General features: G+C 42.7%; 1 protein-coding gene across 1 annotated transcript; it reads right to left on the bottom strand.

The window, feature by feature from the left end:
- Nucleotides 1-20298: 20298 nt before the first annotated feature.
- Nucleotides 20299-47571, bottom strand: EGLN3 (egl-9 family hypoxia inducible factor 3). The gene is made up of 5 exons (XM_061367580.1): nucleotides 46871-47571; nucleotides 25184-25303; nucleotides 22732-22868; nucleotides 21947-22020; nucleotides 20299-20568 (listed from the first exon to the last, which is right to left on the bottom strand). Exons 1-5 carry the CDS (start codon nucleotides 47225-47227, stop codon nucleotides 20531-20533), a joined length of 726 nt encoding a protein of 241 aa, XP_061223564.1. The 5' UTR covers nucleotides 47228-47571; the 3' UTR covers nucleotides 20299-20530.
- Between the last annotated feature and the right edge of the window lie 24518 nt (nucleotides 47572-72089).

The raw sequence follows: 72089 nt of genomic DNA, 5'->3' as shown, positions 1-72089 counted from the left end.
TACACATATACAATTCCCTTGTGCCTTCAAATCGGAAATGCTGTAATCCGCGTACGGTGGGAGTGATGTTGTTCTGTGAGGGTTCAGCACACTCAGTGCTGCTGCAGGACTTGATATTCTGGCAAACATCCACCAAAACAAAGGAAATAGGCCCCCCAAATCAGTTTGGCTTGCTTTCAAGGCCTTGACCCTGTAACAGCCAGTACAGACATGCTCAGAAAAATAACTTGCAAAAACAGTAGGTCAATACAGAGAAGCATAACTTAAAGATAAGGGTTATAAGGGTATTAAAAAATAGCTGAAACATGTCTTCCTTGTTTGGATTAAAAGATTGCTCACATACTTAATGATAAAAGAGTTCTGAAAAGGAAGTAAAGGCATCATTTATTTCTTAGGTAAATAAAAAGCAGAAAAGTAGGGAGAAAAAAAAAACAACAAACCCACAACAAAAAAACAAAACCAGTTGCTGCAGTTACCACATCTCCAGTATCTGCAGCTAAAACATGTAGTCTTTTCATTGGCATAAAGATATATCACAGCTGTATAGAATCCCACAGTCAAAGAAGCAGAGAGGTTGGAACTAGATGCTCTTAAGGTCTTTTCTAGCCCCAACTACTCAACGATTCTACAAACATGGTTTAATATCATATGCATGATATAAAGCTAGACATACAGTCCAAGTTACCAAACATCTTTAAGGAATCAGCTATTGGATAGGCACCACACCAGAAAGTTCCATCAGACAGCAAGTTATATACAGTACCCTTCAAGCAGAAACTGTATAGGTAGTTTTCTGAACAAATCTGATCATACGTGACAGATCACATGATGGTAAACATCCCTTCTCACCATAAGACCCTGTTGAAACAGTGACCTTGCTGATAAGAAATCTGCTCTGTAAGTGTGCAATTTGTAGAGTTAAGGATTAGACAAATTAGGAATAAAAAGTGAACAGAAAATGTGAAACAAAACTAGCAGCAAAATTATTTATCATGACTATAAGTTTCTGCCTTTGATTTCCATCTTATTTTTGTGAGCAAATGGTGAAGTTTTGTGAAGGATCAAAAGTATCTTCTTATTATTATGTTGGCTCCATGTTCTCCTGCAGCAGCTGAGTTGTTCTGACAGGACTCAGCAGCGCACTTCAGAGGAAGCATCCATGGGAGGAGAGGATGGGAACTGACATTTGAGATGATAGGAGATATCCTTTATTTTCAGCATTAAGTGTGTGCAAGGACTCACACCAGCCAGACAGCTTGAGCACTGTGTGGCAGAGTCACAGCAGGGCAGCTTGGGGTGCAGCACTCCACCACAGGCCTGCCCTGCTGACAGCCATCAGTTCTGCTCATTGTCCCTCGTGTTCATCATTCCTGGTCAACAGTTTCAGGGGCATACTGGCTCAGGTGGGTGTGGGCACAGCATAGAACTTCTAGATACTAGGAGCTGTATAAATTAAAATCAAGTTAGTTAGAAAATTAGAATTCATGTGACTGGAAATCAACTATGACAGCAATTTTCCCAAACCACAAATACTTCACCAGTGGCTTAGTATAAGGCTGGAGAAATACAAAGCTCATAAACCCTTCCATTGCTTTAGTGGCATGGTGCTGAGGTGTCCATCATCCCAAACATGCTCCATGTTGGCTTTGAGGTGCTTCAATGAGACACAGGCTCTGTCACCTAGCTATGTGTTTATTCCTGTTACTTAAATACATCTTCCAATTCACACAAGTGTCTTTTCCCAAAATAAATTGAGTCACTAAAATATTCCAGATCCTTGCTTAGACCATGAACACAAACCTTTCTTCCTCTTAGGGATTCTCTGCAACTAAGCTGCAGATGGAAAGGTATCTCCTGGAGTCCACATGTTCCCCTTAAAAGTGGGAAATCCCAAATGCCTCCTCTGAGAGATTCTTGCTTTGGCTCAAACTACCTTCTCCCCTACTCTTTCGGCCAGGTCCAAAAGAATTAAAAACAATGCAAAGAGTGATAAGTAAATGGATCTAAAAGAAAACCATCACTTCTAATTAACAAGAAGTGTGTGGTGATACTACTAAGTAGTACTACTTTGCAATTATACTGCTACTATTAGCAGCAGTAGTTGTATTGCCATCAGTAATGGTGTTGTGTTGTAGTACCAATATCAAATCTACTATCCCGCAGCAATGATAGTAGTGAAGATCAAATAGTTGAGGTATTATCAGGATAAGTTTAAAGTACTGCAGGATTTTCCTATGCTTATGGAAGTGTACTTAACTAGGAATGTTTCCTTCCAGCTTCCTTGACCCTGTGCTTGCTTCTGCCCTTTCTGGTCACTGATAGACTCATTTTTTCATTTGTGTACAAGATTATACACTGTCAGAGGTTAGCAAAGTAGGCAATTTGGAGGCTTCATTTCGGAATATTATTTGTCAGCTGACCTTGTAATACTATCATTTCACAACTGCATATGACACCAGCATTTAATACTCTATGTGGAATGACAGATAAAATTCAAGGCAGAAATCAGTAACTGTCCAAGGATCTGATCACTCTGAAGGTGGCCTGCCTTTCCACGTCATGCCCGAAGTAACACTGCCTAAAGTAATCTGCACTAACAGCTAGGAGAGGTTCATTAGGGTGGGCCACTAGTTCTTAAAATTACTCCCTTTATAATTTGCCACAGAGGAACTTGACATCTTTGTAAGGGGCATGAAAGAGTGTTTTCTTTAGTTATCTATAATGACTGATAAATGCTATATGATGTTATATGTTAGAAATAACATTTTCTTTGGCAATATGGAAGGGGGCTGGGGAATTGAAAATAATCCTCTGCTCCATACTATAAGATGTCACAGACAAGGACTCAAAGTCTGCCAAAATGCTGAATAATAATAATAATAATAATGGTTACACTAGCTTTTTCACAATTATTAGTTAAACTGAAATCTAAGGTCTTCATACACATCTTACCTGTATACCTGACAGCCCTCTGCTGAGACATAAATGTGAGCAGCATGTGCTCAGTGAAGCTGACCCATATAGTGAAATAGTTTATGAGAAATGACAATATATGATGAGAATACAGAACTTGATAATACATTTATTTATTGATTGAAAATAAAATTCATGAACTGTGAAGCTGAAAACTGCACCATAGGGAATTGGTTCAAGAGGACACTAGGGGAAAAGAGAGAGAGAGAGAAAATGCATGTGTGTATGTATATTACACGTAAGTTACAGGTTGCCTAAAGGCTTCTGATTCCACAAGCAGAGCCTCTGAGGATAGGATCTGAAAGCCTTTAATGCTACTAAGGCTTTGTCAGTAAGATATTTGCATATTTTGCCTACAAACCCAAAATGCTGTATTAATTCATTTTTATTTACCTTTCTGCCGCTTCCAAAAGAAACCTCGCAGGAAGCCATTAATGACACAGCTTCATAAGAGATAAATTTCAGAGAGGCTTTGCAGGTAGTGACTGAAGGGGGAAAAAATGTGTGTCAAATTTGGGTTATTAACAACATAATCCTTAAACAGACGGTATCTCAAAGACTAATTCATCTTCAAATTTGACTGTAAAAACTGCATGATCCTTCACTCTGTGTGCATGTGAATTTATATTGCATGTCTTTTTTTCTTTGTGTTTACTAAAAAGGAAAGCAGGAGAATATTGAAGCACTGCAATTCAGGCTGGAAAACTCAATTTCATCTTCATGCTACTGCACCTTCCATTCAAATTTGGGTCCCTTTACCCACAGTCTACCAGCAATACGGCAGGGCAAGCAGCTTTCTCTCACAGCCCATGTGCAAAGCCACTGCGTAGTTACAGGCCCCTTTTCCAACGGTGGCTACCTCGGGGGGGCCATGTGGGAGCTCCCTGCAGGACACCCCATGGTCCCAGCAAATGACAGCTCAAAAACTTACCTCTCTTGGGGTGCATTTGTCATATATGGCATCACATATATGTAATCTGAACTGCCACAACTCACCGCAAGCCAAATCATGCTGATTGATAGCTAAAACATCCTCCAGCCTCCCACATACAAAATTGGAGCTGCTGTCCCTGATTTATCTGCAGCTCACAGCAGTAGGCACTGGGGACAAGACTTCTGTGTTTTGTTACAAGTTAAATAATATTTTTTTGTTTAGCTTAGTGCCAGGTTCCCGGTAGACAGACCTTTTGACAAGCTGAATGAGAAGCAATTGCTCTGCAATCCCTGGCTGCAAGAAAGCAGGAGTCCCATTTAATACAATTTTAACAGCATGATTTTTTAATCATGATACAGCAAAAGCGGTCTCAACCTTTTCCCCACTTAAGCATAAAGTACTGAAACCTTTGTGTCTTCCAACCCTGGGAGAAGTGAAAACCTTTTTCCTCCTGTGAATTTATAATATGCAGTACAAGCTTCTTTTAAACTTTCCTGTTGTTGGAGCTACATCTTTCCTCCCTCTTAAGATATATAATTTAGAGGTTTCCTCTTCCTTCCTGTACTTTTCTGATCTGGATGCTCTATTTATAGTCTTTGTAATATCAAAATTATCTCTGAGGAAAACCAGAGACTCACTCACATACATAAGGCAGCATAAATGGTCCAGTTCCATTGCCCAGGCCAGCATCTTTGCACCTCATTTGTCCTTTAAACAGAGGAAATATTTCTTCTAATTTATTTGCATACTGATTTGTCTATATTTAATCTACATTTAATCATTTTATCTGCATCTAATTTATCCCCATACTGTAGCTCTTGTTTCTCTGCACAGGTTGCATAGACCAGGTCTCCCACTGCATTCCTTGTTGGGCTGTCACGTATGTTGTACTCGTGTGCAGGTGAGCACCGTATTCTGGTTACAACCTATGTGTCCTGGTTACAACCTAGAGCTGTGTCCCAGACACAAAATGAAAGGTTGGATACATGAACCATGAGAGGCACCAGGCCTCACTGCCCCAGAAGCTGGGCAGAAAGTGCAGGGAAGCAGCATCTTCACAACCGTTGTCATTCTCCTGCCTCCTTGGCCAGAGCGCCTGGTTGAAGCCAGGAAGATTTTTGTTGCTCCTTGAGGACAGTGCAAGGAGGAAAACATACCACCTGGTCACACCCTGCCACCCCCATCCCCTGATCCCCAGCTGCACCAAAGTGGGTCTGCACCCAGCCTTTCTTTTTTGTTTAGAAAAAGATCCATATTGTCTGGAGGAAGACAAAATGCCTCTATTCTTTGCAGAGTAGTTATTCCCAGAAGCAATCGCACTGAAATCAATCCTCCAGCGAGTCCATGCACTGCAGAACAAGTGTTTCAAAGCCTGACCCAGCTGCAGTGGATACACTTGGAGTCCATTACAAGCCCCCTTCTTCCTGTGATAGATGAGCAGCTGAAATGTGCTTAAATGAGAGGCCCGGCCTTTCTGGGTGCCTGCCAGCCCCAGGCTGTGCTGGCACAGGCAAGGTGTACAGGGAGGGTGAAAGATGGTGATGGCAGCAGTGACAAATGGCAAGAGAAAGGCCTCAGTTTGTAGTGGAGTGTTACACATGGTTTAGGAAGGGGTTTGCAACTCTGCGTGGAAAGGCTACAGTGCACTGCAGTTATATCTGTTCTTTGCAGGTGCTGTTTTGTTTTCCTGGGGTTTTACTGCACAAACCAAGGAAATGTGTCTGGAAAATTACAAGGTCAGTTCATGTCAGTAGCTGTTGCTGGAGAAGCAGCCCTGTGACACCATTAACCAGGACACTGCCACAGCTTAAGAAACACCCTGAAGGTGTTTCTTAGATCACAACACACAGAGACAGTGGAGAAAGTAAGAGAAAGATTTCTGGATAGAGGACATCAAGCCAGGACATTTCCTAAAGCATTTAATAAAGGGGAATTAAAAACCAAAAATCTCAGGAATGTATGAATGTCAGCCATTTCCTCCTCCAGATGCAAGTGCATGCTATAGCTTCAAAAACTAGCAGCTGCTCTGTGTGGCTGCATCCTTTCCTGATACATGCTGTCCTGGGGACTTGAATGAGACGGGAAGGTGCCACAGCAGTGAAAATGTGTGTGTGGAAAGGAGGTTCCCCAATGCACGTGTCCACTGAGTGTGCATGAGTAGCATATGAAAAGGTCTCTATGTGCTGATGTTCATGCCATGTAATGCTGATACGACAATTATTTTATAATCTTTTAATGTATTTTTAACTAATTTAAAGTTCAGGGCTGGCAGTAGATTAGCCATATAGTTCAATTATTTAAATGTTTAACCCCTTCGTAATGTACAGAAAAAGAGGATAATTTAGGTATTTCAGCTTTAATGCCTCATGATAATTTTTCCCCTACCTTCAAAAAAGGCTGCAAAACAAACAAATAAATAAAGTGAAATGAAAGGGCCAGAAACTGTTTCTCTTTGCTCCCCAGAAGTCATTACCAGGGTTTAATCCTAACATGCAGTTCTGTAAGACAAGCAAACCACAGGCAGTGATAGAATAGAGCTTGGGGCTGCATGTTAGCACTGTAGGTGGGCACCCTCCCTAGCTGGCACCACCAGAGCTGATTCATGCCAGGCAAGACTTGGGCTGTGCTCTACAGGTGTTGATCTCCAGACTGGAAGACTATTTAGCTAATTCAGTTACCACATAAGTCAGCAGTGGCAAATCCACCACATCATCCCCAATGGACTGAATGCTTCCTGGGCCTTGTAAAGTTTCAATACATACATTTCTACATAGCTGCCAAATACCTTTCTTAAAACTGTTCTTCGTCAATGGACAGAGTTCTAGTTCAAGTCATAGAAAGATGTCCAGTGACTTCTTTGTGTTTCATTTTAATATGACATTTTCTATTTATGTTTCTACCTCTTCAGTAAGAGAAAGAACTTAATAGAGAGGAAAAAAGTATATATTCTGCTTACAAATGTAGGTGTGACAGATATACAGATATGCACCAAATATAGCCATGTACAAACAACTGCATCATAAAAATTTGGCCTCTTCCACCTGCAAAACCTCACCGGAAAATAAAGAAAGCCTAATTTTGCTATAATAATTTCCAAAATAATTACTTCATCTGCTAGTGAATTTATTAAATCAAATCATCTGCTTGATTTATCTGTGTTAATTATTTTTTAAAGGAATAGTAGTAAAAATAAGAAGTAAGAAGAATGTTATTTCTAAAGAGAAGTCATCCTGTTGGAAAAGAATTTGCTGTTCATAAACCGTCAAGTTAAACTTGCTCTGCATAACAGACTAAAAAAAGCCATTTCAGGCAAGTTCCCTTGCTCCTGATAAGACATATTTTAAACAGATCTGATATCTTAATTGTAATCTCTTCCCTCTGGGTAACAATGTTAAGTGCTACTCAGGTTAACATCTCACTTTACATTTATTTTCTTTCTCTTTATAATGTGAAAAAAAAAAACAACCCAAACCAAAAATCCACAAAAAAAAAACCCAAACCCACAACCAAAAAGCCCCCCCAGACTCAAACGTATTCACGCTCACACTTGTAAGAGCCTCAGAACTCATATGGCAAGATTTTTGGAGACCTTTTCTCCCATCAGGTTTCATTAATGGCATATATTTGCCAGTTCCCTCCTAGTGGCTCCTTTCAGGAGATCAGCTGTATTAATTTAACTTCTCTACCGTGATCTGTAGTTAACAGAGACTAAACCTGGGATCAAAGGAGCCTGGTGACCACTTCTGCCTTTTGCCATCATTTGCTTGGTCTGAAGATAATCGTGGCAGTTCTGACAATGTTGAAAAAAAAAAAAAAAAGGAAATAAAAGAAATGAGTACTTCAGGCTTTCACTCCAAGAAACAAAAGGCAACTATCCAAAGACGGAGAGAAAGGGAGAGGCTGTTGAAAGATTGCTAAGAAGTGGTGTCTGCTGAGACAAGATGTCAGCTTTGAAAAAGCAGCTTTTTGACCTAAATCTTTCCTGTTGGGCTCTTATTCCATGTGTTCAACTCACCTACGGGGCCACCACGGCACTGCATTGCCACTGCTATGTGAGGGCCCACAGTAACTTTCAGTTCTCCAGGCCCCTGCACCACCTACACCTTCTCATCCACCACAGGAACAAGACCCTTCATCTGGTGGTTTTCCCAGTGCCGTGGCCACACAACATGGGAGACAGAGGGATACGAGACCTGCAGACCCCCCGCATCTCCAGCATGTGCTGGGATTCAAATATACATGATCAGAGGTAGCATCTGTGTGTGTGTTTGTGCACACGTGCATTGGAATGATCTCCCCAGGGAAGTGGTGGACACCCCAGTGTTGGAAATTTCTAAGATTTGGGTGGCTGGGGCACTGGGACATCTAGTCCAGTCCATGCTTTGCCAAGAAAGGTTGGACCAGATGATCCCTGAGCTCCCTTCCAACCTGGCATTCTGTGATTCTATAATTCAGTGTGCACAAGTCTCTATATCCCTCACTTTGCCTACTGCTGCCTCATACCCCAACCTTGCTCTGGCCCAGTCCCCATGGGAGAGGCACCTCTCAAGAATAATATTGTGTGCCTCACAATATAAATAATAAAGAAGCTCCTCAGTCTTCTCTACACAAAAGTTCTCCTTTTGTTTTGTTTTGTTTAACCTAGGCTTTCTAAACAACAGGGAAGCAAAGGGCATTATTCAGCTCCTTCACAGTAAAGAAAAACATGGCTAAAGTGGAGCACACTTAGTATTTTGGCTGAAAAACAGAACACCTTACTTAGCACACACGTAAGTGCCATCAAATAACTTATAAATTTGCAGATGATTTCAAGTTGCTCAGGAGGGGTTGTGCTGGAAATGACAGAGGTGTGCTAGGACATTCATCAGCCAGTCATCGGGGCCTGGGGGGCACGTTCCCTTACAGGGCTACTCTCTCTGCTCACATGTGAGGTTACAAGGGAGGGATATGCCACATCCCAACAAGACAGAAGACTGAGTCGCAGACAGGCTGAACAATCCCATACACCTAAGACTCTTCATATTTGCCTGTCTGCTTGCCTGCAGCTCCATAAAAAGATGAAAGGGGTGTGGAATACACACCATGGCTGCATGGAGATGGGTGCTAATATGATCGTTTAACACCACAGGAAGTAAAATGTATCACAAAAAGATAGGTAAACAAAGCAAGAAGAATTCTCTTATAAATACATTAGGGTGCCTCAGATACATAAGAGATCTATAAATTATGAGCCATTGCCTAACACAGTTTGTACCACTTGGTGGCAACACTTCCATGTTTGATTTATTGAACCTTTCTTGTAATCTTTCTTCTGATGCTTGAAAGGACAAGCGTAGGCCCTGATAATGTGCAATTAATTACTGCAGAGAATAAAAATTAAAGTTTTGAATGGCTTTACTGCTGCTTTGTGTCCAGGAGCCAACTAAATAGCTTACAAGAACATGTTGCTTCAAGTGCGGAGACATTTCTAACAGGAAACTCACATGCCACAGACATCACTGAGCAGCCTTGTAGAGCAATCTCTTCTTAAATACTGTCAGAAAACAATTTCTTCCAATGGGCAACCAGAACCACAAAGGAAAGCATTGACTAGCTGCTTGCAGAGCACCGGGTGCTCTGAAAAGACAGTGTAGGTGGCTATGAGTGTGCAAGGTTCTCCATTTCAAGTGTTTTAAGACTACAGGTACACATTCGAAAGCCATTCAAGCTGTAGTCTTGCATGGTGCCCAAACAACAGCCATTTCATGGCTCTTTCTTGTAGTTTGAGTTTGATCTGCAAGACTCATTCTTCAAGCAAAGATCACTCAGTGTTTTCACTTGCTCTGCCTGGTCCCCCTTCTAAACCTGACAAATGTCATTAATGTCAACAATTTTCTGAATTGCAGGATGTGCAAACTCACTGGCATTGGGCCCATACCTGCAGTTTGTGATGTCCTGTGTCTGGCACATGTCACTCCAAAGCTATCAAGGGGTTATCTCTAGCAAAAACAGCCCAAAGTCTCACAGCAGCCCAGGGGTGATACTGACAATGTGGATACTCCTGCACCTCTGTTCACTGGCACGGGCAAATTCTGGGTAGCAAAGCAGTCCACAGACAACCAGATGAGGTTTGCGCGCTGCAGTAGCCTTCAGGAGTGCTATGCAGCCCTGACCACTGTAGCCTTAGGCAGAACAATGCAAAAGGGACAATGCAAAAGGCACCTGCATTTACCTATTCCTTACCTCTCAGGAGACAGAGCACAAACATAATAACACAAAGTCCTTAAGAGCAGCAGCTGACACAGCAAATGGAGACATTGTCTGAGTCTTAAGGCCAGAAGGAAGAAGTCTTCTAGATATTCCCATACCCTTTATGCCTGCTGCATGGGGTGATGCTGGCCAGGACGCTGTCACAGGTGTTCTATCCAGAGGGGGCGGCAGTGGGGTCTATCCCTGCCAATGTGTTGAGCCAGCTTGGAGAGGACATGCCATCTGCATGGGCTGAGGAAATCCCCACCTCCTCCAAAATGGCCTCATCTACATCTGACCATGATTTGCTGACAAGGGGAATGAAAGGAAGCTGAGACTCGCAACAATTTTCATCTGCTCCTGGGCACATTCACAGAGACTAAGCAAAGGAAATACACTAACAATAAAGGGGAAATGTTTGGCTTCTGATATTAACATATTTATAGCAACAAGAATACTATAGGTCCCAACCCTATATAAAATTTTGATGGAATGCCAGTTTTAAAAGTGAAAGAAAAGTTTAAAATTATTACCAAAGGTATTTAATATTAATATTAAATTCATCTAAGCTCAAGAACTTATATTCCAAATGTTTGAATTTATGATCACATTAGTCAACTTAAGTTCTTTCAGATGTGTTGAAAGAATTAATGACTCAGCTGAGAATTTACTTACAATATACTTGGAAATCAACACAACTTTGTAAAGGGAGGGAAATGTTCAACAGAGGTAGTAAATGCTGACTTTTGGATGGACATATGCACATTCTCTTTAATCAGGACATGAACTAGGGAGGGTGCAGAGGTTCCTGACTTCAAAACCCTATATGCTCCCAAATGCTAACTTCTGATACCTCACTGTATACTTCTTCATCATTTGCTCACCTTCTAAATTATTTCCATTTTTAATAAATGATTGAAGATGACCTATAACTCAACATTTCCTAGAAAACAGAGAGCCCAACCAGCTGCACAGCTGCTCTGGATGGGAGGTAGAGCAGGATGTGCTCCCTGCTCTTAATCAGTTCTCTGCTGTACGTTAAGGCTACATCCAAAGGGGCATCAGGCTTAGAAATTAAATTCCTGAATCTGAGACAGAAAAAAGAGGATGAGAATCCACAGCCTTATGCGCTAGATCAAAAGATTTGAGCATTAAATGTCAGGGTAAATGTAACCAGCATGAACTATCTGATGCGGAACAGTACACAAGCTGCTACCAACACTTCACGGCTGTGGAAAACCTGAGTTCAGCTCTTTGCTGTGCAGAAAGATGAGAAACAATGCTCAGCACAGAGCAGTGCCGGGCTGCAGGGTCCTCCTGAGGTTCATGCTCACCATGCCTGACCTGCTGTGCAGTACGTACACCATGGAAACCTATAAGTGTATCAGGCCAGAGAGAAGAGGGCAAGGGAGAATGATTGTTCACAGAAGTGTCGGGCTGAATTTCACTCCTTGGTAAGGGCAACCCTGGGCTAGTCCTGCATCAGTAAGGGTTACTGGTCCCCACAACTATTCATTGGAATAGAACACCCCTAAATCTCTTCCTTTCCATGGAGTACCTCAATCACTTTGGCTCCAAAATCACAATCACATTACCCTGACACCAGACATGTCATCTACTCTGGTCAGCTGGGTACGAAACAAGGGCAAAGGAGTAGCTCTTCTCCCTTCTGCTATAGTCCACATGGAACCCAGACCCAGAAGATTCATGTCTGCTCTGCACTGTCAAGACTGAGGCAGCTCTAGACCAATGAGAAGGAGATCTGCTGGTGCTCTAAGAGCTTTGCTAAAATAAATGTACATGACTGTGGTGGCAGGGAGGAGGTTGGGAAGTTCCAAATCTCTGGCATGCAGTGTAGCACTTCAGCACCCAAGGCCATGTGTACACCAAATAGTTATCACAGTTTAATAAGCTGAGCTGTTCAACTGATGGTGGCTGAGTCCTCCACATCCCCGGCTCTGGGAGGGATTCACACCCCAAGCACTGCGTTAGTACAATTGCACAGCAGATAACAACACCAGCTTGGCTCTAGTCCTGCCATGTCCATGCATTGGGATTGCAGCACAGGAAGCCAAAAATAATCAGCCTTTCCCAAACTGAGAAAAGATATTGCAGGTGAGAACCAACAGAGTGGGAGTTAAGTAGAAGGGGAAATAAAACATTTGAGAAAAGAGAAATGAAAACAACTTTCTCTATTGACACTTGTTTTTAAACTAAAGACATAATTACCCTGTTGCAAGCCTTGACTACAGAGAAAAGCATCTTGTTGGGAACTAATTAAAGAATTAGTCAGTGTTTAGCTTCTCAGATAAAGGAGCATAAGCTTCGAAACAGAAGTGTTTGCAGTGAGCTTCTGAAAACTCTCTGAAGACAGCCAAGCTTAAGTCTGTTAAGCCTCTTCCTTCAACTATTAAATGTCTGTTCAGACATATTTTTTTTCTTCCTTTCTTTTTGTTGTTTTGAAAGAAGCCCCAGGTACCTCTTAACAATAGGCATTTTCTCCCTTGCTTGGAGTATGGGGTGGTGTGCTACCGTGCATCACAGTGATCAGCACAGGGCATCCACTGAACCACTATAAAGGTGGACAGGTGTCAGAGATGTCACGAAGTACAGTGTTTAGTAAATAAAAATAACCCACTGTTGCTGCATGCCACTCCTAGGTTATGTCCTGACCAGACCTCTACCAGGCACAGCCACCTCACCTAGCCAGCCTGTATCAGCACTGCATCCCTGACACAGGCAACCTCTGGGTGCTATACGGGATACCCGGACAATTGTCCCCTAGCCTAACACTGTGAGAAACCTTATTTTCTAAGTACTTACTTCAGCCATTGGATCTGTGCTTCTGGTGCTCCAGACAGGGGCTGAGCTTTACCCCATGGAGGCATTTGATGAGAGACAAGATGCATCTGAATTAAACAAATCAAAAGACAGCAACAATGCCATAGCACCAGCTTTATTTCCCACTTTGCATTCTGCTGACTGACATGAAGCAATGCCATGTTGCAAAACAGCTGGCAGGGGATTGGGCAGGAGGGCTAGTGACTGCTGTGCTTTGTGGTTTATTAACTACAGTGCTGCAGACCAGCCTAAGTCTGCTCCGTCAGAGCAGACCAGCGCTAGCAGGTTTCAGTTCTATCACAAGTGGATGCCATACTTCTATGTTTTTCTAATTGTCTCTCCTCCAGTTTACTTAGGAGCACAAAGCTAAAAAAAAAAAAAAGACAACTTCAAAGATTCACCTTTCGGAAAGAATAAATATTTTAACTATATATCCCTTCTTATGTCAATCCTGGCAAAGGGAATAAGTCCCTTCTGTACACTGGAAAATGCAACATATCTTTTCTCCAGTAACAGTAGTAGCAAAAGAACCTGGAGGTTAGCTGAGCCTTTACAAAGGCTTGATGGTAAAATTACTGCTGTCTAAATTATTCTGCAGTACATGGTTTCATGTTGCAGCCATTTTAGGAAAAAGCACTGGTTTATATTACCAACATTAGTTGGCAGCAGAGGAGCAACTTACGGTTTCCTCAGTTCCCCCTGGAAATTAGGCTTCCCTCTAGCTGCACTGGGGAGCAGACACACACACACACATGCACACACACATGCCTGCCAAGACCAGCAGAGCCTCAGATGCTTTTATCTTCCCACAGGCAGTGGCTGCCCAGTCTCTGTCATGGCACTGCAGAGATGTAGCTGGTTTCTTGGACTGGTATCATAGGGACTGAGAGGAGACGGTGACAGTAATGTGTCATTTTCATAAACTTTAATAGCTCGATGTCCACTACCAGGGAAGGGACAATGCAGCCTGAAGAGCAGGGGCAGCCAGCCTCTACCAGGGCTTCCATGTGTACCTGGCTCTGGGAACTCTCCTTAGGGATAGGTGGAGCTTGACTTCATAAGTAGCTGAAAAAAAGTAGCACGAAAGCCTCCATGGCAGTGGAGCTGAGGGCACAGTCTCTGCAGAAAGGAAGCCCAGTTCCCAGAGAATTTCTGTCCCTAACACCCACAAACGAGACACAGGCACTTCTGACTGCTACATTGGCCACCAACCTAGGCACGCAAACACCTCAGGTGGACCACCACTAATGCTGAATATGGGGTGAAATGTCCCCATTTTACACATTTCCAGCTCAATACACAATTCTTGGACAGGTGCTGCTTAAAAACTGAGATTATTACTTTCCAGGGCAGGGTTTTTACTGCTGTGCTGCTGGCTCTTGAGTCACACTGCTCCCACACCTACCTGTGCAATGTTCTGGTCTGAAAGAGAAGCTTGGATGGAGGATGGCTCTGCTCCCCTTGTTCCAACAAGAGGTGTGAATCAATCCAGGAGTAAAGGCAAGGCCTGCGCGGTCATGGCTTCATGCTGTAATCCCTAAATGCATAAGTGCTCGGGCTCCCACTCTCGGCTTTCTGCAACAGACTCCCCAGCCAGTTCCTGGGCTTTTCCCCATCTGCAGGATGACATGCCTGGTCACTGCATACACTGGCAGAGGTCAGCTTAGCACCAGTTCTGGGCTGCTGTTCCCAGGGTACAGGACAAACTCATCCACCACACTTTGGAGCCCATACCACTGCCATGTGGCCAGCTCTTGTGCTAGCCCGGTCAGCTCTCAGCTATTGCTGTCAAGTGTCCTGTTAACAGGACGTTTACCACAGCACCAGCTCTACAGGGCAAAGGAGATCTCTTCTGAGTACTGCCATCCCTTCCCATTGCTTCTTTCCTAAACTGGATGATTTCTCAATTGAGAAATCTTCTGTACTGCACACAGCATTATAGTGTCTGAAAGATCATGCAGCAACAATGCTTCATAGCTCATGAGGCATCAGGGAGGAGGAAAATGCTTTAAGTCCACAGTTCTGGAAGTCACTGAAATAATAACTGTATGAGAGAGGCAAGGCTTGTAAGGAGAGGTAGTATTTTTTATTAATGAAGATTGACACAGCTGAGAAAAAAGGGACACATCCAGATACAGAAACACTTATGTTTAAATGTGCTGGCTCTACTGTTTGGAGATCTCTTTCCACCCTAAGTGCTGTAGCTTAAACCCCCATTCTCGTTTTTCTGAGGCATTCTTTAAGCACAAGACACTCAGCAGGTACGAGCTGAGAAACTGTCAAAATTAAAGGAACCAAGAACAGCTGTATGTAATCACAAGTGATCTTCAGAAACCTTACTAGCTTCGACCACAAGGTCCTTCTTTCCCTGTTTCTCACCAGCCACCCAATACAACACTTTTAAGAGCCATTTTCCCAAACCTTGGGACTAGGCAGCCACACAGACTCCACTCCTGCTAAATCAGTCTCCAAGGTGTTGGCTAAGCTCAGGGACTGCAAACTGCCTCCTCTCTCACCTCTAGCAGGACTATTTACTACTGTGGGTCTCCAGCGAAGCAGCAGACCGCCACTCTAACAGTGAGTGGGTTTGCCACCACATGAGAACTGCTGTTGTCTGTGCCTGGGCTAATGTAGTTTATTTAGCATGTCCAGCATTATTTAAAATAAGCACACATGCAAATGAAATTATCCTCTCTTTCCACAAGACATATTTAAAACCACACATTTCTATCTATGCTTTGTGAAAGAGGATGGGATTTTCACCAAATGTCGGAAGTACTCCATAGAGACAAAATTATGTGGGAAAGGGGAATCAATTTTTACTAACCTCTCTTCCACTGTCATGTTACTTTGTAATTTTCAGTGCAACCTCTAGTATCAGATGCATTCTCAAAAGTCATGGGAATTGTCAGGGCAAGTATATTTAGCCATATCCCTTTGGGTAGGTGGGGGAGGAAAGAGACCCCTAAATAGCTGTAAGATAACAATTACTGCAAACATATTTGCTTAGAGAAAGTTTAGTTAGAGTTCAGAGAAAAGACAACCTCTTGGCAGCTGGATAGCCAATGGCCAACTGCTTCTTGAGCTGTCCCTACAAACCTTTACTTGAGGAGTAGCCTGCTTAGAAGAGAAACTCCTTTGCTTTACGTAGGTCTTCACCGCATGCTCTAAGCACTCCTCAGTGGAAAAGAAATGCTTAAAGAAGTGGCAAACAATACAGAATTCTCTCCCCTCTTTAACAAAAAAGTCATATCCAAGCCCTCCATGACAGAAAGCATCTTTTACATAGTGGGGGGGAAATTCCCACTATTCACAATATTGCAAAAGAATCAAGAGAGTCCACAGCACTTTAACAGACGACTTAAAATGTCTTGGCTTTCATTCAGCTGCAATGTTAGTGGGAGTGGGCAGAACCCTCCTGCACAGCTGCAAAAGAAAACTGTGGGATTCAGGCTGGAAAAGCAGCAGAGGGAGGATGTGAACGTTGTTCTAAATAAAACTTATCGGACAACAAATGAATCATGAGAATGTTATCTGGTTCAACAGGAGTGTGAAAACAAATAGGCATTTCAAGAGGAGGGTTGCTAGCAAGGTAAATAACTACAAAATAGCAGGAAATGACCAAAGAAATGTACCAAGCTGATGGCAGCAAACAGAACTCTACCCAACAGCAGATTTCAGTGTCACCTCTGTGCAGTGCCACCACCCTTCACCCAGCTGTGTGGTCCTGCACCCACCCACCACAACCCTAGCCACAGAACGACAAAAGAGTAAATAGAGGTGCACAGGACATTTAACACGACCCAGTGTTTATTGACTCCTGCCACAGTTTTGTTTTTGTGTTTGATTTTAATAGTAACAGGAACACAAAATGTGATGCATTGTAAAATATTACTAGGGGGTTCTATATCGATCTGATGCAAAGTGCCAGCATTGTTGACCAGCATACAACCTGACAAGAGAAGATGTAGTCATAACTCACTCTCAGATATCTGCTGGGAGTACATCACAGTCAAAGTAAAACTAGTTATTTGCCTGCAAATAGATACATTTTCTTCTATATGCAAGTGGTGTTAGAGCCAGCTATTTTGAAACAACAACAAATATATAATACATTCCAACATTTAAAAAAATAGGAAAAGATTAAAACTTTTAAAAAGAGAAGGAAAAAAAAGAGTGGGTCATTTTAGATACTACTTTGCAGAGACCATTCCTCATGGAAGCAGAAGTAATCTACAGAAAGGAAGATTTATTAGAGGCTACTTTGCTCAAAAGGCCAGTGGTTATAAGTTTAAGAATAAAAATAGTCTCTTGATTTTCAGCACTGTCTCCTGGCCTTTTATTCCCTGCACAACAAAATCCACCTGTAAGAAATTGTGGCCTAATGGCTCTGCATATTTTTCCAATGCAATTACACTTGGAAAGGCAACCATATTTCTCATAGAGCCATGAAAATCTTACATGACACACACATGTGGCAAGTAACATCTTCATAGATATGAATGATGAAGGCACATTATCTAAAGGTTGAGGGAAAAAAAAAAAAAACAGCAAAACTTTTGGAGGCCTAAGAATTAAATGCCTTAGAGAAACCACTCTTCTTTACAACTGGGTGACAAGTGCTGTTTAGCCATAGATGTTTTAAACAGTTTGCCACGAAGACAAAACACAAGGAAGGGAAAGTCTCCTTGAAATGCGCTCCCTACAGCAGCAACCTGCTTCTCCCAGAGTTCTTCAGAAAAAAAATCATTCTTCAGAACAGCTTGCAACAATTCCAGAGACAGATGAGAAATCTGTGTAGAAAACATCAAGCTTGTGGATTCCTACATGACCAGTACCCTTTCGCCCCCATTAACCTACAACATCTTCAAGGAGATCATCCCACTGATCTGGAAACAGGATAAAGGGCTAGAATAGAGAGCTGAGGAACTGTTTGCAAACTCCTGTACCCTCAACTTTTTTGTACTTAATTATATTTGTTAATAAAGAAATGCCGCTCTCTGCCACAGAATAATTGTTTCCTGCTCTACCTAGATCAGACATATATTGGTTAAAAATGAAAATGTGTACTTTATTTACAATAAATGAATCTATACTGCTCCATGCTCTATCCACCACATACATGTTGCTGACCACTGCTGAAGCCAGGTGGTAGCGCTAGTGGTAACTGAAGTACCTTTCAACCTTTCAAACCCACCTCATTGCTCTTTTGCTGTTCTAGGCTCCAGGGAGATGTGTACCAACATCTCTTTCTAGTGCATTTTTTTAAGGTTACAGTTTCTAACAGCAAAACAAGCCTTGCTCTGCTCTGGTTTAGCTGTCTTTGCCCCTTTTATAATCGTGTAGAAGAGTTAAATTTACACGCCATTTTCAACTTTGCATAGCAATAGAACAGGTCAGCTTTCCCCACCCACCCCATTTGTTAAATAATAATCCTGTGAGCCCCCCATTTCAACACCTCCCATCTTTCAGAGGGTTGTCTCACTCTCAGGGAAGAGCCTTAACTCCTTCTCCTCCCACATGAACATTGCAGAATGAGAATTTCAAGTTATTGTCAAGTTTTGTTCAAGTCTATGTTGTGTTACTTAGAAGCAACTGTAGTAGAATAGTATTTTTCCTAACATTAAAGGACATTTATCAGATTATTCACCTTTTTCTAGTCTTGAATTGTAAGAATATATGTTACATGTTCCCTCATATTGCTCTCTTAAGGTGCATAATGGTCAGGTGGAAGTAAGTCCAGCCCGTAAGACCATAGCTGGATCTCTGGGAGAAGCCAGAGAGAATGAGGGGTTTCTTAGCACTACTATACTTACATTCAAAATTCAAGGATAGGCTGAAGGATGCCCAGCTCTTTTTTTCTCTCTCTCTCCCTCTTTAGAGACAGAACTGCTAAAAAAAAACTCCACTTCTATTAACATTTGTTATGTCATGAAAGTTTTGGGGTATTTTTTCTGTCCTAAGCAGCCATTACCCTTCTGTTACTGATGTTTAATAGTTGCCATTGCACGCTACCTTTTCATTCCCCAGCTGAAGTGCAACAGAGCTAGCTTGCAGACCCATCACTACCACAACAGCCTGACTTTGTGTGGTGAAGTAGTGCAGGGGCTGGCAGTTCAGACAGACCACTTTTCCCACTGCAGGCTGGTGGCACAGCAACACAGAGCACTGAAGAGGGCATCTGTCTGGAACATTTAGTAGGGTCTGACACACACTCACTCGCATTCATTTTTGTCTTGTGCATTAGGTTGAGAACAATTATGTGAGTCATAAATACAACCACTGCCAGCTCCCAGCTTCATTAAGAGCTATTTTGAACTGCATAGTGCTGGTCATAGAAGCTTAGGCAGACTGGAGATAGCTCACCAGTAACACTTTGAGTCTAATAAGTTAAAAAAAAATGGAGACAAAAAAACCCAAAAACCTGTGCTTTGCCATTTGATAACTGATCTCACAGCTTGGGCACAGCAGAAGTAGTTATCTGGTGTAACAGATCTGTTGAAACAGAATTGCTGTTTCATGTAAATTACATACACATGTGAAGTTAAACAAGTGTGTTAACTAAGGATAAGCAGCACAGAAATAAAGTCTAAGTTACCCACTATTTATCATACACTTGTCAGACAGCCAGACGTACTTTTCCTTTCAGATTCATGTCTGTGTCGTACAAAACATAGTAGATGGAGAAGTCATGAAAATAACAATTCTATGTATCATTGGCCTTTAGTGCTAACACGTTGTGTGCCATCAGCCTTCCAAGTTCACCAAACTTTTGGGAGAAAACAGCTCCTTTACCAAACCATGAAAATACAACCCATCCCACTCAGAACAGGAAGGAAATGGTTTTACAAAGTCATGGACAGATGCATAACTAAGTCCCCCTCCATCCTGGGACAGAAAGGGCAGTGCAACTGCACAGCTAGAACTTGACTCTTGAAAAGCAAACAAATTCCAGGAAATGCAATGACTGTGTAGACAAAAATTTGTTTGGAAAGTCATGCTATCAAAAAGCTGAGCCAATGCTCTGCATGGCAAAGTGATGAACAGTACATCAACAGGCCCACAGGGGACAGACCATAAGATGACACTCTACAAAGATCCAAATCAATTTCAGATTTCCAATATCCAATTCCAATTATCCAAAATTCCAGATATCCAATAGCAGTCTGCCACAGATTTTAAACTTGTAAAGCTCCTTCCCATTGAGCTAGATTCCCAACATAAAGTGCAAATACGACTCAGCATTTTATCACTAGTTCCAATGTTATCTTGGCTACAAGAGTGATCAAAAGCCAGTTAGCTGAGCCACTACTTATTGATACTCTTTTTCTTTAACCCTGGTTACTTTTTCCAGCAAAAGGCAAATAGAAAACAAGTGCTCCTTCTACTAGATGCACGCATGACAGAAGGCTGCCGTAAGTACCATCAGTGTAAGATGCACATGCTAGACACAACCAGTGTGTTCTCGTGCATAACAAGAATTTGCCCTTGTTCGCTGGAAATGGAAGTCATCTTTGGGATCTTATTTCCTCACAAATTGTTCAGGAACAGTTATTAGTCTTCATTAAGAGGTGCTTCTCTCTTCCTTGCATCTGCATTGAAAAGACAAAAAGGAGAGGCTGTTAAGCCAAGAGTTCTGACAGCATTCAACTGAAAACTCAGAAACAGAATAAAGTTAAGTTTGTTTTCAGTGGACAGCACTCTCCAACTCACACTCATGATATAAATTCATTACATAGAGTGCAATACTGTATGAATCCACAGCATGTTAAGGAGACAGTCATACCAAAGTTGTGTGTATTTGTCCTGTTGAAACTGAAGACAATTCATGCAGTATTTAAGTAGACTAAGAAACATTCAGATTCCAGATCGGTTATATTTACAGACACACACTCATGGCCCCTTGCTCATGATCCCCTTTTAAAAGGGTGAAGCCAGTATTTGCTTTGCATACCAGCTACAGAGATGACAACAGCCAGCTCTGAAAAGCATTTGACTAATAACAACTTTGCTGGTCCAGCTGCACAGCACATACCTTTAAAAAATACCAGTGCTCTCCACACTGTATTTCTGGAACTGCCTGAAGCAGTCCCTGATCTTAGTCTGCTTCAAACATCAAACCCTTGAGAATGGCACCAACTAGGGTGTTGAAACACATACGGACAACTTAGTCCGTTACTCACATGCCATTACTACAACAGCAGGCAGTATGGTTGCCATTAGGAAAGCTGGGGTCACCTCTTTCCAGGGCTTCTGATGAAGTGTCTCTGGGCTGACTTTCAGCCACCTGTGAGACCCAGTTGAATGTACATAGCTTCTGAAGTGCACCATAATCACAGCTACACTAGCAATTGCCTGCTAAAAGATGCATTTATTTCTAAACTTAGTTTCTTCCCAATTCATAATCTGTACTTTCCCAGGTCATTATGAATATCCCCACTCAGAAAATTACTTGTAAATTAAAGACAAATCACTTTTGCATTACTGCAGGCCCCAAATGCCGTTCATTAAGCATATTGCAGATAGGTCCTACTCAGCCAGAATATTTAGAGAACATGATGCTGAAACTGTTTGTGTAGTCTCATGACTTTCTGCTAAACTAATTTTGGAGGAGACAAAATATACTTCCCAAGTAACAAGATTTGCTTAGGTCTTCTCAAGGGACTGCAACAGCCACATAGGACAGGACAAAAGCTCAGCAGCCATTTGTGACAGAAATTGGAAACTGCCTTTCCTGTTTTCTCCCCCATCATACTCATGAGGAATACTGAGGTTAGGGCTGACTCTTCTTCTGTCACAACTTCTCCACTTTGCATAAAATAACTGACTAGTGGTTAGAGATAAAAAAGCTTTCTAAAAAAGAATGTCATAACCCATCTAACTAGAGCGTTATTCCTAGTCTGTCTCTGACTTCAGAAATATCAAAATGCATTAAATTCTTTCTGGTGAACACTTATAAAACAACCATACCAGTTAAGTTCCTGAACTTCTTTTTGGCTTCTGCTCTTTCTTCAGCATCAAAATACCACACAGTCATGGCATATCTATAAAAGAAAGAAATCTTGTGTTTGTTTCAACTTTTGCTATTAAAATAGTTTTATGCTTATGGAGAAAGCAAACAATAAACCTGTATTAGTAGATAAAAAATAGGATGCAAATGGCGCATCTGTATAGACAAATATAGAAAGCATTTTAAATGTGGATTTTATCATCAAGTAAGATAGAAATATAGGTGAGAATTTCTGCTTAGAGGCACAAAAGATTGCACAACTCCTGGTAACAGAGGACAAAAGTAGCTTACAGACCTTTGCCTGGTTTTCTCTTCTGGGATGCCTGTAGGCAACTTGGGGGCTGCCCTGCATCACACTGGCTTTTCATAGCCTGTTGACAGATGGTAGCCTTAAGAATCCCTATAGCATTACAAGGGCAAAAGTATAACCCAGCATCTCCCAGATAAATAGCTATGCCTGGCTTGGAATATTTCTCCTGTCAACAGTAAAACGGCTTTTTTTCCCATCACACACGGAACCTTATCATTCAAGCTTGTTCTTCCTCATTTGAAGAGAGAATTCACAGTGACTCAAACCCAGAAAATCCACTCAAAATCTATCCAACTGTTTCTTACACACGTGTATGGGGAAAAAGAAAAAAAAAAAACCAAAAAAAAACCTGGCCATAATTTTAGATACAGATACAGGTAGAACAGATGCTTTGTTTTTCCCTGGCCAAATGTCAATACTAAATATGCTACTTACCTGGTTGCATAAGAAGGCTGAACTTCATGGGGGTTCCTTCGATCTGACCAAAAAAAAAGTAATCGGTCAAAAATTGGCTCAACATCTGCTACATAGGACTTTCCTTCTGGGAATATCCGGAGAATTCCACCATGAAGCTGAAAGAAAAGGAAAGATTGCTTTTTACATGTATTCATGTGAACAATGACTTATTTCTTCTTCCTCAGCATCCAACAAATGGGGAATAAACGTCTAATGAGAACCAAGACAGCTACGTGACAACACTGGAAAACCATACACTGAATCTCTTGGCCACCTTGATTTTCCCAAACAGTTTGTAATGTTTCAGCATAAACATCTGGCTAAAGTAAATGAACCAAGATAAAAGACAACACTGGCTCTGTAACAAGCACTGGGAAACCTTGGAGCTCCAAGTCACATCTCCAGAACCGGTGAATACCACAAGGCAGGTAAGGCTGCTCCACCTGATCAGACTGAGATCAGACTCTCCTCCCAGCTATTGCTAGATACTGCTTAGGATATTTCAGTGCCTGCATCTGATCATGTAGGAGTTAACTTTAACACCCTGGGAAGAGTGAAGTCTGTTCTACTGTTGGATTTGTAATAAATTTCGCATAAATGTATTATATCTGCCAGACAGTGTTTTCCCTACTTGTGACATAGCCTAGTTTCTCTACCATCTAATTTCTTTTTCAATGTGCCATGAGTTTTCAGAGAAGTCCGGTGATTTGCACTCACTGCAGAAACTTCAAAAGATGCAGATGAACTCTGCCTCCCTCCTGCTGCTGTGAGAGGGATCTTTGTAGGCTTTTATGCTGCACCACATAGTGCAGGGAAGATGCTGTCACACAGTACCAAACTAACTTCGGACCTCCACATGGCATGAAACCTCAGCAAGAAACTATTAGATCAGGTTTCACAGAATCATAGAATGGTTTGGGTTGGAACAGAGTTTAAAAATCACCTTGTTCCAACCCCCCTGTCACGGGCAGGGACACCTTTCACTAGAACAGGTTGTCAAAAATCCCATCCAACCTGGCCTTGAACACTCACAGGGATGGGGCATCCACAGCTCCTCTGGGCAATCTTTCAAATGTCTCACCCTGCTCACATTGGAGATTTTCCTAATGTCTAATCTAAATCTACCCCTATCAGCTTAAAGCCATTACTCCTTGTCCTGTCACTACATGTCCCTGCAAAAAGTCTCTCTTCTGGTTTCTTGTAGGCCCCCTTTAGCTACTGGAAGGCTGATATAAGGTCTTCTAGAGCCTTCTCTTCCCCAGGCTGATCTGATCAAGCCCAGCTCTCTCAGCCTGTCTTCATAGGAAAGCTGCTTCAGCCCACCAATAGTCTTTGTGGCCCTTCTCTATATAAGGCAACATGGTTACTTTCAAAGGCCAGTATGCATCTCCTCCAGCATACATTTGCATAAAATTGCCCTCATACCCATAAAATACTCTTCACCAGCATCCTGGATTTCAATTTGGACTTTTCAGTATCCACTTGTGTGCTTTCTCAATGTTAGAATAAGAGCAGTGCACAAAATAAACTGGATATTTACATTTCCTCCCACATCTCCTCATTTTATTATATTGAGATGCTTCATTGCCATACTGTCAGTAAAGGAATGTGTTTTTCAAACAATGTATTTTCAGTGGCATTGCCTCTGAATCTGAACTCTCTTCTGGGGGTTCACAGTATTTGCGTGTGCTAAAAGAGCCTCGATGTGGAGGCTAAAGTGGCCAAGACAGGTTAGAGAGAAAAAACATTTGGCAAATTTCAATAGATAACCCATGTGAATGGTTTGTGCCACATTATGACAACAGAAGTGTAAAGAGACATCCTGCGATTCTACAAACCCTTATTTTGCTTCTAACATAAAGGCACAGTAAGTTCAAGGCTGATTTTACTGCTCATAGTAATTAGGGTAGAATTAAGAGCACCATCCTGTCAGGAGACCCATTGGTGGAGTCAAAGATGATGAAGAGGAAAAACCATGTGCTTGCTCCTTTTACTAAGCTCCATCACTTCTAAGTAAGAAAACCACAAAGGCAACTGCCTGAAGATCTTCTGCAGGTTAGCCTGAAGGAATGGTACCAAAAATGCTGAAGTCCCAAATTTGGGCTGTCATTTTATTCTGGTCCCAGTATCCACTTATTCTTTAGCAGATTATGTTTTTCCTTCTAGTGCTTCGTTGCTTTTTCCTCTAAACAAAGTGTAAGAGCCAGCAGCTCAATGCTTAGAATCTTTATTCTATACCAACAACACTGTGTGGGATGGGAGAGAGAATGATAAGGCAACAGTTCAGATTCTTACTTTCTAAGGGTTGCCATAATCACCAAGAAAATAAATGTAGAGATGGAGAATGGATCAGCTGTTCAAAAGTTCAGAGCTCACAGAAGAAACTGACGGCACCAAAGCTCTGCAGTTTTTCCTTCTGCCTGTGGCTTACCTTGGAGTCCCAGTTCTTGTTCAGGTAATAAATACAGGTGATGCAGCGACCATCGCCATTTGGATTGTCCACATGACGAACATACCCAGTTCCATTTCCAGGATAGCAAGCGACCATAGCCTGAATAAAAGATAAAGATCGTAAAAAAAATAAGTTCAGCAAGATGCCCACCTCCAGTCTGTCTTTGCCAAGTATCCTTCCACCACCAATTTGGTTTGGTATTTTTCAACAATGAACCAAAACCTACAGCGGACACCGCCAGAAAAGTATCTTTGTGCAAGCTTCTTTCACTGGATGAGTAAGCCCATGTGAAACTCCAAACTGGAAATATACTTCATATTTCACTATATATATCATAAAAGTTGGAGGAAAAGAAAAAGAAAAGCACTAAAACACTATGTATGGTACAAGCTTATTCTCTACAAACTATGTGACTCTGAGGCAGTCTCAGCTAAAGTTTGCTTGGGTTTCTAATGATGAGCAGTCGTTGCAAAACTGATTTGCAAGTCTTAATGAAAATAGAAAGCAATCTCAAGATGTCATGCCTTACTACCACCATGCTTCTCTATACATATTTTCAGTCCCCATCTAATACATCTCTATGGTACGACACAAAATGAGGGTCCCCAGAAGGTGTGGGTAAAAGTCCATAGAGCAAAGTCTGCAAAAACTTGCAGCTCCTTTGAACTATGTTTGCGCAGGGCAGTGGGTGTTTGCTTTCATGGACTGAGCCACAGAACTAACCAAGCAGCTTTCAGACACATACTTCTCTCTTTGATCATCTTCAGACTTGCTGATACAATCGCTTAATTCACGGGTTGTTTAAATTTCACCTTGAATAATGAGATAAGCCTAACATTAATTACTTCAAACCACATGATGCTCAACAGGTCTTAAGAGAGTTTCTACAGCAAAAAAATATTAAACTTGAGTTGACACCACTAGCAATCTAAGCAGGATGCAATGCAAGAGCAGGTGAAACTGGTAGGGATCCAGATCCTTGTTCTCAGAATAATTTCTTCACTACTGGAACTACTTAGTAGTGGTACAAGTCACCTGCCATGGAGTTTACTAAAGCTGTGATAACCGAAATCTTGTTCCCACTCCTCTGACATCTCCTTTGATTGCTTTCCAGTATTAGCAGAAAGAGCAATAAGATATTGTCTAAGTTCAGTTGGAAAACTGGACACAGTATCCAGATGTGTTTTCCCCAGGGCTGAGGGCAATAATCACTCCCCTCAGTCTGGCTCCTGTGCCTGTTGTCTTGGAAGCTGTTCTGCAGGGACACACTGCAGGCTCATGTTCAGCTCACTGCCCACCAAGACCACCAGCTCCCCTAGAAGCAGAACTGTTCCCCAGCCTGGCAGCCCCCAGCCTTTACTGCTGCAAGGGGGGACTTTGCCTTTGTCCTGTTGCCCTGTTCCCCCCAGCCCCCCTGGGTCCTTTTGGTAGCAGCCTTGCCCTTCAGTGCATCAACTGGTCCCACCTGTTTGGTGTCATCTCCACCCTTGATGAGAGAGCACTCTACCATCCATGGATAATAGTGGTCCTATGAGAAATCCCTGTGTCACTCCATTTGTTACCAGCCTCTGGGTATAGTACAACTGATCAAGCACCACTCTCCAAGCCCAACCATCCAACCATTTTTTTACCCATCTATTTTGCCATCCACCCAGACCATCACATCCCAACTTTGGATACAAGAGTATTGTACGTGCCTTTCCAAGAAATGAAGATGCAATTGTGCAACACTTGCATGACCTGCCCTCCCTTGGCACAACCTGCCAAGCACAGTTGATAACACCAAAGACTGACTGTATAGGCAAGAGCAACTGTTATTTTTATTTAGGAACCCCAGGTCTTGTTTTCTGCTTCCAAGCACATTCTAAAGCCATGCTGCTCTCACAGGACACTGGACCAGCCAGAGTATAGCACACACTGATCATATGACAGAGGTAATTTTACTGTGCCAACAAACACCAGCACAGAAGTTACTGCCAGCCAGCACACTGCATCCCTTTGACCAAATCCCTTCAACCAATCCCTGGTTACCAAAACCAAAATCTATTCACAGGAGCTGGCCAGTTAGGACAGGTGTATCTGTATTGCTGCAAAAATACTGCTCTGCATTTCAAATCATGTATGAATTGACTTTCTGCCCTCCCCACAAGCACCAGCAGAACAGTACCTGCAGGCAGCACTAAGTCACAAGAGCCTGCTCCTTACTCCAGCACCTGAGGACACAGCTGATTGAGGGCTAGTGGCCTTCGGGGGCAGGAGATTATGCTGAACAAGAGTAAGTACCTTTAATTCTAAGTAATAAGCCCTCTTCCATCATGCCTGGCAGTTGGCTAGATGCCTTGCCATAGACCTGTCTGCTCTACTGTCATTCTGGTGTTACAAACTGTTCTGCAGCTTTACTTTTATTTCACTGATAGCCTGGTAACAGCAGTAAGGGCCAGCCTACAGCCTAGTGCTGAAACAGGTTTGTTATGGGCATAAACTGGATGGAAACTGCAAGTCAACTGCACCTGCAATGCAGAATGGCACAACAGATTCAACCTGGGAGAAAATATTAATATAATACCAGAGTATGGTAACAAGAAATAAACCAAATCCTAAAATCACCTTCCCCACCCCTCCCCTCTTCCCAGACTAAACTTTACCCCCCAATTTCCTCTACATCACCCCGCACAGCAGCATAGGGGACAGGGAACAGGGGCACTCTTCTCTGCAGCAAACACAGCTGCTGCCAGGATGCTGCACACCTACACCACCAGCACAAGGCCTGGCTCAGCAAGGCTCTGCTAATCATACCAGAGGGATGGTGCACGGTGAGAGTAAAACTGTCAACTGACAATACCTCCTTCTAAGTTGATGTACAACACAAAATCATGGATGCCTTAGAGAAGACTCTCTTTGAAGTTAGACATTACTCCAAAACCACTGAGCTGCCTAAGAATCAGTCCAATACTACTGTTTTTTAATGGGACAATCAAAAAGCTGCTGAAGAATAACAGACTGCAGGCCAGGTCCTTAAAGGGATTTAGGTGCTTTACTTACTATTGAAATCTGGGCAGATGCCAGAGCTTTCCCTGCCTCCACCATGTAATATGTTCTCTTAGCAGAACATGTGCTTTGACTCTGAGACATTGATGCATTATTTATTTATTTATTTATTTATTTATTTATTTATTTGCAGCGTGCACCTTTTGCATCTGTAGTGCACAGAGTCCCCGGGGATAAAGAAGTAGAACAATTCCCACAGAATTCAAAAGCACTGGCCATGCTCTAGCTTAACTTTAAGAAAAGAAGGGGGGGGGGGAGTTTTCTAGTAGCAGCAGCTAACGGAGAACAGCAGAAGTGAAATATCCTTTTTCCTGGCATGGCGAATATTTGAATGAAACCTTAAACAATGAAGGGAAATCATTCTGGTCCTCCTAGAGCCTGTTGAAATGATATCAAGCTTTATCAGAGCACTGGCTGGAGCAGCTCCAGAGCAGATCAAACTGGCCTCAGCAGAGATTCCAGCTGTTAGCACTACTTTCGGATTCATTCAAAGCAAACAAGAAACAGGAGATGAGATACGTGACCCGGACTTAATTTAGTTAACTGGTGAACACTGGTATTTGCCAGCTTAGTGCATGGGCCAGCTACAAAAGTCAGAGGCTGGATCATAATAAACAAACCATTTACCAGGTGAGAAAGTGGAGTGTCAGTAAAAATTATTTCCTTAGTTTCAGCTATTGTATCCAGAAGAGCACACTCCGGCTTTAGAAGCATCTCCCTTGATTAACCATCTCCAACCCTAAACTAACAATAGCCAGCAGAGATAACCAGGAATGTACCCTACTTCTTTATTTCCAATACAATCCATCACCCATTGCAATGGCTGTTAGTTGGATTAAATCCCCTGTGTGACAACTCAAAGCAAGTTTCAGCAACACCTCCTCACCCCCCAATACTTAAAATTAAAATACATGAGTTTGTTCATCTGTTGTTTAAAATTGACATACAGATGCACGCCTTTGCTGTTGCACACACGCATGCCATAGCTTGAAGTCCAGTGCTCTGGTGGTCTAGTTGACGGTCATAAATGAAAGCCTACAAAAACTGGAAAATGAAAAGCAAATCATTAAGACTGCAGTTTCTGCACTGTCATTTTTAGAGATATTAGGTTTCCCAAGGGTGCAAATCAACCACCAGTTAAACAAGCAGTAATTATCAGATTCAGTGAGGAGCCAGGAATCATCAGTAAATTCCACATTGCACAGAAGCCTGCAAAAATAAGTTATTCATCATTCAGTTTAAGTATCACACTCAAGTCAGCCAGAGAAATCGGCAAGTCAAACTTCAACACACCAGCAAAGTTTGGAGGCAGATAAAAAAAACAGTTTCATAGAGAGGATTTTCCCTGCCTCCCAGTGCTTCTAGAAAGGGGAAAAAAACAAGTTCTCTTAGCTGATAGCCAGAACCGTGCTGTGAGGCACCATTCTGCTACATTTCATAAAATAAGCAGAGCTGGAATGGACTGATACTTGGAACAAAATGCCACAGAGAATACCTCAGCTAGAAGAGGCTCATAAGTAGAAACGAACACTGCTTAATAGAAAGCAGTGATGACAGGCCAGAAGGAGATGCTACCTTCGCCTGCTAGCACTAAGCAAATGCCCCCATGCACTCCTAGTGCAGACTCTATAGGTGGTATTGTAACCCTATACTGATCCTGTATTTTATTCTCAGAACTAGTACGACCTTTGCAACCAGCAGATAAAATTCTGACCAGCATAACTATCCTACCAACACCAACTACCCTTGCAAACTAAGCTAAAGACTCCATAATGTTTTGCCATTTTCTGTACCAGATTTGTCCTGTATAGTGCTGAACAGGTACTAGTTTTGATCCCTGGTATAGATTATCTCTGCATACAGCTTGTACATCAAATAGTTAAATTCAGGAATTACTTGTACAGTCTGTTAGATGAAAGGTTCTATACAGACACAAAGCAATACTGACCTACAATATCACTATTACAGTTATCTGGAAAACCAAGGTATTAATAAGAATTAATGATGCTGCAGCCACTGCAGCTTCCAGATACATTTTTATTTGGCTGCACCCTTCCAAGTTCCCCAAATTTCAGTCCAATATGTGGTTTTCAGTCCCAACCTTAGCACAAGCAAATATTACTCTATCAGACTTCAGGAATTGAAGACTATCAGGATTCACTTGACTGACTTGGGTCTGACTGCATATTGTACTCAACCTGATTTTAGTCTGTAGACGCGCACAGTCTGTGCAGCCAGAAAGGGAAAGGCACACAGCATGTTCTACATTAAAAGAACATGAGTAGTCTGACATTTCATGATCAAAGACAAGAGATTCTCAGTTGAGGCTTGTCTGACACACAGGCACAATGGGGTGTTTCTTGAGTACTTTCTTTTGCACTCAATTACACCCAAGCGTTTTCTACTGTGTAGCTTATAATGATTAAGTGTAAAATTATTTGTGAAAATTATTAGTTTATTTGAATTTATGGAAGTTAACACGCTCAACTGCTATACATGAACGAGCAAAGTTGGTCTAATTTAATACTTTCTAAGAAATAGGAGGGAACAGAGAGAAGAAAATCACATTAAAACATTAAAAAAAAAAATCAGAGACATTAGATTCAAGGGGAATCGCTAATTCCAAGCAGGGCGTGAGTATGAAACCCTGCTTGCTTCAGTCAAAACATTAAATGGGCTTCACTAGCAGTACTGCATGAGAAACCAGTACCTCATTTCCTCACCCATATCTTGAGTATCAGTCTTCAGTCAAACAACTGTTATGGAGCTAAACCTGCTCTCTGATCAGCTTCTTGCTCAGAGGTGGAGGCAAGAGAGGGAAAAAGCTGTGTGAGGAAGGAGCCTCTTTTCAGAAATTGAGAAACACTGGGGAAAGTGCTAGAATTTGGCAGGCCAAGACATCTGCAATGTTTCACTTCAACTTTCAACTTCATACAGAGGCCTAAACCAAAGCCATATGGACAACACCTAAATAGCATAAAAAGCCAACACAAACAACAATAAAACCCCTAGGGCAGTTACCTTCTTTCATGAAATGCAAAGCAGATCAAACTACAAACTCAGCTATAAGCACAGTTTCCTGAATACACCTCCTTCATTAGCTTGCCATAGTCCTACACAACAAAGGTACCTTGGATGCGAGTGGCAAGTATCTACTGAAGGGTCGAACAAGCCATGGCAAACAGACACAAAAGACTGATAGGACCTTCTACCAGCAGGTGACTCATCTCTGGAGCATTGTATCTTAGAGAGATTGATATCACAGCTACTTTTGCTCCTTGATCTTGTAGTATATCAGCAACCCTGAAAATTTTAGTGAAAAGGAGGAGACATTTCTATGGCCAGGGAAGCAGTCACACAAGTGAGAATACATTCACTTTAAAGCTTCCAAGAACTGGAAACCCCACCTCTTACTTTTTATTCTATTTGGTCTTTTTGTATGCACTGTTGTAGGTTGATTATTGTTGCCAGGTGCAGAGGCACGTTTTGGAGGATTTTCTGAGGAACAGCCTGAGAGCGGGAACTGTCGGAAAGACTACTGCTCTCATCTGCAGGAAAGACATGCAAAGATACTGATTTATCTTTGCTTACCAACCAGAATGCTATTATTATCTGACATTATTCTAATTACCATAAAATGGAAAACTGCTTCTGCTTATTAATCTTCTTCTAGAACTAAGTGTAGAATCAAAAAACTACCCATGAAAGCTCTGCTCATGGATTATCTCCATGCCACTCAGCTGTTGATGTTGGGCATGTTATCTAGTGGTAGCTTAAGGAGCACCCACTAAGCTTTCAAGTCTTATGGAATCTTGTCTTTAAGGAAGCTAGATCACAGATTTATGCTGCTTTAAAAATTAGCTCCCTGTTAAATGAATCTGTGATGGGGCTTACGTGGCCTTTCTTCTGATTGAGAACAAAATTTAGTTCTTCATGACCCATTAATGTGAAGGGCAGCTTCAGCTTGTGACTATTTTTTATTTCTTTCCTTAGCAGAACAGCCACTTAGAGATAAATCTGAATGCCCTCAAGTTGGCTGCCAGGGCAGTGCTACTGTGAAGTGGAAAGCCACAGAACAGCCACACTTCATGTCAGCAGCAACTGTCTGTGACTGTCAAGAGAATAGGGAGCAATTGCAAACAGAGTTTTGGAGACAGTGGCAAGTTTTGTTGAGCTGTCCCCACTGCTGGGTATTATCTGGGATCCCAAAGTGAAGGGGCAGTTCAGGAAACTATGAAAGGACACAGCCAAGGGAGAAGTTCTCTAGGCTTCCAAGGAGAGAAATCAGACCTGTGGTTTCCTGGGCAAAAGTCCCAGGCATCTTCCAGTGCACAGTGTCTACACTGCCCCTACCTTTTTCTTGTAATACCCTCTTTAAAAAAGCAAAATAAAAGAACACGTCTTGCTTTCAGACCACCAAATTCCCAGGCATGGCCAGGAGAAAACAGAATAATGAAACTTATGGTAACAAATCTAAAATCACCATAGGATCCAAACCATCCTTGCAGAGAGCATCTTAGTTTCCTGTAATAATTAAAAGGATTAACCTCCTTCCTTGTTTGTTTAATTAAACTACATATTTCTGCAGATACGGCAATTAACACTTTTCTTCTGTTCCCCAGTTCTTCTCTGATCTTCTGCAAGGGCAAAATCTCTGGCAGTGTTCAAGACCAGGCTGGACAGAGCCTTGGGTGACATGGTCTAGTGTGAGGCACCCCTGCCCACGACAAAGGAGTTAGAATTAAGGTCCTTTCCAACCCGGATCAGCCTATGGTTCTAGGTAACATTTTTACTTAACATCCTCCTCTGACCTAGAACTACACTTCAGGCTGCACCGCTGCTCTCTGTGGTCATTGTGCCTTGCACGCACACGGAGACAATACAGTTTCAGAAGAGATTAGTGTGCTGCGAAGAGCAGGCATACCATCACCGCGGGACCTGAAATTTAAAAGGCTATTGCCCGTGAATTAGTTCAGTCAGGGATATTCAGATTAAGTCTCCAATTAGCAGCTGTAAACATGCGCAGTGCATCAATGTATCAATAAAGGCTGCTTCAGTGCAGAAAGCCCGCCTGCCCCTGTGCCGCTGAGCTCTGGCTCGAGGCCAGCGGGATGATGGCTTAACGACAGTGCTACGTGCAGAGCGTGAGGCCATCCGCGATCAAACACAAACTTTACTCCAGAGTACACTTCATAGACACGCTGCGGAGGGAAGAGGGGAAACCCACGCTTGCAGCGCTGACTTCTCTGTTCTGGTTCTTGCTGGTGTCCCTCCCCCTCCTGCTGCACGCACGCTCTTTTCCCACACTTGGGAAAAGAAAAAATAATACTCTTTAATCAATTTTTAAGATTATTTTTGCCTGTTCTTGAAGCCCTCTTTAATTACCCGGGAAACCCCTTCTATCCCCTCCTCTCCCCCAGGAGCCAAACCTGGATGAACTGCACTAAGGAAAACGCATCTCAAGCAATCAATGCAGACAGAGACAGCATCTCCTGTAATGAGTCCCAGGGGACAGGTGACAAGCACCACCCCGGCAGAAAAGCAAATTTGTAAGTAAGTGCAGGCTTATTAAGGAAATCTGTAAGGACCGTCGCTGTACATTCAGGTTCTCAGTGGGGAATAAAGGCATGGTAACCAGCACAGACATCCTCTGCGGAATACCCTCATCTGTGTGGTAGAAAGATATTTTCATAGTTCCTTAAATATTCCAGCCTTGCATTCTTTGTCAGCCCTTAAATCCTTTTCAGTTCTGCTACTAATCACCCACAGGATTACACCACATTTCATTTTTCTTCCCCATGCAGCATTTAAAGAACTGCACATACTTTGAAGCACTTGTGAGTTAATAAAGGTCAGGAAAAACGGCCCCAACACAGGCAAACTGTTTTGTTGGTGTCAGAGTTGCCCAAGCTGGACATCATCCCTTTTTTAGCTATTATTCATTTATTCTTAGCCTGTGGGCCCAGGGCAAGTGAGCAATGCTACCCATGAGACTTATCAGCTCACACACAGTACACGGCACCCCTAAACCTTCCCCTGAACGTTTCACTTTGGAGACTCACAGGGGCATCCCAAGGTGCAGGCAGAGGAGGTGATGAGCCACCACCTCGAAGCAGATGTGCATGGGGATAGGGAGGCCCCAGCTGCACAGCACAGTCCCTCCTTCAGGCCACTTCCTGGGACACCTCTCGTGGCCTCACATGCCCCTGCCACACTGGAGGCAACACCACACCAGGGAGGTGTTTTTCTTTGTCCCCTTTGGCTCAGTGTAAGTCTCTCTCCACAGCCAGAGGAGGACAAGGTTCAGACTAACACCATCACACTTGGTGGGTACCCCAATTACACCTCAAGGGTCCTCCCAAAACTGTCAGAGCTGTCTGGGCTTCTGAGGCTGCTAAGACATTACTGCATTACACAAACATAAAGGGATGAATGGTTCTCAAGTGTTTGTTATCACAGCAGTTGCACCAAATTAAGGCTAATTGATGAGACCAGTTATCTCCCATGTTAACTTTGGAAGGAAGCAGTCTCACTCACATCCCCCAACCCCTTTTTGCCTCCCCACCTTGTCAGAGGACCCTGCCTGCACAAGCACATTTGTTCTTGCACAAGATTTTGCGTAAATGAATATTTACATTATCTACTTTAATGAATTTTGTCCACAATCTATTTTAGATATAATAGATTACCATCAGATAATTTCTGCTATGCTTGAACAACATGCGTAGTCTCTACCTCTAAGGTTTTTCCTGCAGATAAAGTTGTACTGCTCTGACTACACCGTACATTTCTACAGCACAATATCTCTAGTGTGTGTGCAATTAAAAGGAGCGAATGTGTACACAGTGACAGCAACTTTCCTCACAGAAGGGAAATAGGCTTTCCAGATTCAAGGCAATTTTGTAATAATATTGTAATTATACAATAGAATGTAATAACTATACACCTGTTTAAGGTTGGTTAGTGAGAAAAAAAAATCCCAAGGGTTGTAATGACTCCCTCCACACCATCTACACAGTTGGTACTTGCCCCAGTTAGATGTCTGTAGACAGAAACCAGGCAACTCTGAGCAAAGAAAGCATGCATAAACACAGACATGCATGCACAACAGAGTTCCAGCCTTCCATTTTTACATCTTAAAGCTATTCAAAAAAGCTCTCAACTCATAGACAAAGAAGCCTGGTCTCAAATTCAGCTGCAGGCAACATCACTCTAGAGCTGAACATGGGTTGCTGAATTCCCACTTTTCCACGGGTCAAGCCTCTCCCATGGATTTATGCTGCCACCACCTGACAGAAGAGATCAACCCTCCAGGCTGGCTGTGCTGTGGCTACTGCCACAGGCTTCAACCTGCGGGCAGTGGTCGTGGGACACAGCCATGCCTCAGGAGTTCCCTGCCCAGCTGCCCTCCAGCCCGTTCCTGCCGGCTCCTCAGCTCCATCGCGGTCCCCTCTGGAACCTAACCCAGACGCTCTCACTGCAACTCACTGAAGAAATGCCCTTGGGAGGTTTCTCAAGACACACTTCAGGACTGGGTCTTAAAATAGCAATGTTCTTGGGCATTCAAGGTAGTTTCTGCAGGAAGCAGCACAGCAACTGTTGAACAGGGAAGTGTTCTCTCTGGTATGGGTTCAGGATGTTTCCTGAGGATGCAGAAAGCCTGGAGTGGTCTTTCTGGCTCTGTTCCCTCCTTTTTCCTTTTCCTCTCCAAAACCTTTCCTCTCTGGCAGCCAGTGTGATGAGAGCAGCATGTACTCGGAGCCACTGCAGGGGCAGCTGCAGGTGAGCCAAGCTGGAGGTTGGATGGGAGCTGCTCTCCCAGGATGCCAGCTGGCCAGGCAGCCAAAGAAAGCAACCTTCATCCCTGTCTCTTCTGTTCCTTGGGATGGAGATGAGAGATGGTAGCTGTACAAGCATGACTGGCTGTGGTAACAGTTGTCCAGGGAGGTTGTGAACGCTTCATCCCTGGCAGTGTTCAAGGCCAGGCTGGACGAGGCCTTGGGTAATATGGTTTAGAGCGAGGTGTCCCTGCCCATGGCAGGGGGGTTGGAACTCAATGATCCTAAGGTCCTTTCCAATCCTAACTATTCTATGATTCTAAGAAACAACCTGGTGAGGGCCTGCAGCTGCCTTTCCTAGAGGTGTGGGGTGCAAGTGCTGCTCTGCAGTGGGAAACACAGAGGGAGAGGCAGGACAGATACATAGTGGCAGATCAGAGCTATAGGTGTGTATATGCATATTCAGGAGTGAGGGTGAAGTATGTACTATCTATGCCCTTAACTATGGTCATCATTGGCACAACTGGTGTCTTTTCCAACTGCAACCAAGATGCTCTACTAATACAGCTCATAATTAGCAGTAGCTTCTATAGATGGAAACAGGCCTTCTAGCCTGTGCCAGCAAAAGACAAAGTAAACTAAAAGAAAAAAAACAAACCATATGTACTTATTTCAGTTGCAGACATCTTAGGTAAGTGTAAAGAAACAAAGAGCAAACAAGTCAACTACATTTTTATACTTGCCAAGAAATTATCACAGTGAGTGTCACACTGGCACTGAGCCTTCAGGTCACCAGTGAGGCATCAGGTTATGTACCAGTAGAATGGTAAAAATGCATAACTTTGACACTTCATTCTTTGACCACCATCTAATGCTGAATTACAGTAAATCTGGCAATGAGGACCAGCATTTGCAAATCCTCTCACTGCTCCTCTGTGAAGAGGAAGTCTGTAAAACAGTTAACCAGGCAGTGACCCTTCCTGTTGTCCTGCTTCAGAGACACCATATACATACTCCACAGACAATGGAAGAGAGAAGACAAGTTAATTTAACAGAGACATTGGTGAAGAGTGTAGAGTTATCAATGCACCCTGGGGACGCTGTATCTCTTTGTGCACATCTAGTCACGTGCCATGGTTTTTATATATCTTAACAGTAGGACATGTTACAGCATTTACAGTAAAGCTTCTCCTTTCTGCACTTCTCAAACCACTTCTACCAGATTCCCTACAGGGAATCGGAAGGGGAAGGTGCAGTGCACACACAGTCTTCATCAGGAAGCACAACACCCTAAGACTGTTAATCTAGGAACAGGCAAGTTGAGGATTGACACTTCTGCTCACCCTCCCCCCCCCCCCCCAATATCTCCTCTCCCAAATTCCTCTTGTTCTCTTTTGTTTTGGTTGGGTTTTTTTTTTTTTCTTCCTTTTTTCTTCCTGTACTGTTCACATGGTCCAGCGGGCAAGGGACTGTAGGCGACTTTCAGCACCCCCTGGAGCCTCAGAGCAGTCAGGAAGCTCCATGCTGGCATCCACCACCTTGAAGCCACTGTCCAGCAAACAGAGCCTTGCACCCTAGACTTTTCCCACCAAAGATGGTGTTCCCCAGCCTGCACTGACTAGCACCTATCTCCCTGTATTCATTACTGCAATAACTGCTACTGTTAATGGTATGAAACAGGTTTGCCACAAGACAGTCAACTGCAATGGCCAGATAAAAACCATACCTGCCACCTATAAATTCCATCATATAAGGCTCCTTGCTCCCTCACAAGACACTATGTAAAAGATGGCCTGTATTTCACATCTCAGACAAAATGTAGACAAAGACTGGGCACAGCACAAGAAATCACTACAGCATTTCCTCAAGTTTTCTAAACACTCTAGCATAGCCTAAGCCAAGCACCAAAGGATGTGCTTCAGGCCCACTGAAAAAAAAAAAAATTACACTGCAAGAAGACATAAGCAATGATTAATTATTATTATGAATTGCAGACAAGAAAAATGGAAACTTATTTCTTGTCTGGATTTTCAGGTCCAAAAAGAAAGTACAGGAAAGAGTCTACTGTGACCGAAGAATTCATATGAACTAGATATATAGGAGGCTCAAAATGGTTATCTTTATGCTTCAAAGTAGGACGGAATGACTTCATGTTTGGCAAAAGTTGTGGCTACCCTGACATTTTCAGCTGACAAGGCTTCGGACAAACTGTTTCCAGCCTGTGCAGCTAATGTGTTATGCTGTACTCCTACAATTTATACTATTCATTTTAAACAGGGTGGCTTTTGGTATGGTAGTGTAGTAAGTCTCCATGGAACTACTATGGTCAGCAAAATCTCTTGCCTTATTTTATTTGCAAAAAATCAGAGCAACAAGTAGCTTGTTTAATCAGCTCCTTTCTACTAAGTGCTTTGTATGGTATAAGTTTCTTTGTCTACTAATCTTATCAAACCACAATGACAAGAGAAAAATGACTGTAGGGAAAAGCTCCTTTCTGTCACTGAGAGATAGTAGATGCATATGTGAGAGTGAGTGATGGAAGGGAAATAGGGCTTACAGCTCTCTCCAAATCACTCACAGGAACGGTCAGGAGTGGTGTGCTGACGGGATGACATGCCTGTGAATAGTTTAAACAGTAGGAGATAGATAGTCTACTTGGCATGAGCCTCCTTGTCCGTTTCCTTCCTCCACCTCACTACCCAACCAGCTAGAGAGAATTTTTTGCTTTTCTGACCAATTCCCTGTCATCTCTTTTCAAAGCAATGAAATGTCTAAAACAAACTGTTATGTAATGTTTTATCAAACTCTTTTCTCAAGCCCTTCCTCTCTCCCTTCACCACATTCTGTGCCAATGCATGTTATTCACCCCAGAGCCCACCACAGAGATCATCAGCTGCCCTAGGCACAGGTACCAGCAGCAGTTCCCAAAACCCCTCTACCTTAGAGCTCCTCTACTAATCCAGTAAAACCTTTCCACAGAAGCTTAGGGAGTCTTGTGTTGCTGGCGGCTTTCTAACAATGTTATTTCAGTCTTCAGCTTTGTGACAGAAGGATTACAGTAATGATAAATCCAAAGAGGGCTTCAAATTCCCTCGAGCTGGTATGCACACATCTCCCATCTCAATAAATCTAAAACCAGCACCACTTACTCACAGGCTTCCCTTCCTGACCTTCTCATTCTCACAAGCCAGGCCTCACAAGATGGATGAGCACCGTGTGGCCTGCTGGTACCAAAGGACCACTTGCCCCTGACACAATGGGAAAAGGCAATCCAATTGAAACAGAAACAGGAAAAAAATTCTTAAAAAGTGAATACAAAAAAAAAAAAAGTAAGTACTTTGACTTTGTAAGCATCATCTTGAAACATTTGATAAAAGTATCGATCTCTCCCAAGTGTGGCAAGTCTGTCCAGCAAGCACCAAGACTTCATCTGATTAAAAATGCATTCTTTTGGGGGTCACTGTGGTTTTATCTCCTCTATCCCACTCCTTCCACATATGGAATAGAATTCCTGAAGGAATACAGACATGCTTGAATATCCCCACCAATCCAGGGGAAAAAAAAAAAAATAAGAAAAAAGAAAAATCTGTCTAGAACAGAAGAAAAAGGGGGAGACACTTCCACACATTAAATCAAAGACCTTGCTCAGAAAGCAACATGCAAGGTAACGCTGTATTACACAGAGACACCATTCACATAAGTTTGCAACACACTCAAAGAAGGAAGAGTTTACTGTGAAATCAAATAAAGACACTGGTATTAACACAGGCAGCTAGAATCCTTAATGCAAAGAAACAAGTTCACTTTTACTGTGTACAGGCTGCCCTGCATCAGTGTTATGAGCACAAATCCTGCTCCATTCAAACATATACTGTTGTTAGCAGTGAGCTGTAATGAACTGAATTATTCATTAATAATTACCTTGGGAAAAACCTGCATACAAATATTAATAGCCAGGACCAGCTCCCCTCCCTTCCAAAATGCAAGCTCAGCAGGAGGGCACTGACCTCTGAATCTTGCCTTTTCCCTGGTGGCTCTCCCAAGGATACTGTGCCTTGCAATGGTGTGCACACCCCTCCTAGTCCAAAGGACAAACACTCCCCATAACCAGAGGCACTATGCCACCGTATTACCGTGTCCCTCCCCACTCGGCTGTGGAAGGTTTACACTGACATTTAATAAGCAGTGAGCCCTCATACAAAGACAAACTGAGAGGCACATATTTACTTCAGGCATATTGGCAGACACAACAGGGCTACCACTGCAAGTCTCTGGCTAACAGCTGATGTGGTGCTGAGAAAGAACAGTCACATCAATAGATAAGACGGTGCTGAGGAAAATACACTACCAGAATAGACAAATTTCACTGCTTTTCCATCATTGTCTAACTCCTAAGACTCATTAAGCACTGCTTGACTGCAAGCTTACACACAATATATAAGAAAAATCAGGTAACCTGCCCTGATGCCACAAACAGATGGGCAAACTCAGAATAAACAGACCACTCTGCTATCAATGACACCTGAGAGCTCAAACTTACTTTGTTTCTCTTGCAGGATTAGCCACCTTCTGCCCTTCTCTGTGACTACTATATCTGTAAAGCACATGGACAGGCTCCTAATGCAGAGCAAGGAAAGTAGCTGAGTGGTTACAGACTTCTCCACAACAGAGGGAAAGGAGGTCCAACAGCAGCCGTCTGCTCCCAATGGCTCCGGTGCACACACACCGAAGACAGCACTTTTTCCCCTGCTTGCCACGGGATAAGTCTACCAGTGCACTGCAGTCAGAGTTAAGCAGGTACCAAACCCAATCTGATTGTAAATTCAGCACCCAGCTCTGAGCTCAAACACCATTCCATAGAGGCTACCCCTGATTCTGAGCCCAGTTACAGGTATATGCATCGATGTCTGTAAAATAGACCCATTTCTCCAATACCCTGTCCCTGCTGAGTGAAGAATCAATCTGAAAGATTCTCTGGGTGCCACTTTCAGAGAAGTATCTTCTGAAAGTTTCAAAAAGTCATCAAGAATAATTTGATGAGGAACAAAAACAAGAGCTAATATGCCCAGGTTTATACCCATCTAACGTTTCGATTGTCAAGTAAAAATTATACATTCCTGTGTATAATTAACCAGGCTAACTAATCTTGCTTGACAAACACAGATATAAACATCAGCTTTGACACTGAGCCAAAGCAACCACTCTAGGATCTGTGCCAATGCTGAATTCCTCAGTCTGATATCATAAAATGACTTGTCTGTTGTATTTGCAGTTCCAGTGGCTCTGGACTCTGTCGGCAGCCAGCCAGAAGAACAGATTTGAACTTACCCTTTATGCCAGAACATGTGCATTTGATTAGAAGAAAGAGAAATTATGCATATTTCTTCTGAATAATGGTATTCATCAGACCTCCCATTGTAAACTAATTGCAAGGCACACTGCTTACACAAGTATCAAAAATACTTTGTAACATATAATAAACCAGTATATTTCTATAGGCAGCATTGCTCTTCAGCTCTATCACCAGTTTTGTTTTCCTGCTCCTTACATCTGTACTTCAAATGAGGAAATTCAGCTTTTCACTCCATTTTAGTTGCAAAGGACATAATTTGAATGCTATAGAAGAGAACTTTTCCTTCTTCATACATACATGCAAAAATATCTTGCCTCATTACTCGAGTTAGGAGGGACTTGGTCAAACCACTCAATCCAAGCCCATGACATGTCATGCATTTCTTCAGCCCTCAGGAACAGAAATATTGGTAACAACCTGCTTAATGGACCATGTTTCACAAACTACTTAAGAATACTCCATCATGTGTGTTAGGCAGAAGGACCCTACCAGAAAACCTTACCCAATGCTCTGGTTTTCAGCACTCACTGGCCATGAAGTGCCACCACAAAAGACCTGCTTCTCCTGTGGGCAGTCAGAGGCCACCAGGGTGAGCAGGGGAGATGTCATAGCTGTAAGTGGAGGATGCAGAAAACATCCCATAAAAAAGTGAAAGGCTCACACAGAGACTCCGAAGCAAGTTCTCAATAGGGTTCACATCCCACAGGGACTAAATCAACTAATCTCACATTGAAAACACATTGTTGTTTTTTTCTCTTCAGGCCCATATACTTGCACTGAATGCAAGCAGTTGGGTTCTGAGATAAAATCATCAGTCATGGGCTTCCTTCAATACAGGTCAGCTCTCATGATTATGACTTTCTGCCTTATTTTCTAACCAGCAGGACTCACTAGCATCAAGCAAGTGACAAGACAAGTTCAAGATCCCCAAAGGCAGCCCTGACGTAGATTTCAATCCACGATGGCACCCGAGATGGTACCAATGTCTCACAGCAGGACACGCTGCCATCAGGACCAGGGTGCAGAGTCCACGCAAGGCACAGCCACACTAGTTCAAAGTACCTTCCACCCCTCGCCCACAAGGACCAATGCAGCCCACTGGCAGCACATCAAGTGCCAACTCAGCCACAGTGGCCAGGAAAGCAGGTGCTGACAGCATCACTGTGGGACGCTGCCTGACCACGGGGAGAGCTGCCCTTCTCCCACAGAGGCAGAGTATGAAAGGGGGAATAGCCACAGCCTCTCAACAGCAATGAGCTACCCATCCATCCTGCCACAAACATTTCCACACACCACCCAGCTGACTCAGTTCCTAGAAAAAAAAAGGAAAAAAATAAATAAAAAAAAACCCTACGGTCTCAAAGGAGACATTTCTCAGATGGCTTCTTCTGGAATATTTTACTGATTTCTTTTTACATTGTTGCTTTTAATTATATTTTTATAATGCAGGGATTTTTCTACAGGGCACCACCTCAAGCCCCTACACGTGCCAATTAACCCCAAAAACAGGCACTGGCACCTGAGGAGCAAGAAGCTGCAGCACATCACCCTGCAGTTTTCAGAGCATCACCCAATGCAGGGGTGCTCCAGGTGACTGGCCTCACAGATCAGGCTGCAGCTTTGCTTCCAGGCCCCAACTACCCACCAGATCCAAAGCTCTATCAAGCATCAAAACTCCAGCAGAATGGAGACAGGTCCTCAAAACTAAAGCAACCTCTGTCACGTAAATCTTCTCACTCTGAAGAAAAGCCTGAGCTATCCTTAACCATTTACCTACTAGAAAATGGGAACCACTGCATTATTTCCTATAAAAGAGAAACTCCATCTGAGGAGAATGCAAAAATTAACAAGCAGTACATTGGGTCTGTCAATAAAAGAGTGCTTTAGAAGAATGTTGTCTGGTTATTTTGATCATTTAACCATGTCAGCTAATATTTTAAAATACGACTTAACTCCAAAGACAGATTTGGATCACTGGTCTGAAAAGATGAAAGGTTACATTTCATTATCAGCCCTCAAATGTCAACCAGCAGCTCTTAAAGAGTACCCAGTACCCTCATGAAATTTTACTTATGTTCATTCTCTTTGATGCAATCTTAATTTTCTTGTAATGCTGTTGAAATTCATTTGAGAAGAGCAAAATCCTAACTGACTCATTTCTCTCACGTAGCTACAAGGAAAGTTTCCTTTATTGGGCAAATGTCCTTCTTGTCTTCTTATGTTTGTGTAGCTACAAAAACAATATAAAGCACTTCACACTAAGTAGATAGCAAGCTGAGGGAAGGTCATTTACTAAGCAAACTTCTCCACCTCTTCTAGCACTTAGGCGGAAGATTAAAGTCATACTATTGGTTTAAAAGCATAAACCTTAAATAATGAGGCTGATATTACATAGATTCATTTTCAAGACAAAAAAAGAGTTAAAATGTAGCCAAAGGCTTAAATTTTAGTTTAACTGCTCTGGACTCTTAGCTCCATCTTATACCTGTATCTCAGAACAGTAATTTACAATAACACTTGTCCAGCTAAGAAGTTCTGGTCCAGTTGCTCAGAAACACCCCACAACTTTCCAAATGTCAAGCTGTGGAAGTTTTGTGGGCATCCATTTATGTGTATAAGCTAGTAGTTAAAAATACACTGAATGTAAGATTTTTGTGTATGCCTTCACAAAACCAGAAGACAAGCAGAATGACTGAAAGGTAGAAGGGAAATGTCTGTAGGTGACGTGGGAATCTGCATGCACTGTAGTAGTCAGTTGGTTAGTCACAGGAATAATCTTCTGGCTGAAGGCGTCCCACATCTCAGTTACAGATGGCAGCTGCTATTCCAGGGCCACACATATCCATGGCACTTATTATTATAATAAGGGGATTGGTTACTATTAATTTCTGACAGAAATTCCTCCTCATAGTTTTACAAATTATACTGAGTCCCTTTCAAAGCTGGACTGTTGTGTAGCACTTCCATACACTGGATAAGAAGACATCTTTCACGCTAAAGCACAAGGGCCAAAAGTCTCTCTTTATAGAAAGGAGCTATTTATAAAACACTCTGTCCTGTCTGTTACTGCTATTTGAACAAAAATGACTACAAGAACATTGTAACTCAGGTTTAAAATCATCTCTACAACCCCAAAAGATCTTTCCCCCCACCCAGTGCCAACAGCCTTCATGCATCCAGTTGACTTTTTTTGACAAATACCTTGTGAAAATGCTGGACAACCTCCTTTCATTCCAGTCCAACTTTAATGTAAGCCCCCGTTTCCCCCACACCCATGTAATCAGCAATGTAATGCAGCAATGCACTTCTAGCAGTAATCAGACAAATAAAAGTCACTCAGAGAAAAAAAACTAGGATGACCTTAAAGGCATGCCAGACAGAATGGTTATTTATACCTCTTAACACCAGGCTTGTACCAGGAGTAAATGAAATCCACTCTACCCATATTTTAAACCAAATCTACACAAGGTTTAACTGAACTGATGATTAGTAGTTCAGTGGAGCTAAGCACAGGAGCAATGTTTCAACCTTTTATTATTCCCACCACCCTGTGCAGGTGTGCAAGGGCACGCACACAAGTTTTAAGGTGCTCCCAAACACTGGTAGATATCACCATACTGCTTGCTTTGCTTTCTGTAAAAATAAAAAAATAAAATCTCAGTAGCAGTCATCCCCCTACTCAGTGCAAATGAGGACCAAAAGAAATGATAACTTTTCACTTCTGTATTTTAAAAGTTTCATCATTTCTCTTTCTGGCATATCACTAAAAGAAACAGGTGTTTTGAAAATGTACAATAAATTCTAAAGTTTAAATCAGAAACAAAGAAACAGGCACATTTTCAGCATTTGGGAAAATGAAGCAAACTTAGTTACAAGCCAGTACACTTTTGCCTCAGCATAACTGAGAGGAGTCCTGAGGAGAAACAGTTGGGGGTGCTGGCTGATGAGAAGCTCAGCGTGACCCAGCAATATCCAGAAAGCCAACAGTATCCTGGGCTGCATCCAAACAAGTTTGACCAGCAGGTCAAGGGGGTGTCCTCTCCCCCATTTACTTGTGAGACCCCACCTGGAGTCCAGAATTCAGCTCTGGGTCCCCCAATATAAGGTAGCTGTGGAGCTGTTGGAGGCCAGAAGAGAGCCCCGAAGATGATCAGAGGGCTGGAGCACCTCTCCTATGGAGACAGGCTGACAGAGCTGGGCTTGTTCAGCCTGAAAAAGGCTCCAGGGAGACTTTAGAGGAGCCTTTCAGTCCCTAGAGGGGGCCTACAAGAAACCTCAAAAGGGGCTTTTCACAAGGGCAAGTGGTGACAGGACAAGAGGGAATGGCTTCAAGCTGAATGAGGGTAGAGTTATGTTAGACATTAGGGAGAAGTTCGTTACTGTGAAGGTGGTGAGGCACTAGAACAAGTTACCCAGAGAAGCTGTGGATGACCCATCCCGGGAAGTGTTCAAGGCCAAGCTGGATGGGGCTTTGAGCAACCTAGTCTAGTGGAAGGTGGCCCTGTCCATGGCAGGAGTTGGAACTAGACGATATTCAAGATAACTTTCAACCCAAATCATTCTATGATTCTTTCCTTGTGTGTTTTCATAGAATCACAGAAAAGCCAACTTATCCCAAACTGAAGTTAAGACAACTAAGTGCAAATAAACTTCACTGGAAGGAAACCTGTAGTACAACTGTCCTCTCAAATTCTGATAAGAAAAAAAAACAAAACAAAACAAAAAAGTTTGCTCAGACTCAGCATCCCGTTTTGTACCACAAACCCAATGCAGCAACGATAACCTCGAACTATAAGACGCTGGCATGAGTTAGACCATCGAAACTGCTTTGGGTATCTCATGGGCACAACCACCAAATAATGGGATCCGAGGCAAATACCCGCTCAGGGAGCAGGCAGGTGCTTCGGATGCTTCTCCGACCACCTGAAACAATGCTCCAGAGCGAAGGCATGATCAAGGCTAGAACTTTTTGGCGGGGTACTCCCCGCGTTGCCGCTCCCCTCTCCCCGCAGCTGGGGAGAGCGACAGACAGCGAAGGGTGCAGCAGGGCTCCGGCCCCACCGCCAGGAAACGGGGCTCCGCCTGCAGCCACCGGGACGGTGCGAAGTGATCCCGGTGTCACAGCCAACGGCCCGGCCGGGATCCGTCAGCCAAACAGCCGGGCGCAGACCCAAGCACTGGCGAGGTACACCGGAGCGGCGCAGGCAGTCCCGGCTCGACCTCCGCACCCGGACGCTCCGGCAACGGCTGGCAAACGGCTACCCATTGCGGGCGTCCCGCGCTGGTCAGCGCAAGCGCCTCCGCCATCCGGAGAGGGGCTGCGGGGACAGCCCAGCCGGGCTGCCTAAGCCGACACCCGCGGACAGCCAGGGCACCACACTGGCGGGCGCCCGTGGAAACTTTCTGTCAGGTCTCACCGGCAGCTGCGAGGCGGGTCGATCCGGCCGGGTGCCGGTGCCTGCGGGCGGGCGCCCCGCGGCCCCTTACCTTGGATCGCTCCTTCACGTAGTACTTGCCGAGCCGGCTGCCGCAGTACATCACCAGGCGGTCTATCAGCGTGAGGAGGAAGTTGATGGCCTCGCAACCCTCCTCCGTGCCGCCGATCCACTTAATCTGGTCGCCGCGGAGGTGCCGCTTGGCCACGCCGCGGCTGGGGCCGGCCAGCTGCCCGTCAGCGAGCTCCCCGTCGCGATGCATTCTCTTCACCCGCTCCAGCACACAGTCCCCCACCACCTCCCCCAGGAAGTTGTCCAGGTAGCAAAAGCCGATGTCGTGCAAGCAGGGCACGACATACTCCAGGGCGATTCTTTCCAGGTCGAGCCTCATGATGTGCCCCAACGGCATGGCGCGGCGGGGACGAGCGGGAGCGCCGCTGCCCTAACGGCGCCCGCGTCGGGAGGCGATGCCCTCTGGGCCGTCGCGGACTCCAGTACGAGCCAGACGGTAACTCCGCAGCGGTGCAGGGCCAGGCGAAGTATGGCGAGAGAAAAGTTTCTCCGCCGCGGCGGGCTGAGCTGCGCCCGTGCCAGCGGTGCTGCCGGAGCCCGAACAGCGTGCGGGAAGCGGAGCCGGCGACCCGCGCCCGCGATACAGCCGGGTCGGCAGATGGCCCCGCGCTGATTAATACGCCAGCTACGTGCGGGATGTGTGCTCGCACCGCCGCACGTGGGTGGAGCCCACCCGCACGGCTCAGCGCGGCAGCGCGCCGCGCGGCACGCACCGCCCTCTCCCCTCCCGCGGCCGGCCAGGACAGCCAATCGGCTGTTCCTGGAGGTGTGGCTATCCTGCGGGAGGGAACTGGCGGTGGGGCTTTACACACGTGCGCTCGGGGGGCGGGGCCTGCTGTCCCGCGAGCCCCGCCTCCCCGGGTGGGCGTGGCCAGCGCCATTGAGGAACTGTCCCTTCGCATGTCGGCCCAGCAGCCAGCCGGGGCACCTGCACCCGCCTCGGTGTCCTGGGCCGGGCTAGGCGGGGTCTGTCAGCGCCCCGGAGCTCTCCCACCGCTTCGCGCTCCGCGGTGGCGGTTTGAGCACCTGGCGGAAGCATTTCGTTAGGCGGCAGGTACCCATCTCCTGGGCCAGCCATGCGCTGCTCTGAGACGTGTGTGTAATAAAGTTATGGTTCCCTGAGTTATTTCCCCCATTGCTGGTACCTCCCGGGCTGTCGGTGACTTCGTGCCGTGACAAACTTCATTCCGCGCTTCCAGGAGAAAACGCGTCTTTGCCTGGCGTTACCGGCTTTCGGTAGCACCGTCCCTGCACCAGCCCGACCACAGAATACAATCCCGCTGCCGCTGTTCAGTCCGTCCCGGACTGAACGGCGTGCGCTCGGCTCAAAATGCTTCACGAAAAGTTAAAGAACTGCCCGGCTCCGCTCACAGCACCCGACACGCCCGGGATTTGCTAAGCAAACAGACAAACCAACCAACCAAGCCTCCACAGCAAAGCCACGTTACGGAGAGACGGTGTCCGCGAGCGAGCAAGGCTGGAAACCCAGCGGGACAGGGCAAGCTTGTCCATGGGGGGACGTGCGCGGAGGAGCCGTGTCGCAGGCTGGGTCGAGCGCCCGGCGGGTCCTAGCACAGCGGCCGGTCACGGCGCGGGAGCTACACGCGTCTCAGCTGGAACCCAGCACACTTCACCCCGTCCAGAATCCACGCTGAGTGTTCTCTCCGTCCAGCCACGAATCCCGCCGGGATTGCACGCAGCCCGTGTTGCTGATGCTGCTTGAGCTGCGAACTGCCGACCCGGACACACACAGGAGCGGGTCACGTATCCCACGTCTGTTCTGCTCAGGCTCTGCAGCGTGTGCCCCCCAGCCCACAACACGAAGCACAGGTGGGGTCCTCCAAAATTACGCCCTGAGAACTCTGTCGAGAGCCAAGCGATCAGATAAATTCATATGCGGTGAGATACAGATTGTCAAAGGACTTTATTCGATTTAGATACATACTTCACATTAAAGTGTGGTTATAATTAATAAGATACAATTCTGAATCTTATTAAACCCTTAAGGCTTATCTAAAGAATCAGTCAGGCATGGTAAACTAAGAGCAGCTGTAATAATCAGCAAGAGATGCAAGATTAGTTCAGCTGCAAAATGTCAATGTTATGAAATTTAGATACATTAGAAAACGTTATAGCTGCATTGTTCTACCGTTCACACATTTTTGTCATGTAAAAGCCCTAAAATCCTTTGAATTTCTTGGTATTTTTCAGCCTTTCTTGTTTACATGTGTGCACACAGCCCTGTGCCAGAATCAAGTATTTGTAGACTCTGAACATTGAGCCTTTTTATCAAATGTAATGCTGCCACTTTGGCAAGTCAAGGGCTGAGAGGGCTATCTTCTGGCTGTAGCTGAAGCTGCTCATTGCAGCTCTATTTTTCTCTTCCTGATAGTCTTTTTGCATCAGGAAAACCCACCTTAGAGAGTTGGAGTTTTGCCTTAGAAAGTCGAGTCCACAGTCCCACTTGCAGCACAGTGTTCACAGAGTTGTGAATGTTTTTATTCCACAAGCATCGATAAGTTGTGCTCTTCAGGAGGGCTTCTTCTGCTACGCAGCAACGCAGGTTTTCTGGTGGACATTGTGCTTGTTTCCTTGAAACACGTCAGTGTTTTTCACACCTAGCATTTGCAGTAGCAGTCAAATGCATTATGTTGCCATGTGAAGACAAAACATCAGGAGAAACAAGCCCCAAGAACAGTGATTTTATCTATTGGTATTTAGTGGTGCTATTTTACTTCAGCTCTTTGCTCCCCCCTGACTTCTGTGGGAAGCATGATGTTGATGAAGGTGCATAGTAGAGACGCTGACTTCTTAGGTTACAAACTCGTTCTGGATAACGATATGGAAAATAATGCTGGGTGCAGTCTGTAAGCATGGAAAAAGAGTTTCTAACCTAAGCAATCACAATGTCTATCACACGCCATCATCACCAAGAAGGGCAAATTCCTGCCTAGCCCACAGGCACTCTGCAAGAGCTCTCTCACTCCCCTTAGGGGTACCAAAGCTGAGTGGAGAGATGCTGGGCTACAACTACTAACTCCCAAATTAAGTCATGAACTTGCCAATGAAAAGGCAAAGTAATCCTTAGTGTATGCTATCTCGCACAAGGACCACCCACAGAAGAAAATAAAGCAGGACCAGATACTGAACCTTCCTGAGCACTTCTTATGCTCAGCTAACCACTCCACAGCTCCCCAAACAAAGTTATCATGTAGCACGTACAATTTGAGTATTGCACAGGTCATGAATAGAAGCATGAAGGTGTGAAATAAGGCAATTCACAATGTCACCAACACCTTTGGACACCCACAAAGTTTGTTTATAGTGCTGTGTATCACAGGCAAGAAAGGCGTCACCACATTTTAATTAAAAATCCTACATCATTCAATTATATATGAGCTATCCCTCTGCCATGTAAAGTTCTATTTATCCTTATACTGTAGAAACTTTTATTTTCCATTCTAAAATTAATTCTATATTTTCTCATTTCCCACTCTAGAATCTCATCTCCAAAACTTTTGAGTCCTGCGTTATCTGCTGCTTACACCTGTCTCCATGGTACATACTGATAGAGTTCAGTAGACTAAACCAGGACATTCTGCTGGCAGAATGATTTTAAGGAGGTTTGGTTTAGAAGATGAGGGTGATTGGTGTCAGTAAAGCCTGCATACTTTACACGCTAAAGCTTTTTTTTTCTTTCTTTTTGACAGCAGTGTTTACAGATGAACTGCTCCACACTTTTTAGGGCAGAGAGTTCTAGATGTTTTGAGTCTTCTTTTCAGTCTTCCATTCAGAAAGCCAGACCCCTTCTGTGCCAAGAACTGAACTGCAAAGGACCTAGTGAGAGAAAGGGAAGAGGAGAAGATTATTCTTTACATCAGTGAGAAACTGAGAAATAGTATTTTTAACACCTCAGAATGTGATTTGTAGAGCTGATGTCTCACAATCTGGTAAGACAATAATTGAAGCCCCGCCTTCAGAAGGAAGTTTTCTGATTATGTGGGTATGGTTATACAACCGCTCTCGCAGAGGGGCAGGCAGTATTTGTAGTGGGTCACATGCCAGCACTAGAACACCTTCCCATGACTGCCTGAAATATCACTAACACACCTGTCCTTCCCACTCCTCTGCAGCAGGGTTCATACCCTCCTCTGCAGGGCTGACAGAAGGGAATGGATGGGTTTGTCTCAGCCACTTCAAAAGCACAAAGTGCAGAGCCTTAAACTCACCTTCACTGATGGCTTAGCTTTACACAGAAGCAGCAGGGGCATCAGCACCTGTGCCTTTCCTGTGTCATCTGTGCAGGTAGCAACTGCTGGCAGAGCAACCATGTTTTGGTGTGGTGTCTCCTCTGACTACAACAGTGAGACTCGCCAGAGCTCCTTTGTCAGCACCCTTAATATTATGTCATACTGAAAGCAGGTGTGAGAGCAAAGGTACGTGTCACGGCTTGAGCTGATCTAGCAACTTGTTCACCGCCTTTTCCCCCACACCCCTCTTTGCACTTGGTTTGGCACACTTTGGACTCCTCCATGGCTGATCCTATCTGCTAAGGTCGCAGAAAAACAACCCTGAGAAAAACAATAAAGAGTCACTGTCTGCCAGGTCAGGGAGTTGAATGTCTTGGGTCAGGTCCATTGAGATCTGCTGGAAGGGTGGGAGCCATCAGGACTGATCCCTTTGGGCAGGGGTGAACGATTGATTTGGTAGCTGAGCCCTCAATGTCTTTCCTCCACTGCCACAGCCATCTGGCCTGTATCGGGGTTCAGAGTTACTTAACATGTGATAAGACTTCAGGGTAGGCTTTGATTCAGCTTAAGATCTACTGAAAAGTGCCTCTTTTGTAGTAGACTGTGAACATGCATTAACTGGTGCACCAGTATCTTCCCAATCCTAGTCTTGAGAAAAAACAACTCTATAAATGTTGTTGGTGCTAGGGAAACTCAGCTAGCATCAGCCACAACTGTTTTCTCAAAGCTTTTCTAAAGCTTTCTAGGTGTAAAATGCCCTCTGGAAAGCAAGCTTTCTAGCTTCCTAATGGGATTAGGTACCCCTGTCTCGTTACAGCAGTCCCCGAGATATGCTGAGACTTAAATTTGCAGTTTTTACTGGCTTGTCCTGCACTTCTTCTGGAGGAATGGATGTTTGTGTCATGCTGTCAGCTGTTTGAAGAGCGTGGGGTGTTCAAAACTGTCCTGTAGGGAGTTAGCAAGTGAGCAGAATGCAAGTGGAGCAAAGTTGCATAGTAAATGCAATTAATGCATGGTCTGACAATATAGCATTTGGCAGTTAATTTCATGGCTATCAACTATCATACTATGAAGAACTTGGATCTAAGTATGGCTCTGAGAAAAAAAAAGCCAACTACTGAGGCTTTCATTATGTAAGCAGAGAAGTTCAATGTGGTAAGTAAACAGTGCAAACAAGGGAAAGCAGTAAACTTTTCTAACGTAGTATTTTTGTAAAAGATTCAAGGATTTTTAAATTAACATCTTTTTAAGAATCTGACTCTACAGACATTCTTATATTTCCATGTTTTAGAGAGGTTTGTGTTACCTTTTGATTTAGAATGCTAAATTAAGAGCTACTTCTAGGGCAAGTATTTACATTTGAAATTAAACAGCAAATTATCAGAAGTAACATTATGATTAGTTTAAAACTGATTTCTTTTTTAAATAGATATTCTTCCCCAGAAGCCATACCTTTTGCTACGAAATTTATCTCAGTGTTTCTGGGATTAAACAATAAATCCTGACAACAGACAAATAAATCTACCCCAAACGGTGCATTGTAATAAAATAGAGAATCTGTCCAGGGAAGCAGTAATCCACCAATCAGAAGACCAGAGCAACAGCTGATTTAGCTTGCCAAGTATTTCAGCTCAGAGTGAATTCAGAAATATAAATTTTGAAAGACAAGAAATCGAAGTTCTCAACATTATAGAGGACCAGGCTTCAAAATCTTTCATATGTCTTTTCTTTCTCAAAGACATTAACTGGTCGTTTAACATCGATGCTGGTGAAGAAGAAGAAGGAGGCCAGAAATAAAGCTGTTTAACATGTTTTTCCTTCTGGTTTGCAGTTGCAGAGTTTTCAGATTACCGGTTCGCTCACAGCTTCCAAGGAAAACAAGAAATATGTATAAGTATACAATGTCAAAAAAAAATCCCCTTTCCCCCCTACCCCCCCCCCCCCCCCCCCAAAAAAAGTAGGATCTTTGGGGTTGGACGGTTTTAGGGATCAGATTTTCCACATTTCCAGTCCTATTAGTCAATGAATGAGTAGTAGTTTATTATCTGGATTTCATAATTAAAGCCTCTGCTTGCATTTGTCAGTACAGCAGTACAGGCCACCTTCATTTCTGGGAAATCTCTAGCTGGCAATGAAAATTACAGTTGGCGTTGAGAAGTTACTGTCCTTCTGAAATGCCGGGACATGAAAGTGAGACAGTAGAATTGTCTGGGCCATTGTTGGGTTGTTGCTTTTTTTTTTCTGAAGGGGAGGGTGTTGTGGTTTTGATTGTTTCTGTTTGGTTTTGCGTGCGTGTGTGTGTTGCTGAAACACAGAACAGCAAAAGACCTTATAAGTGAAGAAAATCAGAATTCTGGTTCTTCTTACATCTTTCTGATCAAAATCACTATAAAAACATGGTCTTCAGTATGGGTGAGTGGCAATACCACTTTATCTGATTTCCTCTTCTTGCCCTTTTATTTAGAAAGCCCCTACCTACTACTGGAAAATTTCGGAGGGGCTCAGCGAGTATGCATTTTAACTCTCATGCCTTTTCTCTCAAGAATTATGGTCCTCTGCTTGTCTTTGGAATATGGTATGTCCAAGTTAAACAAACAAACAGAAAACAAGATTCTTTAAACTACCTGACTGAGAATCCCAAAAGTCTTCCTGTCAATCACTTTAAGACAATTAAAGCAGTGTATTTCTGTCCTTTCTATGCTACAACTACTGGTACATTTATATACCTACAAAGGTGTTTCATACTAGTATGTAGACTTCTTTTGCATCAGAAGGAGAATAAATCCTATAGAAAATAAGGCACATTCACATTGCTGTATTTATATCCACACCAGTAGTTGTAACAATATAATTATTCTGTCAAATCTAACAAATACTAGTTATACATGTTGTGTGTAGCCAGGCCATAAATAATGTGGCACCTCTGCCTAATGAAATGCCTATCTATATCATCAAAGTTTTTTCAGTTGTGTTAATGCAATGTTAATGAAAATATACTTAGCTCTTGTTTTTTAGTTGTTTTATTAAAAATAGAGTTGGCATTTTTGCATAAAGATCACAATGAAATAGTTTGGATCTGGGTTTCTGTGATACAAAATGAATACAAATGTAAGCTTTTTCTATATTCTGAGTTTGATGATTAGGAGCAGATGTTCATGGTCTTGGACATCTTATTGTATGTATAATTACTAGAGCTGTCCTCCTAATCATAGCATGCAGAATTGATCATTTACCATTTCTAATTAAAGCAATTTTTCTTCCTAATGCAGACCGATGAAAGTGCTGTTCCCTAAATTCTCTTCTGAATGGCTTTCTAATAAAACTTATATCAATGATTTGTTTTCATCTCTTAAATTAGTGTTTCTAATAAAACTCATCTATTTTGTAGGATGTTTGCCAGATGTTACTCTGAGCAAGTACTGCCTAAGTATTATTTTGGCTGCATAAAATGTAAAATACGTGCTCATATCAAGTTATTAATGATTAACACATATAAATAATTGTAGTGCCAGCCTCAAAACAAAACTGCAGTCAGTTTTTCCTGTACACAAACACCCTTCTGGCAGGCCATACACTTTGTTCAATGTAAAATATCATTTGGGTTTTTTTTTTCTATTTTTGATAAAGTTTAATTAAGATCTTGACACTGATGTACTTCTGAGGATCTCATTGGTGCCTACCTCTTGTTCATACATTTGATTTTCTGATTAGCAATTTATTCCTTCTTTTAGAGTTTTTTTCTGCATCAAGAGCTGATAGCAAGCTATCCAGCCACATAGTGACAACAAAAATCAATGTTATTAAGTGATTATCATAAGTTAAAAGTTAACAGCAGAATTCACCGTGGGTATCAAACACACTCGCACAGCTTCCAGCTCATGTTGGATACATGCTACACTATGCCTCTAAAATTCCTTGTCCTGGTGTTTGAACAGGCTGGACACAGCTTTACCGGCTCCGACACTGGGCTTGCACCCTCTTTGATGACCAAATGACATCACTTTTCACAAACCTCATGAAGTTCAGTAAAAAAAACCACTTCTAATTAAAACCTGCCTTTTCAAACATACTTTGCTGTTTCCAACTAGTCAGTAGTGTCTCTCCTCAGAGAACCTTTCAGAGGCAATGCAGAAAGGAAAATCAAAGATTTCATGTAGTGTGTAGGAAAAGCAGATTCTTAGAGGAATTTTAAGTATTGTGGACAAAAAGATAGTGTGGATACCTTTTCTCATAAGTGTTGATTTTGTTTTTTTTTTTAATTGTGATTTACAATGCCTTGTAGCACTGAAAAGGAATCTATGTGGTTTTGTGCAGGCACAATATGGTGACTTAACTGTTAGATAAGGGTGCTTAATGGAGAAAGACTTTGTGGAATGACTGTCTTACCCAGTTAGTTATAGAAGCATAAGGAGTGAAAAATATTATAACCAAAGGAGGTCATCATTTATTTAAAATGATGTCTTTCTTAAAATATAAAAATAAAAATAATTAATATACATTTAAAGCATTCATTTGCTAGACAACCCAGTGCTCCTACAACTCATTTTCTGGCCAAAGCAAGGTTCCAGTTATCCTAATTCATTGTTACAATGGATTAATTGACCTTAATTCATGGTTTTCAGTATCTGTCCATAGAGGTTGATGTTAAATTATTTCTTTGTCTGTTTCAGTATGAAATGTTAGCATGCCAGGATGTCAACCATATCTGGTATGTCCAAATAAAGCCCCTAGACACAGTGACCATAATCTGCTTTTGAAGAGGGACATTTTTGACACTCTTTTTTTTTCCCATAAGGGACCTTTTGAGCTGTCTTTCCTGCACAGAAATTACAGTAATTAGACTCAGTTCAAAATGTCATCACTTAATAAACAGATCATTCTCACTTTGCAATTCCTTCAGTGCCTTTCTAGGGATTTCCAAGAGTTGTGGTTCAAACCCAGCCAGACACCTCGTTCACTCACTCCCCCCCTTCTTGCCCTCCCCCTACTCCTGGAGGGACGGAGAGGAGAATCGAAAAGAAGGCAGCTCCCATGGGTTGAGATAAGAACAGTTTAGTAACTAAGGTATAACACAAATCACTATTGCTACCACCAATAATAATGATAAAGGAATAACACCTCAGCACCAGCCGACCAATAACTCACCCCTCCAGCCTGACCAAGCACCGACCGATACCTCCTCCAACCCTGCAGCCCCCCTAGCCCTTCTGGGTAACTCCCAGTTATATCCTGGGCATGACGTGCTGTGGTATGGAATACCTCTTTGGTCAGTTTGGGTCAGTGTCCTGTCTCTGCTTCCTCCCAGCTTCCCCTCCTCCCTGGCAGAGCATGAGGCTCACAAAGTCCTTGGCCAGACCAAAACATCATTTTTATCAGCTCTGTTCCCAGGCCGAAAGTCAAAACACAGCACTGCACCAGCTACCAAGAAGGAGAAAAATGACTGCTACTGCTGAACCCAGGACAACAAGTCAGAGGGTAAATAGCTATTTACTGCCAAAAATCCCACGGAGGTTCAATAGCAACCTCAAGGGAAGTCAAACCTGGAGGTTACAGAGCAACACCACTTATGGGAATGTGGGTTGCCCAAACCAGAAGGGAGCAGCTAAGATCTTCAGTGAAGACTTATCTTAAGATAATTTGAACATATACCAGGTAGTTGCCATATCCAGAGACTGGAGCAGATAGACATATATTCAAGGCTTTATGACTGTGGTAAGTGAGCCTCTATATGATTCATTCTGTAGTAACTTTCAGAGAAAAATATCTATTTTTTCTGGGTATGTGGATAAGGAAAACACCCTGAGAACACTCATGACTAAGCTTGTCTCCCCAATATGTGGTGGTGAATGGAAATTTCATCTGGGCTCTTATCTGTGCTGATATGATCTGATTGGTCTGTTGTTATGACCAGAACAAGAAAAAATCTCCAGCCTTAAAACTGCTCCTTTCCTCTCTTCCCTAAGGAAGAAAAACCTTTTTCATGTTTTGGAAACAAAGATTTTAGCAAGTAACCGCACCCTCACTTAACTGGGAATTATGATGTGATCATGCCTTCTGGCTTGGGGGTGAAGAATCACCTGAAGAGATCTGTGCCACATCGCCTGTAATTTCAGAGGCTGATTACACAGGTTTTTTTAGGCTGGCTTGCTCCAGGTACTAGTCTATCCAGGGGACGCAGCAATCTATTCTTCAGGCCACGTTATACCCCAGGAACTACTCTGCCTTTTAAATGTAAGAACTGCCTGATGAAAAGCTCATTGAAATCTTGCATGGGATCTCAGTAAAGTCTTAGGGAAAACACGCATGTTTCTTCTGGCAGAGTTATTGCTTTTCTAGAGGCTGGAAACTCAACAGATTATAATACATTGATCATTGATTGGATTGATTCATTGTTTGTGATTTTCTTATGTCTCTGTTAAAAACTACATCTTTTTCATGAAATAAAGATGAATTCACATTTTAAAGACCATCTTATGAGTAAGCTGCTGTTTCAGCAACAAGTTGTTTGAATATAATTGGGAACTCAACTTTTTTGTTCAGACATGGACTTGGGTGGTGGATTGTGCCATGCAGATTTCAGGTTATGCTTTACCTATCTTGCCTTGTGATAGAAGAAGAATGTATAAGGGCTATATTTTATTGAGAGGATGGGTCACAGCAGAAACATCTAACACTACTCTAAGGAGCTTGCCGTGGCCACTGAGAGTCTGCTCTCATTTGCCAGTGCAAACACAGTGATGAGCCAGCACTGGAGAGGGAGAGGAAGGGAGGGAGCCAGAGAGGTCGCTTGCCAGAGGCCTGTAAAAACTCACTGGAGGTAATCTCTCTCAGTCCCATGGTTTATAGTCATAGAAACCTGTTAGCATTCACATAGAATCCTAGAATAGTTAGGGTTGGAAAGGACCCTAAGATCATCAAGTTCCAATCCCCCTGCCATGGGCAGGGACACCTCACTCTAAACCATATCACCCAAGGCCTTGTCCAACCTGGCCTTGAACACTGCCAGGGATGGAGCATTCACAACCTCCTTGGGCAACAATATGAATGCAATAAAGGAATATTGTCATGGCCAATGTATATTACCAACTCATTTCTCTAACCTGCTTTGTCAGCACAACAGTTTTTGTAATTCAAATAAATGCCTCTGTATTTAGATTTGCAATAAGAAAATAACTGGTCATATCACCCTTTAGTAGATAGAAAGGTGCAGCTCTGAATTAACCTATGCATTTCTTCCTTCCACTGCCTTCCTTTCAAAACATTCACCCCTGGTTTGCTAGGCACAGTGAGTGACAACATCAAGCACTGGGAATTAACCTAGATTGATAACATCTTTATATAGTAACTCATGGAACAGACACATGGTTAACGACAGTACTTTACAGGATGCTCAACACTTTCCAGCACAGCACACAGGAAGAAACTGAATGTCAAGAAAGGAAAACGTTTCTCCTGTTATTCCACCAGCCCTTCTGAGAAGGCTGGAAAAGATATTCGCTGCATATTTTACCAGTTTGTCTCCTACCACCCAGGGATTCCTCTTGAAAGATATTCCTTTAAGGATCCCATCTGGAGTAGTTTAACATCTTTCATTAAATACTTCTTTTTCTCACCCTACCCTATCCCTTTACTTCAGTGTTCCCAGGAGAACTTTTACAAGATGTTGATCTTGCACAGTAGGGGAAAAAATACTCAGTATCCAAGGCCTTAAATGGAGTTTTTGCTTCAAGACTCTAATTAGGGTTTAAATATCTGTTTTAAAGTGGGGAAATAAAAGGATCAGGACCTCAAGGAGCAGATTTCTGCAATATCATTCTACACTTCTGATAATTGTCTTGTGAATGTTTGAACCATGGCGGGGGGGGGGGGGGGGGGGAGAGGTGAGCATGTATTTTGTAAGCTTATGTCCAGAGGCCAACAAAACACCAACAGAATAAAGAAATGCTACAGTTGACCGTGGCAAGTTAGCATGGTATACCTGGGAAAGTATCCCTCCAGAAGTGTCTTATTATTATGGACTTTCCTGAATCATCTACTGCTGCCAAAGGGAGAACAGTAAGTAACTGGAATTCTGCTCCAACCTAGTATGGCCTTCCTTCTGGGAAGGGCCAAGAAGACAAGCAGCTGTATGCAATCCAGAAAATGAAACATAAGACACTGGAAACAACACTGGAAACAGTAGTAAGGAATACACTGGCAACCAGAGGAAATATGACCCTAGAGCTAGAGATCTGAAAGCATGCAAGCAATTGCCACTTGCCAATACCTACTTCACACTCCATCAAGTCATACATCACACTCCATCAAGTCCCCCCTTCCTCCTATGGAGCTCTCAAATGGCTTCATCATCCCACAACAATACCTTGTTAATAAAGTTCAAGTGTTTTGTAAATCAGTGTCCTTTTATTGTAAGTGATAACCATAACAATAGACAGGAGATGAACAATAGATACAGTAGAGATAAGCACCAGGGAGCAGACTTACAATCACTATATCACAGTCATCTATTTAGTCCTACATCTCCCTTTCCCACTCAAAACAGCAGTACACCCCATGCTCAATGTGAACTCAAACCCCAAGTAGGACAGGCAGTCTAGTGTAGTTTTCTCGTTGAGCTTGAGCCATTTTATGAGATGCTTCCATTTGCCTGTTGGCTTTCCACAGACCTACTCCACACCCTCTGTGATTACCTGCCACTTGTTGGCTCTTTTAGCAGGAAGAAAGCACTGCATTTCATCAGCCTGGAAAAGACAAGACAGGCAGGAACATCTAGTATCTTGAATATCAACTAGGTGATTGGGGAAGGAACAAGTCCTTACTAAAGGCTTTTAGTAACCAAACATTTCCTGGATTGACTAATGTTCTTTTCCAGCCAGGGCTGATGGCACTGAAGGATTCCCAGTGACCTGACATGAGAGTTATTACCTCCTGGTTAACTGTCCGGCAGGTGGGTGAGGATAACAAAATATAGCACCCACAAACAATTAGGAACTTGGAACTTGGAACTTTCACACTATCCACGCAGAGAGAAAAGCTGGGACATGACAAGGGGTCTCAGAGTTAGCCACCAACAACATTTTTTTGGGTGAGCAAAATCAACAACCTTGTGCCTCAGCAGCTGCATTTTTAGCGAGCTGCTGGGTAAATTTGGAAAGACAAAAGCATTAGTATGTGGCTTGTGCTAATACAGGTGTATCTGATGTTACCATATACAAGATCATGACTGGAATAGTACTACCCAATGTCCATATTTCAAAAGAAAATGTAAAAAAGAAATTAAAAGTTTCCTGAAAAGAATTATATGAATAGCAGAAAACCTGCTTTACAGGGAGCCTGGGGAGACTGTATTACTTTACAGAAAGAAAAGTCTTCAATTTGGTATACAAACATACAGAGTAATCCAACAGCGAGGAGCCAAAGCTTCAATTCTAGATTAGCAATAAGGGGCACAGCAAAGGGAATAACTTACAGATGCAAAAAACATTTTTCCACTATTTGAATTACGTAAAAGAACATTAGAAATTTTCAAGTGTCCTCTATCTTGACTCAAGCTAGGAATTAAGTTACAAAGCACCACTGTGAAAGTTCAATGGTTTCTACTACCCCTGTCGGGTAAATATCTTTTACCAAATTGAGGTAAAGACATTGGAAAGCACAATTTCCTTGGTCCTAGTTTAAGAAAGAAAACTGAAGAGAAAGGCAATGGGAGGTGGCCCTTCCCTTCTACTCGGCACTGAGAGGCCAGACTTGCAGTGATGCATCCATTCTGGGGCTCTCCAGTACAAAAGAGACATGGACATACTTGAGACAGTCCAACAAAGGGCCACAAAGGTGATAGACTGGAGCATGTCCTATGAGGAAAGGCTGAGAGAGCTAGGGCATTTTAGCCTGAAGAGGATAAGGCTCAGGGGGATCTCACCTATGTATATATACAAATACCTGAAGGGAGGGTGTGAAGATGGACAGAGCCAGGCTCTTTCCAGTGGTGCCCAGTGACATGACCAGAAACAATGTGCACAAACTGAAACACGGCAGAGTCCATCTGAACATGAGGAAACACTTTTTTACTGTGAAGGTGACCAAGCACTGGCATGGGTTGCTCAGGGAGCTTGTGGAGTCTCCCTCCTTGGAAACATTTAAAAGCTGTCTGGAGGTGGTCCTGGGCAATTGGCTCTATGTGGCTCTGCTTGAGCAGGGGTTTGGACCAGATGATCCCCAGAGTTCCCTTCCAACCTCAACCATTCCATGGCTTTGTGGTTCTGAGAACAGAAAAGACTGAATGGGTCGTGAAGGTGAAACAAAATTGTGGTAGCCACCAGCATTGCTTGCATGTATTTCGGCTTTGTGGTTCTGAGAACAGAAAAGACTGAATGGGTCGTGAAGGTGAAACAAAATTGTGGTAGCCACCAGCATTGCTTGCATGTATTTCTGACAGTGATATGGCATGAATCTTTTTCACTTGTATTGCAGATGGGGTTTTCCTCCGGTCTGTGGAGCTAGATTTTGCCCTGGGTTTTATCAGTAGAGTTTGAAGCTAGATCACTCCAAAGAACCTGTGATCTGGGGTCCTTCCTCTAATCAAAGGTCTACCTTTTGATATGGTGGCATTTGGCCTTGGGAACAGAATGAAATGGAGCCTATGTGAAATGTCCAGCCAGTCTCTGCCGAAAGTTTCTAGGGGAAACGTACTAACACCTTGAAATGGATGAAAACGATATAAAACAACAGACCCTCTTCTAGCATTAAATGGGTTAAGCCTTCTATTCTGTTAAATGAACAAAAGTGCTGTTATTGTTTCCTCCTTGCTTGCCAGTGTGGTTTCCTCTGCAGAAACACCTGTGACAGCACAGAATTTTTGAAGACCTAGTTAGCAATGTTACAAAAGAATGTTAGCTCACCAGTCAGTGTGGGGAATAATGTAATTTATATGTATATCTATGTTTGTTAAGCATCTTGAACATTCCTCACATCCCCATGAATCTTGTGTGGTAGTAGCCATGGAATGCAAAAATCATCTAGGGAATTCCTCATCGCTAAGTTTAGCACTGAAGAGCTAATGGCTTCAGTATGTTGTATAGTTTAGATGTGAGGCTAAACTCAGAGATCAAACTCAGATCCTTTTCTGGAAAACCAGTCTTTAGACTGGTCAGGGCTACAGTCAGAGTGTGGAAGCTCCATTTTTGACTGCCCTACACTGGACCCTTGGAGGTAGAAGACTTCGTTTAGCAGAGCAGTAACATGGGTAAAGAAAAGGCGTTAACTTAGTTTTTCATTTCTAACTCTCCCATCACTAAAACATTATTTGTCACCAGAAGAAGCAGCAGCATTAAAAGGACCACTGATTTTAAGAAAAAGCACATTCACTGAATTCTTCAGAAAAACAGAGTTTACTTGTAAATTTAATTCCCACATCTTCAAAGGAGCCAGATTATGTAAACTGGCTTATTTAAATCAAAAGGTGCAAAGGATCTAGATCACTCCATAAAATATGACCCACTTTAATTTAGTTTTATAAATTGTTATATCTAGAATTTACTTTCTAACCCCTGCTAATGGCTCTCTGCCTTTGTTCAACCCTTTTAAATCTCCTGACCCATTTTCAATGGATAAGAAATTGCCTTTTGGTCATATTCCCACATCACTGACGTGACTGAAGAGTTTGGCCAGAATTCTGTGCCTTTAGAATACAAGAGCTGTAATCTGCTGTTAATGGCTACAGCTGTGCTTAGAAAGACTGTGAAGTAAAACCAGAGCTGTGCAAACTGCTAGACTAACCAAAAACACCCAAAAAGGCATTCCTCACTGGTAATAGCTGACCATCACAGGAAAATAGAGCATTAATTATTTTTAGCTGCATTTATGCAACCAGGGTAAAAGACAGTTAAATTAATAATAAAGACAAAAGATTTCTCAAATAGAGTCTTCTGTGGCCTGTGCCAGATTACAATAATGAAAGCAATTTATCAACAAATATTGTAAAATCAGCAAAAGATAGAAACCATACCTCCATCTGCTTTCTTTTATGTAAGTAACATTGGTAAACTCACCAGAATGGTCAAATATGATGATGTGAAGGTAATCTGGATTTACAGAAAGTGGTTCACATAATACAGCAGCACAACACTTTTGCCTGACCAGCTGGTATTTTAGGTGTCTTCTCTTGGGCAATCCAAGAAGATTCACTAAACCCGTAGTACAGGATACTGGTTTTGATCTCTCTAGCAATGCCTTATATGCACTCAGCATAACCTTTACATATGTTAAGGAGCATTGGTGCAAGGGGGTAGCACTTCCAAAAATAGCATTGTGTCCTCTGAATTCCAGAGAGATTCCTACCCATAGCATCCTCTTCCCTTTTCCTGGCTGCTACCTGGCAATAGTCCCCTCTGCACAAAAAAATCAGTAGTGTCAGCCAAGCCATTTAAATACGGAAGCCACTGCGGTTAATGCAGATCTTGACTTCTTGCTTTACACCAGCTCCTTAGAGGAGGAGGGAGGGAGAGACTACATCCTCTGGTTTGAGATAACTGCAGCTCAGGGCTCCAGTGCACACAGCACCTGGCCTCCTGCTGCTGCTCACAACCAGCATCAATCTGTTCACAGGACTTTCAAAGGTGCATGTCCTAAATGTTTTGTAATATGAAAATTCAGGCAGACTTTGTGATTCTCATAGGTTACTTGTGATTTTTCTTTTGTGACATTATTTTGGACAATGGAAAGTGTGCTCCTTATGCACCTGCTTCTGCCATAGCCCCTGCAGTCAAGGGCAGCCTCTGCAGGTCCCAGGGCTGGGATTCAGATCAACTCAGCATCCATCTGTACTAGGCAGTAAAGAGAGATGGGATTTTGCTCCCATACCTGGAGTCCTGCAGTGAGCGCTCAGCTACGGTCAAGAGATACCATTAAAACTGCAGGTTTTGAAAGAGTTAAAGCAAAACATCAGTTGATAAAAAAATTATCCTTGCCAAACAAAAGGGACTGAACAGGAGAGAGAATTTTCATGATAATTCAAGAGTAGATCATAAGCTTTTCACAAGCTATTTTTAAAGTTTTATGTTGTTTCTTTTTTAAACTGGTTGTATGACTGTAAATGTCGTACATGAATTTAATATTATATGTAGAACTGAAAAATCAGTATATATGAGAAAGACAAGTTTCCTACCTATGCGATTTAATTTATGCTGAGAATGGTTACAGTTAGGGCAAATGAGGAGAAAATAATGTAGGTCTTCCAATATAATACACCTGCCTTACCATTTCTTTTTCTAAGCAGTCTAAGATAAGACATGGTGCAGAATGTGAATCCCCTATTGACGGATAAGCAGAAGTATAATATTGCAGTGAAACTGGGAACTTCAGCATTTCTAAAGAGGTTACCTACTGTTCAATGCAGGATACTTTTAACAATCAAAGAAAAATCTAAGCTAGTTCATTTTGCTAAAGACACTGTCATTTTCTACTAGCAAGACATACAGCATTTTGCTATTTTATGGTCACTGATGCTATTCCATCATTCTGTAGAAAAAAAAAATCGTCTACAGAATTGTCCAATTTTTTTTTGTGGTTAGGACAAAATAAGCTTCCCACACTAAATTAAGGTAGATTTAGATTGAATACAAAATGCAAAACAAACCTTTCTGATGCTATCCAAAACCAGCAGCAGGCTGCACCAACTATTACCACTTTTTAACATTTAAAATATATGTATGTATAGTAAAGGTAGCTGACAATAGCAGTTTAAATCAGTTATGTTATCTACTGATATGGGAAGTCAGAAGTACATAAAGGAGCAGAAAACAAGCAAACAAAAATGCCATAAACTGCATTTTAATGTGACAAAAAAAGTTCAGGCTTTATGATGACAAAGACCAAGCAGAATATGAATACTAGCAACTTTTTTAGTAAACGTGCACTTTGAATGCAGAGCTTTGGGTATAACACAAAACTTGCTTTGTAATGACAGAATTTCATTCACCCGAAGGTGAATTTGATTCTGGAATACATTTCTATGAGGAATACCGTTGTTCTTGTGAAAACGGAGATATTCATAATGACTCTTTAATTAGTAGCTGAGACGTAGGACAAAATGTGTCTGCACCCAGTGTTGCTAATAGCACCTGGTTGATGTAGGTCTTTGTTTTTCTCACACATCTCAAGTCACATGAGGATAATGTTGACCTTATTTCAAGGAAGAAATATTCATGTCACTTCCTTTAGTTATAGAGGTTGTTCACCCAGGCATGCCTGACTGAAAGGATGGATTTAGAAATTCAGTGCCAGACACACTGAGTCGACAAAGTACTTTATTTAGTCTGTAAAATTAGTTCCAGAGCTACAAAAGGCAGAGAAAGAGACAGATCCAGTACACCCACTGAAGAACTCTAATATCATTTAGGTCCTCAAGCAGCCACCTGTCAACTTCTATCCTTAATATAGTCCATATCCTTATCTAGCCAAACTGCTCCATTAGTAATTTTTTTCTCTCCACTGTCACTGTGGTGTCTGCACTAGCATCTCTCACACAGCCCAACCTCTCAGCTCTCTCAGTTCCTTATTTTTTCCTCAACAGAACCTCTGGAAATCTGACATTCTTGAAGATGCCTTCCTAGGAGTGCTCTCTGGAGAATGCACTTATTCTGCACTCCTTAGTCACCAATCCTTCTCTTGCCTTTAAACTCCAAAGAAAGGAGATTGAAACTCTTATGTGTCAAGGTGACAAAGGAAAGCAATGTTTAAGCAGAGTGTAAAGTTCAGAATAACTACAGTCTTCACAAGTGGACATCCTTAACATCTTCCAAGTCCCTTTCTCCTCTTCCTTAAGTTCATTCGTACTGCTACTTGGAATTTAGCCTGAACAAGTACAAATTATAAGAAGTCCAAATCTTCTAAGTCTTAAGTTTCAAATGAAAGAAATCCCCATTTAGCAGCTATACACTCCTAAATCCCTGCTTAAATGTAGCCCTAAGAGAAGAAATTATATTAATCTGCTTTCATTCTGAGTAGAATATCATGCAGGAAGATAAAAAATGCTCAGCCAGTGCACTTTGGAGTGTCATTCAGATCAGTCAAATATTCCTATATGCAGGAGCTTTAATGGATTTTCCACACAGGTACTAGTCAAGCCCTCTTCGGCATCAGAAGTGTACCTTATATCATGAGACACCTTATTTTGCAGGTGTATGTTCGCTGTTGTCCACTTCCAGTATGCTATGGAGCACAGCACTAGGTACCAGTCATCTTTGTGTTTATTGACTCATAAAGGTTACTGAATGATGAGAAATGCTTGTTATGTCATACACCATTACTTGTGTGGACATTACAGTAGGCATTGCTTCTACTCACATTTTAGTCCAAAACGACTGCTGTTTTCCACAATTAAGCAGTAATAGGCAATAAATGCCCCATGACAAGCTTATTTTGTAGAGCCTGAGAACCCAAGCAGTGAAGGATTAGCAGTGCTGCTTTTATAGTTCATGTTCATATTGGTGTAGTAAGTAGCTAAACTGACAAAATGGCAGTATTGCACTGACATATCTACTTTCACTCCTTTATGTAAGTGCATCCATTTCCATGTTTATTCTGTTATCATTCACTAATACAGGAAATAATTGAGACAGATTTTCTTTCAAATAGCTCTCTGCATCGTTGACTTTATTTTAACTTTGCTGTAGTTACACTAACAAAAACAAGTATGTGAGATATGAATGGTCTTGTCACAGCCATTATCTTTCTCCTGATGGCTTTTTGAGTTCAGCATGGACTGTACATGTAGCTTTTGGAATCACAGAAATAAAGGCAGGAAAGGACCTCAGGAGGTCACCCATCGCCTCTCCGTGCTGCAGGACAAACAGCCAAACCACAGCTAAACAGACCTGAGTTCTCTCTAGCTGTTAACATCTGATCCATGCCCATATGATAGTTGTTGGTAGCTGTTCACCTCAGCTTCAAGATCTGATCTATTTATAGATGCCACGATTTTTAATAGATAATGTGATTCATACTGTGCATTGCATGTATAGCTCTTTCCATTTTGTGCTCTTACTGTCTCCCTTCACAATGCTCCGTGTTCTCCGCAAGTCTGAAAATCTAAACATTGCAGCAGAAAGAAGGCATTTCCACTGTCCCTTTACCCAATGCTATAATCTGCAAATAGTTTACATCACCCTCTGTGTTCTCTGATAAATCCTCTGCTTTCACAACCCTGAGAAGTTATAAATAGCAACACATGATACCGTGCCTTGAAAAAGCCACCCAACTTCCCAAGAAAATGATTGCCCAACAGAAAACGCAGGAAAAAGAGCAAATAATGTACCAGGTAAGCAAAAAGTCTGAGATTTTGTTTCATGCTTTCTTTCATGTGCAAAACACTCAGACACAAGTGTAATTTCTAAAATGATGAAGTTTGCAGAGGCTGCAGAGAGCTTTCCTTGAAAATCCTTTTGCACAATGGGAACTGCACTGGGATAATGAAGTGGTCTCCAGGCTGGTGGTCTGTGTTCTAGCAATACATTACTTTCCAGGTGTTGTTTTGTTTATTTGTTTCCATGAGGCATTCATCATCTTCATACTGCCAGGCATTGTTAAAATGGCTATGGAGAGGCCTACATGTAATGGTAGGAGCTTGTGTACAACTATAGAGAATTTACCCACAGCAAAATGTGCAATGGAAATTTTGCCAGCGAGTCTGGGATTTTATCCTTGGGACTGTCCCTCTCTTCAGAGTTACAAATGACGTACAAAAGTATTACTAGCTTTGCTTCAGAAGGGGAACATCAGGCAATAAGCAACCTTCTCTATCGCTGTTGCTAAGTGTGTCTTAGTAAAACTTCAGCTCATTGCCTTAGAAATCTTGTCCTTGTGCTTTTTCTGACAGAATAGCATAAGCAAATTGTACACTTTAAAACCTTGTGTGGGTTTGGATTCTGGTTTGGGGTTTTTTTTTCTTTCTCTCTGGGTGGGAGTTGTCTAGTGCAATGTGCTTACACAGTGTCATCGCAGTGAACTCTAGCTAGAGTAATGCCAGGAAGAAGAGCTTGACAGTATGGAACAAATTTAGAATAACCAGGAAGGGCACAGCCTCACAGCAACCTTGACAGAACTTGTACCCAAGAGCCTTCAAACTTGTACAGCCTTGCTCTGTATAGAGCCTGCCTCACAACAAATGCCAGGGGTTAAGAATGAGAAGTAAGATTTGATTTACACCATAGAAAGAGAAACTTAGAAAGATTCAGTGGCCAAGATATTAATTTCCAGACATAAGTCTCAGGCAAAATTTGAGACCTCTAGTCCATTCCCACTTTAGGATGATGCACTATGATATGCTGTATTGTAATATGTTTCAGGGGAGGACAGCACACAAGATTCACTGGAGAAAAACAGTGTCATTCCCATCTGGGTCTGAAAAATCTATGGCTTGATCTTGGGAACAGTCGCTGAAATAACTGACTCACACAATGAGCAAAGCTTCTCCTATGAGCAAAATTGTTCCATGTCTTCAGTACCAAGTCTAAAACTTGATGTGTCAAAGACAAAAACGCACTGGTACTTAGTTGCTAGCTGGGTTTAAACCACAACAGTGATATACTGGCAACAGTTAATTTGTAGCACCCCAACTCTAAACAGTTATGTCATGCTGCAAATATTTCCAGAATCACTCACAAATGGCAGACACGTATCTACCCGTTAGTATAAGGACATGCAGAGGAGCATATTTCCAGCTCTTCGTCATTAGAAAGTGATTGAGACAATGTCCTAAATTCCAGTGATCCAGATGGAATAGATGAACACATAGGACCCAATGCATACAAATCATCCCACTAGACTCTTCACTTAGTTTGTTCAGTTCCTTTTCAAGGAGAGTTCTTGTTTATACTAGTGTGAGTACTTTCACAAGGGAGGTCATAAGTGTACAAGTCGTTGCACTGCTCCTAAAGATAGGTCATGGCCCTTAAGTACACATTTATCAAAGAGCTGATAGGTAACAGATGATGTAACATTGATGATTGAAGAAGACATTTTTTGGCAAAATAAAATTACATGGAGTGAATTAGCTTTATGGATCAAAACCCCATAAAGCACAGTAAGCCAACTGAAGAACGGATGTTTCTATTACTGAATGCTTCTGTTAACAAGAATGTAACGTACAACCTGCACGAGAACAAGCTAAATTCATTATAACTCAGAGACAATCATTAAGTTCATTGGGATTGCTTCTAAGAATGGTAATTTTAGATGATTTTTTAAAGTTCAGCTGAAACAAAAATACTCCTCAAGAGGTTTTAAGGACCCAGAAGAGTTATGTACAGCAATCCTCAGGAGTATTTAAACCAGGTAGATAAATCATCTATATAAATGTATACTGTCAAAGTAAAAGCAACCAGGAATCTGGCCACAACATGGATTTCCAAGTCTCAGGCTTAGGAAGATGAAGACACCAAGGAGCTGTTTGCCCAGCTAAGCACATGCAGCGTGGCTTCCAAAAGAGGCTAACACCAAAACGGAATGAGAACTTGCTGGAAGTATGTTTAACAGTCGGGTTGGGAACAGAACTGTGATTTTAACTGCTGCCAGTGGAAGTCTTAGTTGATGCTGCTCTTCCTTGTTCTGCAGCTATTCATCTATGTACAAATATGTATATGCCTGTCACAGCACTACTGCTCTTCGGAAGGGAGACTAAAACAGTGGTGCCAGAGTGTTACAGAATCTGGTAAAAACTGGTATTCATGCAGAACGGTATTTGTGATTTTCAGAAAGAAGGGAGGTGACAGCACAGTATTTGCAGAGGATGTTCAGTTTTGGAATGATATGGGCAGAAGGGACTATGAGTATGCAATTTGGGTGAGAGCATACAGTGCTTTCCTTGACTGTATCTGTCTCTCAGGTTGCAGACATCTCCAACACCAGGGCTTCTAGGCTTGCTCTATGCAGGTCTCATCAGTAAGGATTTCAAACTGCCTAGGGCATTCAGTGATTCATCTTATATAATAACTCAGTGCTGCAAGCTGATGGAGCTCAGCCAGACTCAGCAACAGTGGAAAGATTTCAATATTTTTTTTCCTTTTTTATTTCAAGACTGTTACCTACCCCCCTGCTCACAAAGCCCTGCTCAGAGCCCACTGGCCATCCATTCCATATATCTCACTGCAGGGTGCTTCAGTTTTGAAAATGCTCAGTTCCCACAGTGATACTATTCCTAGCATGTGAACAGCATAGCTACAGCATTCTTCCTGGGATACATCCCTAGGAGCATACGATGGTTTAAAACAAGCTGGAGACCTGAGAACCACACTTGAATGATCAGATATGAACTTACAAGATTGTCCTAAGGAGGAAGTATGATGCAGGAAAGTAATTTGCTGCATTTAGAACCATAACATTTATGATATTTGTCTTGCAAGGCAAAACCCTGCATAACCAGACATTGGGTAATGTAGGTTCAGTGGAAGCAGTATTACATGTCTAACCATTTACCTCCCTATTTCACTCCAATAATCATGTTACCCAGGGACAGGCCTCCTGGAAGTACAGGCAGGCTTTCTGTGATAGATTGCTGATATTCGCTCAAAAAGGCAAGACCACCGAACCTTTGCACTTGTCAATATTTGTACTCCAGCAGCTGGTGACTAATGGCTTAGCACATTGATTCTTGTTGCCACCCTCCCCCTGTCTTCCAGGAAAAATAAGATTCAGTTTCCCAACTCAGGGGACTAGAAAAAATAAAAAAGTGCAGCCCAACCCCTGCCTCCAAAATAAATATTCTTTATCCTCACAGCGTCCTTTACATCCAAATACACCCCAGGCTTTTATTAAAAACAAAACCAAAACCAAAATTCTCCACCCACTACCAGCAACAAACCCAGCAAAGACAGTGATGTCTATTTTAGGGACAAAGCCTTAGTGTTTTGAGTGAATTCACTCAGGAGGTTTCTACTTGATCTAGAGCCAGAACCCAAGACTCACATTTCAGTACCCTGTCAGCTCTGTCGGTACAACCTACCTAGTACTACTCTGCCCGACTCTTGTCTGCAGATGTTTGCATGCAACTTGCAGTCATTTATTGGCAGAGGTGGGGAGGTTCAAGCAGCATGCTTAGTAGCCAAGTATCACCCCCTGCACCCCTGAATAGCATTGCATCAACTTACTGTTGCTGCCTCTCATCACTACACTTAGGTAAAAAATGAAGCAAACACGAACCAAGTTCACTCTGTGTATAAACACGGTCAACACAGGCATAATTCTGCAAAACAGCCTGCAAAGGGCCAAAGACCTGGAGTTCAACTCCTTTGACTTCCAAGATCAAGCCTGGTCTTCTCACCTACTGAGTTTAGCTCCTGTTTATGAAAATGGCTGGTCTTATTAAGTAGGAACTCTCTTCTCTACAAAACCAAACAGAGCTGTACTGCATTAAGCAGGCAGTCACATTACATGCTATGCCAGGATGTAATTCACCAATGGTTAAAGTTTGAGCTCCTTAATGAATTTCTGAAAGTATACAGTTTCACATTTTATAACTGTTTGAAAAGATAAAAACAAAAATGGGAAAGGGAAAACAAATACAACCCAAGAAATCATTAAATTGTCTTATGCTATGATTTTTCTGCCAAGGCTACTCAAAAGGAAAGACATTGACAGTTAAGTGGTGCTTCTTCAGACTCTGTCTTTAAGGAACTGGCTCTGCCAAGAAATCTTAGTGCCATTCTTAGTTTATGGCAAGATTTAAGTCATGATTGCAGCAAGAATACTCTGTGTCCCTTCAGCTCAAGGGTCCCATTTCTTGGGCCAGGTATTGCCAGGACATCCTGCGTGAAACCTCTTCCCCAGCCCACACACAGTCCCAGAGATGGCTGATGCATTTTATGTAACAAGGGTCCAGGTAAGATCCACAGGTGTCAGAAGCCAGAACTGGAACTCAGATCAACAGAACAACTCAGAACAATCTTCTTCAAGAGT

This window comes from Neopsephotus bourkii, unplaced genomic scaffold (assembly GCF_033783945.1).
Source record: "Neopsephotus bourkii isolate Nb327-2 ecotype Australia unplaced genomic scaffold, CSIRO-AGI_Nbou_v1 NB_1388, whole genome shotgun sequence".
NCBI lineage: Eukaryota > Metazoa > Chordata > Aves > Psittaciformes > Psittacidae > Neopsephotus > Neopsephotus bourkii.
This window is presented reverse-complemented; position numbering and strand designations above follow the sequence as displayed.

Coding starts and splice junctions, on each gene's coding strand:
- EGLN3 (XM_061367580.1), bottom strand. CDS start 47,227: ATGCCGTTGGGGCACATCATGAGGCTCGACCTGGAAAGAATCGCCCTG. Junction 22,869..25,183: donor ACAAGAACTGGGACTCCAAG/GTAAGCCACAGG, acceptor CTTTTCTTTCAG/CTTCATGGTGGAATTCTCCG. Junction 22,021..22,731: donor CAGCCTTCTTATGCAACCAG/GTAAGTAGCATA, acceptor TTTCTTTTATAG/ATATGCCATGACTGTGTGGT.